The following is a 72,089-nucleotide window of genomic DNA, read 5'->3' as shown; positions in this document are numbered from 1 at the left end:
TACATTGAACTTTAGAGTTTGCTGAGGGGGCTTGACTGTGTGAGATTCGTCAACGCTCACCTTCTTAGTACAATGCTTACAATGAGTGGCTTGCATCTGTGTATGTTGTTTAGATCTTTGGCCTTCAGATGTCACTGCTTATCAGCCAGGAACAAGGAGAAAAAATACTGCAGTATGGGAAAAATTGCAAAATAGAATCTCTTTGTCAGAGGAGCCAGAAACAGATATTTCAAGGTCAATGCTTCCATTAATTTTATTCCATTTAATTTTTTATTAACGAGGTCTGGGCAAGAAGTTGCTGAGCTTTTTGGTTTGGATTTATTTTTGGGATGAAAGTTGGGGATGGCTTCCAGTTTGTTTTCTCGTGATTAATGGCATCAGATATATTTGGATTTAAATACAATCTCTGTCCATTCCCACTGTATTCATTAAGACTGAAAGCAACCATAGGTTGTGCTTTGTTGTAGATGCCCAACATCTTTCAGCAGCCACACTGTGTGAGAAAGAATGCCCTCTAAAACAGTTGTCTTGTAATGATTCTGCTATATGTACTCAGGTCAGCAAACAAATATAACCTAACACTGCTTCCTTATGCTGGCATTTAACACACTGAGAAAAGAGTGCAGTCAGGGACTGGGAGTACAAGCAGTTTATAATATGGCTAGGGAAGGATGAATAGCATTGTACAGGGTCTTTGGAGGAATGCAATTGAGCCAGCACTCATAAGATATTACTGCAGCAGAAGCAGGTTGAATTAATGCTCATTTACTATTTTGGGAGGTCTAATAGTACAAAAGATGAGGATGAATGTAATTTCTGGTATTGTCTTTTACAATGTAAGGTTGCCTGGATTCACTGTGGCTGTGTCTCAGATTAGAAACTAAAAACAGGTTAAGTTTTTCAGATCATGTGGTGTTGGGAGAAGGAAAGTTGGTGAGTAACTGTAAAGGGAAGAAGGAAGATCGGGTAGTAGGTTTTGAAATTAAAGTTACAGGAAAGAACTAGAAGAGGACCAGAATGGTAGGTGGAGGGACACTAAAAAGATGTGAGCTGTTGTAGTCATATTGTAGTCATGCAATAGGAATCTGAGAAAAGGACAGAGAGTGGGAAGTTTCAGAGAAGAATAATGATAATCTGAAAAGTGCAATGTCAAATGAAATGACCTGACAGGGATCTGGGAGATCAGTAAGAAAGGTATGGACACAAGGAAACATGGAGAGCAGGAAAGGGCAGAGGCAGTAAGTAAAGGAAAATTAAAGGAGGATTCCTGAGCAGTTGCAGAGCAGAGGCAGCTCAGGGAGAAGGAGGAGTACAAGACTTAGGAAAGAAAAAGGCTAATGGATTGCTAAATTTACAGGTCAGCCATGTGAAGTTTTATGAAAGTGGTGGTGAAAGTCTGCAGAGCAAAATTTATGTGGGAGAACTGGCACATACAATAGTATGACAGTATCATAAAAAAGAGGATAATGATCTGATCTGTAGAAGAGACACTGAAGAGACACAAAGACCTTGCACATCTTTATGAAGCCTAATAGTTGGAATTTACTCCATGAAAAGCAAATTGAGAGAGCTGAGAGTTGGATATTTATCAGTGAATTTTAAAGCTGATGTAGTAGGACATAACTGGGGAGTGTTTTCTGCCCCCTTGAAGTTATAGCAATCAAAAAGCAGTTTAAGATTTCCACATAAATTTACTGTTTCTGCAAAACCCCAGGAGTTGAAAACAATTATGTAACTTTTCCATTACCTGAACTGCAAATGTTAGAGGGAGATGGCCAATGTCATTATAATCTCTTCTGAATATTCTTCAGTGTATTCCTACTTCCATTTTCATAAATATGAATTTTACTAGATGAAGCTGGGGGTTTCTTTTATGTAACTATTACTATTAGAAAGTTGTGATCATGGCTTAAACAGATGGAATTAGAAGGGGCTCCAAGAACTCAAGAAAAAGGTGAAAGAGATTTATATTTAAGTCTTTTTTGTCCTACAGGGTAACTTTTATTGGTAATGTAGTGAAATTGCCTCTCCATTAGTAATATACTTGTCCAGAACATTGGGCATTGGATATTTCTTTCTTGGACCAGATCTGATTTCTTCGTATTATATTCAAGCTTTCATTCAGAAATGTAGAAGAGTCCCCATATCACATTTTCTTCCTGTTCTTCTGTCTGTGATAAACCTTCATTACAGCTGTAATACAAAAGGTACTTTGCTTTACATTATTGCAGTGGTGCCAATCTCCAAACCATAAAACACATCCTGCCAATGAAGAATCAACCAACTCAATATCTTCATCTGTTTTTAATTTCCTTGGAGAGAGAGGGAAGCTCTTTGTGCACTTGACAGTGCATTTGGCTAATCTTGTTTTCTATTTGAATTGGCAATTATTGTTAAAAGCATTTTTGGAGAATGAGGTATTTTTAGCCAGCATACAGTCTTGGTAATATCCTTAAGAAACATACATTTCTTCAGGGCTTAGAGGTGAAAACATGCCCTCACCACTTATTCTGTGTCTTTGTCCAATGCTGCAGCTCAGTCATTGTATTTTCCCATTGTTACTAGCATGCCATGAAGTCATGTTTTTTCTATGGGAATGCTATCACTGCTCTTTGTGACTTAGGTAAAACTGGGAGGCCTGCTTTATTTATTTACATTTTCTTTCTTAAAATACTTCCAGTATGGATCATCTAGCAATTTGATGTGATATGGTGGTTCTCTGTCCTCCATAGCAAAGCTTTTCTCTGCTGAGAACAGTGAAAACCCTTTAAAGGAGCTGACTCTCTCTTACAGAGGTCTCATCCTGTAGGAGGTGGAGAGTCTTTAACTTACTGTAGCTGCTTTTTTCTATTTTATTTGCTAAATCATACACCAGGCTATCAGGTCATCAGATTTCATCTGCCATTTTAAGATTCTCTTTCTTATTCTTCTTTGCTTCCTCTGAGCTGATGTCTGTTCAGAAATCTCTGCATTATTTCATGAGGCAGGTCTGTAGTGTTGCTTTGCATTTTGAACCAATAACAAAATATTTGTCCTGTTAATTTTCTGACATCACAAATACCGATGAAATGTCATGTCAGTTGAACACACTTTGTTTCATGTCTCCTTATGTTTACTTCTGTGTAACCTCACAGAAATTAATTTTGTATGTATTTAGCATTCTTTTTTATCAGCAGATGGCTTTAGGAATTTTTTAGAGATGTCTGCCCAAATTGTCTTCAAGATCTAGCAGTGATCATTGTTAGCATGTTGTCTTTTAGGAAACTTTGAATATTTGTAGACAAGTGTGAATATAGTACTATTGCATTATTTTTTTATAGATTCAAAACCCAACAATGTTACCTCAAAACCATATGTTTCCAAGTCAGTAGTTTACTGTATTATCATGCAGTGAGTCAGAATATCTTTACTGATCTTCCTTTCTGTTATAATCAAAGCAAGCAGGTTCAGGGTACAGGTCCAAGCACTGGCAAACTGTTGTCTATGCTATTCAACCACTAATGCAAGTCCTGACATAGTTTTAGCCCGTGACAAATGCCAGTGTCTCAGCCAAACACCCAGAATCAATTCAGAAGCTAGCACAGGCCCAAGATTACTCCCCATAGGTAGTATGGACAAATTAACCCTTTGGAACAGAGCCTGGAACCTGTTCCTCTTCTGTTTTCCAATAAAGGCACAAATGAAGACTTGGAGAAGACTGTCATGGTTTAAGCCACAAAGACCCAGCGGCAAGATGACACACTGGTGGAATAGCAGATCAGGTTTCTATGGAAGCAGTCTTGACAAAAGTTATTTCTGTATCTCCCTCCCTCAACCCAGTAAAGATCTGTTTAGTGTGATTTTAGAGGATAATACAGTAATCAATATGGTTTGATGAAAGGACTTCTGAGATGTGTTTACATATTCTTTTCTGAATAGAGCTATACAGAAGTTGGATGAGCCACTTAACAGCCTAAGTTGTCCTGTCTGAGGATGGGACAACAGTGAGACCTACCTTCCACTGCCACTGAGTGAACTTGTTAGTTTAATGCTGATTGTGTTGGAGTTAATCCTAGAGCTCACCTCCTCCTTGCACTGAAATTAGGAACTCTTTGGGGATGGACACTGGGTGCATGACACCATTACTCTGAGAAGAATGGCACATTTAAGATATACTTTTTTTTAATCATTTGAATACAAAAAGGAGTCTTCTCCCATAAACTCACTATATGCCTGTTGCTACAACAGCCTGCCTACATCAGTCCTTCGTGAGCCATGCAAACATAGAAGCCTGTTATTAGATAGTTACTGGTCTGATGTCATTCAGCTTCATCCTCTTTGTCATCATAGCACAATGCATTCTAGTGCTTAATGCTCATGTTTCACAAAAATTACAGAGTTACTCCCACATCAAAATTTTCTTTGAAATAATTATTTAAAGTTGAATCCTTTATGGTCTGTTTTTGAGGAGAAAACAAAGGGTTTTATAAAGCATCCTCTACAAAGAAACTCTTCCACTTTTGTCTGTTTTCTATCCTTTGTAACTTCTCTGCCTTTTCAATCTGTAAGAAAGATGGCTGGGACTTTCAGCAATTCTAGCTATCTTAAAAGTGATTGCAACTCGTTATGAAGTAAGCTTTCAGCAAGATGTTGAATAGCAATTGAAAATATTTATAATTAAAAATATTTCCTTTCCTTTTAAAAGTTACATTTTTTAAAAATAATTTAAAAAAATCATCTGAACAGTTTTGAAGTATAATCTGCATTAAATGTATTAACAAAAATAAGTCAATAATATATTCAGAAACATTAGTCAAATATGGGTACATATACACATACGTAAACTATTCCATCATCTCTGTGGCTACTGACATTTTTAGCTAAAATTTTGCAGTCTTTGTTGAATTTTAATTCTTTGTGTTCTAGTATTTTTCTTTTCTTCTTTTTTTTCCCTTTTTTTTTGCCAGCAGCTGTTTTTCTTCATTTTTTTCTTCTGACTGAAAGTTTGAGCAAAAGTAATTCAGCCATTCATTAGAATCAAAACTAAGAATAAGATTCTCATACAACTGCAGTGTTCCTCTTTGTAGCTGGGTGTGGCAGGCTGAGCCTGTCTGGACACCAGCTGCTCTCTTACTCCCCTTTTCAGCTGGACAGAGGAGAGAAAATATCATGAAAGATTTGTGGATCAAGATAAGAACAGGGAAGATCACTCAGCAATTACCATTATGGGGAAAACAGGCTTGACTTGTGGAAATTAGTTTAATTTATTACTAATCAAATGAGACTAAGAAAATGAGATAGAAAAACAAATCTTAAAAGTAACTTCACCTTCCCTTCTTCCTGGAATTAACTTTACTCACAATTTTCTCTAAATCCTCTGCCCAGCAGCACAAGGTGATAGAAAATAGGGGTTGTGCTCAGTTCATCACACATTGTCTTTATCGCTACTTCCTTCCCAAAGAAGTTGCGGCTGCCCCATCCCTGGCAGTGTCCAAGGCCAGGTTGGATGGGGCTCTGAGCAACCTGGTCTAGTGAAGGTGTCCCTACCCATGGCAGGGGTGTTGGATTAGAAGGTCTCTTCCAACCTAAAGCAGTTTATAATTGTATGATAATAAGGAAAAGGCCCAGCAGATTTGCCCCCAAAGACCAAACAGAGCAGAAGAATCAGCCAATGGGTCACAAATCAGAAAATTTTATTCCAGGTCAGCTTCACACAGGGAGGGTAAGTGGCACAGAGCTCCCATTCTCCATGGCTGTGGGGAGCCTCCAGCTGCCTGAGGGAAAGATGAAGTAGTGCAGACTGACACTGGCTGTGCTTCCTTGTTCTTAGGTCTTCACTGAAAGCTAGAGAAATCTCTGGCTGAGCAGGACAAAGAGAAGGGAGTGAGTGTGCCATGGTCTCATCCTGTCCTTGTCTGGGCATGTATAGTTCAGGTAGTTAACTTTTCAACTGTGTCATGTCACTGTTGATATCCTCGTTCTCAACAGCATGAAAATCAGCTGCTTATCCAGGCTCTCTGTCTGTGTGTCTGAGGACAGGAGCACACCATGGTCTGGTCTATTTGCTGTCAGGATCTGCATCTGCAGAAGGCAGAAGAACAAACCACACAGCAGCCGCACTGTCCCACCACGGGCAACCCCTGGCCAGGGCTCTGCCAGACTCCATCACTTAACTTTGTGTCAGTGTCCTTATGGAAGGTAGCAGATCTCTCTGCATGAGTGGCTGAGGACTGGAGCGCTCCAAGGTCTGATCCTGTCCTGTTGTGTTCCTGTGGCTGCAAAAGAGAAGATAACTGCAGGGCAGCCACCACTGCTCACCATGTGCAACCCCTGCGCAGGGCCCTGCCACACTCCAAGACTTAACTTTGTGTCCTTGCAGCAGGAGGCAGTGTCTGGCTGTGTGGCCATGATCAGGAGTGCTCCATGTTCCAGTCCTGTCCTTGTGTGAGCTTCTGGCTCTGGAAGTGACAGGAGGAGCAGCCACCATCTGCTGTGCATGGGGCAGCCACTGCCTCCCTGCCCGGGCCCAGCAGCCTGGCCCTCCCCTCCCTGCCTTCCTCCTGCCCTCTCACCTCAGCCCTGGCTCACTCAACTGCTCACCTCCAGGCTGGTCTGGCCCTTGTCACTGCACAGCCCTTTAGATACCTGTCCTGGTGTCTGTGCTACCAACCTCTGTGGAATGGAATGGCCACCACCAACATTCCACCCGCTGTGACACAGTCACCACCAACATTCCACCTGCTGTGACACAGTCACCACCAACATTCTCTCCCCTGGGACATGGCCAACACCAAAATTCTGTCTGCTGGGACATGGCCACCAAGAAAGAGCCAACACAGAGAGCTCGCTGTCACTCCTGTCTGTGCTGGGACACAGCCTCTTGACCTGGGGCTGTGGTCACCTCACAGGTCCTCACTGTCCTGTTCCACCCCAGCTCCCCTGGGCCTCCTGCTCGCTGTCAGGGCTGGAGCAGAGCAAGATGGAGCTCAGCATGAGGGTGCAGACAGCTAAATGTGATGTCTAAACACAGAGCGATTCAGGTGTTTGACATCCTGACCTAGTGCCACCTGGGCTGTCTTATATCCCAGCATCCCATGGATATACAGGAAACTGGCAGATAGGAGACGGGACGTTGAAAAAATGCATGCCTCTTTAGATCAGGCAGGAGCGATACGCAAGGGCATCTCTCATTGCACTAAATGCTTATTTTAATTCCAAATGTAACAGCTAGAATTCCTCTGTCTCTTTGAGTTGCTCAAGGATATGGATTAGGTGAATCTCCATCCTTTTTGTGCTTTCAAGTATATAGCCTTGACTGAAAGTCAACTGAAAGCCAACAAAATGCAGTCTTCTGTGACCCAAAGTATCTAGAGCAACAGGACACAGAAGTGGAGGTTTCTCAAAGCACTTGGTACCTAGCTTCTTAAACCCTTACAAATATGACCATAACACAGAAAAAAAAAAAAAACAAACCAACAAAAAGCTGAAAATAAGCTTTAGAATGGAAGTCCATATCCATTTTTACCTATAACTTAATGATAACCACATAAGAAGAAATACAAGTTATACTCTCTGATCAGGAGGCAAACAGTAGGATCCTGTCCCATGGAACTGGGATTTGCTTCATGCCAATACCTGGAAATATTAAGAATGGAAAAGTAAAAAAAAAACAACCTAACAAAAATTTACTCCTTCACAGTTTTTTTTCTCCATGTGCAATATCAATGTGCAAGAGGGTTTTATAACAAAACAAAGTTCCCATACTCAGTGATCTTAAATGCCTGATGTTAAGGACTTTTGAGTCTTGTGGAACTCTACCACAACCGCTAAATAAAATAGTAATTTAAAATAAATATTTATTATAAAAAATAATTTAAAACACTCTGGGAATTTGAACGCTGCTTACTCACTGCATACTTGCATATGGTAGGCTAACAGTGCCACTGAACTCTAAGGGGCAGAAATAAACCGTAATGCCATTTTGACAGGCCTGTTAAACCGCTCTTGGTTCCTTGGGGGTGTAAAGGGAGGAGGGGAAGTTGTAGGCATTTTCGTTTTAATCTATACGTACTTTACTTTCCTTTCTATAATTATATAAAGAGGGAAATTTCACCTCTGTGATAGCATACCACTACAAAACATGTTAAATAAAACACTAATTTTATATATAGCTATGTCAGAATTAGACTTTAAGAAGGGAACAAGGAGCTGTTACACAGAAAGATTTGTCCTCAGATAGCTGCATTTGAAGTGACATAATTGGGAGCTTTGTGGAGGACCACAGACTGATTTGTTAACAATTACGGAACAATATCTGTTGTCACATAGATCAAGAAGAAAGGGACATAAGAAGGTACCGAGAGCACTCAAGTCCAGTTCTCGTATTGCTGTGCAGGCCTTGACCTGCGTAATCATCCTGTGTAACCCTTGGCCACCCCCAAGTACCAGACCCTGTGTCAGGGTCCCTCAGTGATCACAGGAGAACTTACACCTTGATGCAGAGGCGCTGTGCTTCCTCATGACAGACAAGGGATGAAAATGCTAGCTTCCACAAGCTATCCTAGTTGAAAAAAACACAAAAGGTTAATTACAGAATGAAAAAGATAAGGTTAAGTTTCCAAAAATCCTTTTTCTTCCTGGAGTGGTGTCAGCCTGTATTAGCCCTCTGATGATTAAACATGCTCAAGATGAACTTGAATTAGTGCTTTTGTAAAGAAGAATAAGAGAAATTAATTTCCCTATGAAAAACAAACAAATAAATAAATAAATAAACTAAACAAAGCCCCGACTGCTGCATGGGGCACTCTGCTATGTAGTTCAAGTTTTTCTCTGAATAAGCTGAACTTATTGAGGTATTAGATTTTTTTCGAAGCCCTTATCTGAATCAGGCAGAGCAGGGATTACTCCTGGCAACAGTGTCTCCCAGAGAAGTTGCCTAACTGCTGCACTGCAGTGTTTCAGAGGTACCACCACTATTACTGAACAATTCCATGATTTATTCCCAGATATTCTGTGATTCCAAAATCAAAGCATCTTGGAAAAACATGATTACTTTATCTATTTATAGTCTGTGGGCTTTAGCAAGACTATAATGTAACCCTCAGCACCCTCTATTAGGTATGACAAATGCAAAATATATAACCTCAATATACAACATAAATCCTCAATAGTCATTGCTGCTGTGCAAGAGGGTTGGCTGTAGGTCTATGAACAAATGAACAGAAGGTGGCAGTAACTAATAGGAGTGCCAAAAGTAGGAGATGATGGAAGGCCTGGGGAATGGAAAAAAAAGGTAGAGTGACAAGAAGAAAGCATCAGGTAACAGAATATTTCTGTTACCCTTATTTCACTGAAAAGACGTTCAAATGAAATTTTAGTTCACAGGTAGCTTGGGATCCAACAGAATTCCTTCTTTGTTCTCCCTCTAAACATTTTAAATTCAGCAGTCTCATTGGAATTGGGGGTGGATTTTATTTCTTTGTTTGGTTTCCTGAGGCTGAAGCTTTTTCCCAGCCAAAAATATCACATTATGAAAACTTCTTCATACTGAAAGTTCTGCTGGAGAAATACACATGCTGAAATATTTGTTGATCTTCCAGTTGTACTTTGGGGTTCTCCCAGTTTCATTTAGGACTCGTTTAGTGTTATCACTGCTCTTTCATTAGTTCCCTTAGTCTGAACAGAAAAAAATCAGTCACATGGGGTTTTTTTTTGTTTGGTTGTTGTTGGGTTTTTGGGTTTTTTTAATAAGCAAAGACTGCAGTAGACAATTGAGCCTTGGGAGAATAATTACGCAGCCAGTTGTTTCTCCCAGTTTCAACATTGCAGAAAGGGTGGGAAGGAACTTTGTTATGATGTTCTTGTTCCAGAAGAGTAAGTCAGTTGCCACAGGCTCAGAAGCCTCTGAGGAAGAGCTGTTGACATCAATGCTTCTGGCAGTCAGGGCTGCAGGGTTTGGCATATGTTGCTGGTTTTTATTTTCTTGTATTTGCAACCTGATATCAACCTCACAGTGAAAAAAAAAGATGGTGAAAGGAATTTGTCTGTGCATAAGTTTCCTTTTTGAATTTCCAGTACCACTTCTGTTCACAAATGCTATGGGTTTCTTTTTGTTGCTGGCATGGCAAATATTTCATTCCTCTGACCTGTTTCAACATACTTGAAGAGGCTATTTTCAAATTCTTCTGCTTCCTCTTTTTTTTTTCCAAGGAATTCAGAGTTTGTTATAGGTGTCATACAGCTATACTAAGTTGCAGCACATGAAAGGTCAAAGAAAAAGGTCATGTATCTAGAAATTCCACTAAACAAAGAAAATGAAAGAAAAAGAAAAAGAAGAAGAAAAAAGAAAAAAGGAAAAAGGAAAAAGAAAAAGGAAAAAAAAGAAAAAGAAAAAAGGAGAAAGAAAAAGAAAAGAAAAAGTAAAAAGAAAGAAAAAGGAAAAGAAAAAAAGGAAAAGAAAAAGACAAAAAGAAAAAGGCTTCAACAAGAATTACAAATGTATCCATGAAGATATGCATGGGTTTTAACATTTAACAGACACAGCCGTGCAGCTGCATTTAGGTCTTAGATTTTAAAGGTATATATTACCATCCTTTTGTTTCTAGAAGCTGGGTATTCGTTTTCACTAAAGTTGTACAGCAGAGCGTGTCTGGTTTTTAATCTCTGACCTTCATTTTGACAGAGTAGTGGGTGACGCATGTGTCTGAGGATCTGTGTGATATATGCTGGTGTGTCCAATTTTTTTAGAGATATGTTAATGACCTGTTTATGCCTAAATTTCTTTGCCCCTAGAATACCTGTCACCAATTGTCACTGGATTAAAGGGACCAGGTTTTAGTTTATACTGAAGCTTTGGATATCTAATTATGTTCAAGGTCTACCAGAGCCAGGTATCTAAAAATGGTCCATCAAATTTAAATCATAAGGAATTAAGCTAAAAGGCAGCTTGAAAGGCCATCTGTCCCTCCTAAGATATCATATGATTCATAGGACTCATAGAGCAGGTAAATTTTCTCTATGATCTTCCCCATCATCAAGTACTCTGCTCTCGTGAGACCTCACTTGGAGTACTGCATGCAGTTCTGGTGTCCTCAACATAGAAAGGACATGGTACTGTTAGGACAAGTCCAGAGGAGGGCCACGAGGATGATCAGGGGACTGGAGCACCTCTTGTATGAAGACAGGCTGAGAACGTTGGGGCTGTTCAGCCTGGAGAAGAGAAGGCTGCATGGAGACCTCACAGCAGCCTTCCAGTATCTGAAGGGGGCCTATAGGGATGCTGGGGATGGACTCTTCATTAGGGACCGTAGTGATAGGACAAGGGGTAACGGGTTGAAACTTAAACAGGGGAAGTTTAGATTAGATAGAAGGAAGAAATTTTTTACTGTGAAGGTGGTGAGTTACGGGAATTGGTTGCCCAGGGAGGTTGTGAATGCTCCATCCCCGGCAGTGTTCAAGGCCAGGTTGGACAGAGCCTTGTGTGATATGGTTTAGTGTGAGGTGTCCCTGCCCATGGCAGGGGGTTGGAACTAGATGATCTTGAGGTCCTTTCCAACCCTAACTATTCTATGGTTCTATGATTCTATTATTTAAATTTATTTACATTTCAAAAGAAAGTACTGTAGTCCCTGCCATTCAGGAACCATGTTCCTTGTCTGATGTAGAAGCAGAGAAATTGTGTAAGGAATTCTGATAAAAAAACAGGAATTACATTCCAAATGCTGTTTCATTACTTCCTATATTTTTTTATCAATAGTAAGGCTGAGTTGCAAGTACGTGCTGACACAGGAGAGCTACACAGTGATTATTACCTTCTTGCATTTTGCTTGAAAACTTTGCTATGACCTTGCAAACTGAGGAACCTGTCTGTCATTTATAATTCATGTATCACCATCAATTTCCAGAGGACTAGGCAGCTTGTCCTATATCTCTAGTTAGGAAAAAATGAAAAACGCAGCAAAATCTCTCTTGATTTCTTTTTTTACATAGATTGTTGCTGAAGACAATGGTACAGGTGGTTATTTTGTAAGCCATTAACCAGACATTCCAGGAATATAATTTTCTCTTCTACTGTTTATTTGAAATCAAAGCAGACTTATCATACTGTTTTAGCAAATAATTTCTTTCTCATGGGATGGGATAGGATGGTTAATATGGCAGAATATTTCAGTGAATATTTGGTTGGCTATGGGAACATGCTATTCTAAGGGAAATTTTCTGAATATACTTTAAAAAATATCAACATATAAAGCAAAAGGAGCTGTCAGTATTTTTATAAATCTATGATAAATTTTCTAATTAGAGAGAACTGCAAAGGTGGTGAGGAGTGCTTTTTCTTTGCTATTTATTTCCCTTTCTTTTAAAAGTATTTGCGTGAACTGCAGCTCTGAAGTTAATATTAACCCAAATAAAATGATTCCATGACTAAAATTACTATTAAAGTCGGAAAATAGCTGCTTACTGTGAAATCTATCTTTAGTATTTCACAGAATAAATGAGGACCAATCTTGTCTCTGTTTTAAATTTGCTCATTTTTTCCTAGGGGCAAAACTAGTAGAACAAACAAAGGTATCAAAAGGACACAGCCTAAATCCTCAAGGCTCTTTTAGACCAGAAGCAAGACAGAAGAGGGTAAAAAGAAAATGAAAAGAAAAAGACTGGAGAAAACTGACTTTCCATTGCCCACCAGATCGGTGGCTGATCCAAAAATTAAATCCAAGCCACTTAGTTCCTAATGTATTGCTTCACTCAATAGATTAGGTTGTCACCATGAGATAGTCTGTACTTTCTGCTCCAAAAGAAAGTTGAAGTTACTTTGCTAAGACAATATCTGGCCATGAAAATTGTGTGCAACATCCTACCAAGTACCTGTTTCTCATTAACCTATAGCCAACATATGGCAACCAAATTTACAAGACTCAGCCAGAAGATACACAAACAGAGGCTTCTGATTTAATGTGAGGATGAAGGAGTTGCCCACTTTGAGCAGTCTTGCTTTCCATAGTAAAAGATTACTTGGTAGTTTGGTTTTAGCAGTAAAAGATTGCTTAGAGATTGTTCCAGGACTGTAATGACATCCTTAACAGCATTCATAAGAACACACTTGAGTCTCCTTCCTAACAGATTTAATTCCTTAAAATATTTACTTCTAAAGTTGGATCAAGGAAGAGAACAAATTTACGCACCAGAGCCACAAGCTCATGAAATATTATCCTCAATGAAAGAATAAAATCATGTCGGATCAGTAAATTTCAGAAACATTTTACCCTTTCTTGAGGTTTCATTTTTGAGATACAAGTTCTATACAAATTCTGAGAAGTGGATGAATCTGCTGAATATTTTATCACATTCCCACATGCTCTAAAAGAACATTACAACTTCACTGTAAAGTTCCATTATGAAAACACATGGATAAAATTACTTGTGCTAGGAAAGAACAGTGCATCTCAGAGAGTCTTCATGCTGAAAAAAAAATTGGTTACAGTACATATCTGAGGTAAGTGCATGAATAAGCAACTGAAATCCAAAGCATAGGCAAAACCTAAAGAGCAAGCATTGATGTGAGCACCCACTGACTTTCCAAGCAATCCAGTAGAAATCCCCTAAGTGCTCAGTGGAGATACAGCTCTAGGCACTTGATGAAGAGAATGATGAGCTGAGAATGCTGTGTTTGACAATATCAAAAAGGGCTTTAAGTGCATGCTGCTTGGTGGGCCACCATTGAAGACGCAGGAAGTGCCAGCTGCAGAGCCCAGGCTGCTGGAGGTGTTATTGCCAATGAAACACTGAAGCCACTTTACATCAGCAAAGCCATATGAAAATATTTCGACCATCTCTAGAGTTCTGTAAAATCAACTAGTGCAAGCCAAAAATTCAGACTATTTAACTGCAAATAAGGGAGAATCAAATAAAAGTTTTAATTTCCCTAACATAATAACAGGAAAATCCTAGGAGGCAGTGTTTTAATTTTGTAAAACTTATTTAATCTTTCCAATGCTATCCTTCACTTCTAAAAATTAGAACCAAAGATGATTAAAACCTGCTCTTCTCTTTATTCATCTGAAGTGGGTTGTTGTGTCTATGGCTAGGAAGGAATGTCAGACAAAAAGCCATGATGTGGCTCCAAGTTTTAATTTAATATAGTAGAAATACATATGGCTTGTTACTTTTTAATTTAATATACATTTTCATTACTAAAATAACTTTTGGATTTTTTTAAAGTGTTCCTGCAAATTCTTCTAGAAACCCACTGGAAATTATATACAAGGGGAGCACAGTTCAAAGGAAATGTCACAACTGAGCGACGAAAGCTGGAAAGTGATAGACACACCATACTGGCTATGTACTAAAACAGTCACCAAAGTAAATATTTCTACATAAATTATACTGAAACCACCTTGCTTTTAGCTAGTTCATAATCAGAACATGTTTCAACACCTCTGGAAAACTCAGTATAGGAATAGTCTATAGGCTGAAAGATATCTGCATGTAAAGTAATTGTAGCAATTGTCAGGGTCTGATTGGACAAAATCTCAGTGCCACATCCTGTTTCATCCCAAGAGTGAAATTAAGACACAAATGAGGTTAAGTACTGTAATTGGGCAGTTTGTTTATTACAAATTACAAAAAGATAGTTATTATAAAAAAGGGAAATTATTCTAATAAAGAGGATAGTGATAAGACAGATTAGAAAAAAAGGTAGAAAATTAAGCAAGGATTCAGGGTGCAGAGAGAGAGATAGTCACCAGTAGGGATCCAGTGGTGTCCCAATGATCTGTTATCATCATCATCAGTGGTGGGAGTTCTTCAGGGTTCATAGTTGGTATTGGAGCAGAGTGTTCCCCAAGAGTCTGTCAGAGGTTGATGTCCTCATGGAGGCATCCTTCTGGAGTCCCCTTGAAGGTACCAATTTGGTGATGTCTTACTCTCCCTTTTATAATGATTTGGGGGGAGTACCTATATTCTTCATGTCACGTATCCTGTTCTTGGTGGACCAGTTTCCCTGGTCTTGCAGCCAGCTCTTCCAACTGCATGTGCCTGCATACACAGGTCTGCAGCAATTCATGGGATAATGGACAGCAGCTCCTCACACCAGTCCTGGAGGTAATGGACAGAAGAGTCTTATCTCTTTCCCACTTATCCCTTAGGCAGTGGAGGGTGAAGTCCCATCTCAGCTTCTCATACCAATCTTTGAAACAATGGACAGTGGAGTACGATTTCGGATCAGTCTCTCACAGCAATATGTGCATGTCTTTTTTTTTTTTTGAATGTTTCTAAATGTCTTTGCCAAATAAAAAAAAAAAAAGTTTAATAATTATTGCCAAATAAGTTTAAAATGTAAATTCACACAAGTTCAATCCAAGTCACTGTAATATAATTTGTCCAGGACATGCTAATTTTTAAAGAAAAGTCCTTGTTCAAAATTATAATTGATCTAGTTCGAACTTTATATAGTACATGAAAAATACCATAGAATCACAGAAACAGCTGGGTTGGAAAAGACCTTTAAGATCATGAAGTCCAACCATTACCTCAAGACTGCCAAGACCATCACTAAAGCATATCACTGAGGGCAAGAATGATCCATACCAGAAGCAGATTACGCTGAGTGCAGTCACACAGCACTTGTGGGAAAAGAGGGGGATCAGGCCCAGTCAGCACAGATTTATGAAGGACAGGTTGACCTCCTATTGTCAACACCTTGACCAAATACAGCATGACACCATACCGTGCTCATAGACAAACTGATAAATTATCAGCCAGATCAGTGAACAACAAGGGGGACTGAAACCTGGCTGAACTGGCAAGATGAGAGGGTCATTCCCAGTGGTGTACACAGAGTGCTTGTTCTGTGAGGAGAGGCTTGCAGAGATAGGTTTGCTCAGTGTGGAGCAGAGATGACTTTGGGGGTACCTAAGAGCAGCCCTAGTGCCTACAAGGAGATTATGCAGGGGACAGGTCTGGACTCATCACAAGGGTGCAAGGCAGGAGGGTGAGAGACAACTGACATATATATAAACTAGAGAAGATTGGATGTAAGAAGTTGTTTTCCCATAAGGACAGTCAAGTAGTGCACCAGTTGCCCAAGGAGGTTGTGCAGTCTCTGTCCTTGGACACTCAAGATGAAGCCCTGAGCAGCCTGGTCTGACCTCAGAACTGACCCTTCTGCATGCAGGAGGTTGGACCAGAGACTTCCTAAGGTTCCTCCCAATCTAACTTATCCTTTGATTCTGCAGTAAGCAAAAGCTTCTTATCATTAGCATGGGGATAATTGTTTCATGCCTTAACCTGTGGGGTTCATACATTGGTTCCTGTTAGAGTGTCCTGGTTTAAAACCCCACCTCCGTCTCCCGCAGCACCACACACCCACCCCCCCATTTCCCCCCTCCGCTCCCAGAGGGATGGGAAGAAGAACAGAAAGAATGCAACTACCACGGGTTGAGATAAGAACTATCCAGTAATTAAGGTATAACACAAATCACTACTGCTACCACTAATAAAAACAATGTTAGAGGAAATAAACAAGGAGGTAGAATACGATACCACCCGCCAAAACCCTTCCAGCCAACTCCGAGTTACCTCCCCAAGCATGATGTGCTGTGGTATGGAATACCTCTTTGCCAGTTTGGATCGGGTGACCTATCTCTGCTTCCTCCCAGCCTCCCCTCCTTCCGTGGTAAGCATGAGACTCACAAAGTCCTTGATCAGAGTAAACATTTGAGCAGTAACTCAAAACACACGTGCTATCAGCAACCATTCCCAGCCCAAAAGTCAAAACGCAGCACTGCACCAGCTGCCAAGAAGGAGAAAAAATGACTGCTACTGCTGAACCCAGGACAGAGTTATTAGAGTTTCTGACTTTGTGCATAGGAATGATAGCTCGAATGACCTAATGAGTTCAACTGACTTATGATTTCAACTCTTTCTACAATAAATTTATTTTTGTTACCAGTTAATTTGCCTTCTCTCTGAGCTATATACCATATAACCATGTGCTTAATATAATGAAAAAATGTATCTATTACTTCAGGTGGGACAATTTATTTTAATTGTTTTAAATGCATTCTTACTGCCCTGCATCATCTCTTTATGGAGTTCTCATTACATAGCTAAAAGTGTCATCTAGTACCAGGTTTTAATTTTGAATATTGAAAACAACTTAGAATCTGCCCCTCAACCTAATTGTATCCAGGTACTTACATAGCTTGCTTCCACAGCCATAGTTTCTGATTCAGTCAAAACATGAAAAATTCAGATAACTTCATCTCCACCTTCCAATACTGCAGTTTAAGTAGTTTGATAAGTATAAGCTGTTTTCTATGCCTGATTGAAGATATTGATGAAGGAATGAATTTCATACTTTATTCTGTTCTTGTATGGAAGTGACTTATGTGCTTAGCCTAAGTTTAATATCTTTCAAACTTTTGTCAGCTAGAGAGCTTTTACACAATGAACAGCAGTTAAAGTCTTCTCAATAGTGAAGACAAAGGTTTTCCTGCTGTTGATGCCTGGAGATGGATTTCTGCAGACCAATGTTAGACGATATAAAAATGGTCTTAAAGAGTCACTACAAAATGTGTGAATAGTAAGTTTCTGAGCTGCGATAACTTGTTGTGGGACAAAGCCACTTGCAGAGAGCTCACCACTTAGCTTTTGTTCTCTACTCTGCTGAACGTGTTCACTAGATCCTGCTCATGGAAGCTTTGAAAACATAATTTAGAGTTCTACTTGTTCTATTAGTGTGACATCCGTTTGAATAAATTTGGTTTGACTTGGTTCCTGGCAGTCTGATGGATCACAGTTGTCATTTATACTAACAGTGGCAGTCTGTCTCCTCTATTTCATATGCCTTGTGCTAGAATTTTCATTACTTTGTGCAACAGAATTTGACTAGCCACTAGAAATACATACAATCAGTGCACAAAAATAATAAATTCACATATAAATAATTTTCACTACAAAGTCCTTGTGTTTTAAACAGAAAAAAATCAAGTAGCCTTGGAGTAATATGTATGGGACATTTCATAGGTAGGATATGATCAATGTTCTGGTAAAGCCTTCCTCCTCATACGCCAAACTCGGTAACATATTTCGTTCATTGTTGCTTCTCGGAGTTAAAGCAGCTGAAAATAGTACAAGAGTACATTATGTAATACTATGTCTTCTGAACATTGTCAGCTTGTTCCCCCAATTTCTAAACTTTAATTCCGATATGCACATGTGGATTGTGGGCACAGTGATTCATCAGTGCAAGAATGAAGAATGAATCATCCCAAAATGATCATGGAGGAGGTGGATATGGTGGTACAGGAGGGCACACAAGAGGCAGCATGCTACACCATCTGAAAAACATGTCCAGGAATGATTGAAATGCACTTGGATACAGTCTTCTCTAAGGATTAAAATAGAGCAATGTGAGTTCTCTATAAATCTACCTTGTAGAAAAGTATATTCTAAAAGTAAACCCAGGTTTTAACTGAAGGAAAGGCATCTGGGATTGCAGTTCCATTTCTACTTTCCGAATGAATCTTAGTTCTAAATAACAGGATAAGGACTGGAGTGTCATCTGTGATGTCCAGTAGTTTTACCTTGCACCATGCTGAAGGTTGTCATCTAACTGTCCTCAATTGTAACTAAAAATTACTTTATAGCATCATACCCAGAGATGCCTGAAGAAGAAATCTTTTTCAGCTATATGCACCTCTTTACACCTACCAAGTTCTAGTATCGATCATATAAGCAGTCTGTTATTATGACCTACTCTTAGTATGGGCCTGTGAGTATTACTGTATATTTGTTTCTTATTTCCACTTTGTCTCTATGCAAAACTGACAGATACAGTAAATACCAGTGCATTTATACAGTCATCCATAAACATATTTCCTATTCCCATCATTTTTGAAGACTCAGGTCAACTTGTGTGCTATACAATTATGATAGATATACAAAATGAGGGCACAGTAATAATGTGCATTTTGTATGGGAAACATGGAACATTTTGGGAGGGAGGTTATTAAGCAGATCAATCTACATTTTTTATACTTTGTTCCATGGCTCTTTAAGGTACTGGCATGAAATTTCTCAGGAATACTGCACTTGAGAGAAGCTGGAAAATACCACTTGCTCCAGCAGTACAAACAAAACTAGAATCCAGTTAAGTTATAACAGCAAATCTTTTTCTAACATAATGGTTTGATGTTTCCTGAGAGATTTTTTTCTTCTGCTTTATGCAGTACTTCATGAAATAAGAAACTTCCCATACAATGCCAGCATTGGGCAACCAGGATTTTACACTCCTCATGGAAACAGCTGTGCTCATTATTGATCCTGCCAATTGTTCTGGGGTGAGATATGAAACAGAAAGTGCATTAGTCAGGAAATGTTTTTGTTTTACATAAAATGATAGCTTATCCTAATAATCAACACCATGTTATATAGGCAGCAGGGGGTGCATATTGTTCAGGATGTTTTTAATGTGTAATCATAGTCCACATAATTAGGAATAACCAAATGGAATCCATGTTAGTATTTCATAAAAGGGCTTGAGGCAGCAATTGAAAATGTTTGCTTTACATAAATTATCTCATTGGAGATGAGAGAAAAACATCTCAGGAATGCCATTGATAAACCAATACATAAGCTTTTCTGATTTGGTTAGTTTTTTTAAATTTATTTTTATTTTTATTTTTTACAAGCCTAAAACTATAGCAGATGCTAAAACTCCAGCTGAGTCTATTTTGGCTTCTGTTCATATCCTCCACGACTGAATGTTTTACCTCCTCTGACTTTCTTCCAGAACTGCACTACAGCAATGGATACAACAAATCAAAACATTTTCCAAAATAATTTTGTCAGAAAACAGCAATTCATCTATTCTGAAATATTGTTCAGATTTTTCAAGGAGGATCTGGAGCTCAGAAAGGTATTGTAATATGGCTGATAAGCTGTACTCCAATTCTAACTTGCAATAAACACTTAAATTTCTCAGTCCCTAAATTTCTACATATTAAACAAGTATACGCAAGGGCTCTTGAGTAGTCATGTCTTTCTCTGTCTTAGTTCAGTTTAATTCAGACACAAAAACAAGAGGTAAAAAAAAAAAAAAAGAATATTTTAAGAACTAGGCAGCTGTAACATGGAACATTGAGAGCATCTGGGAGAGTTTGCACAGTCCAGCCTGAGAGCAGCTTCGCAGAGTCTGGCCTAAGCATATTGTCATGGTTTGAGCATGTTTTGAGGGTGTTTTTGTTCAAGGTTTTTTCCAGCCAGGGGGAGTCCGGGAGGAAGGAGGGACAGGACACCTGACCCAGGCTAGTCAATGAGGTATTCAATACCATAGCACGTGATGCCCAGGAGGCATACTGGGAAAGAGAAGGCAGGGTGTAGAGCTCGGGAGAAAAATGGAGGAGGGAGCACATGGTGCTCGGCCGGGCAGGGTGGAGTGAGTTATGGGTCGGTGGCTGGTGGGGTGTTGTATTCTTTTCACTTGCTGTTTGCTGTATCATTATTATTTGTAGTAGTGAATGGCAGTAGGGGTTTTGTGTTATGCCTTAGCAATTAAACCGTTCTTATCTCAATCCGTGGGGGCTACATTCTTTGGATTCTCCTTCCTAACTCTCAGGGAGTTGGGGGACTTGGTTTAAACCACGACACATATTCATTCCCATTGCTCACCTGCCTCATCTTGTCCCACCTACTGCAGGTATGGCTGTTAACAGGGCGTCCTAGAGATACTTGACAGTAGATCAGTCAAAGAACAAAGCACTAACTTTTGAGGAATTTAAACAGTCTGTCATCTAGGTATCCATAGTTTTTTTCTTGCCTCAGTGGTGAGGTCCAGTACATACAGCATTAGTCAGCAAGATGGGAAAAGCAGCAAATAAATTCATCTTTGCTGTTTAAACAAATCAATGTAAAATAACAGAGATTATCCTAATAAATTTTGAAGGAAACTGTTTATCTTGATTGAACTTAACGTGACAATTGGTGTCTGCTAAAGGTCAACCTCAGTGTACTCATAACTACACTGTGCAGGGAGAAGGGGATGGGGGAAACAAGGGAAATGATACACTCATCTTAGTCATGCATGAACTTTGCCTTTCAGAATTATTAAAACCATTTTATCTATCTCTTAGATACTTACATTACAAAAACATTGCTTACATACTCAAGAAACTCACATTGGTGAAAAAAAACCATATATTATTTAGTGAGTGAATGCTGTTTATAATAATGCAGATATCATCACATTCATAGAGTTTCCATGCCTGAATATATGATATACTATCTCTCTGCCCAAGTACAGTGGATGGAGGAATGGGGACAAAATCAGTGTAAACAAAGTGCTATGATAAATGTTTGGTACCTTAAAGTCAGTGACAAATTGCCTGTTCACTTCTTTCGGACAAGGATTTACACCAGAAATAACCCCACTGAGCAGAAAATCCACCATATACCAGTTGAAAATACACATTTATCACTTCCATTCAGGAAAGCACTAGTTTCTGATCCATTTGTTTTGGCATTTCTGCAACATATTGAAATTAATAACTTTTAATATTTCAGAAAAGCAATAAAACAGAACCAAAGAACTTAGTCTGAATCTGATATTTTGAGCACAACTCATTCATCCTACTCCTTGCTTAGCTTCACATTCACTTAATAATGGTATGGCTAGACAATATTTTCTCGTCTCTTTCCCCATCTGCACGTCTGCTGTATTTACCCCATAGAGGGCCAGACTGTTGAATACACATAGATTTGCTTAAATAGTGAGAAAATTGTTCCAGTGATTATCCAGCTTCTCAGATGCCACAATTATCCCAAGGATTCAACAGCTGTTTCATGTTTCTCAGTTACAGTTGCATACTGGTCAATAAAAGAAAAAAAATGTATTTTATTTTTAATTTTTTTATTTAAAGTATGGTACAATACGTGCAACTAAAAAGCCAGTCAGAAGTCTTAGGTGAAATGCTGAAGTCAAGAATCAAAGAAAGAAGAAAGATCTTATTCTCTCACCTGACATCAAAATACAGTACTTGGGAAAAGAAAGAGTGCAAACAATAATATGGGACTCAGTGACTGGTTTTGTAACAAACCTAATTTCCAGAGATGCCCTTACTTGCTCTGCTGTCAACTGAAAAATCAATGATTGGAAACTGCACAGATCCGGAGAAGCACAGCTGTCAACATTACATCGCTCTCCTGCTGCTTTATTTATCTTCTTTCTTGAATCCCTTCCCTCCTTTCTATATTCCTTCTGCATTGGTTTCAAGTTACTTATTCTTTGCACATCTTATAACTGTCTCCTATATCTTTCTTTTTTTTTTCACCTGTGTTTGAGTATCTCTGTAGCTGTTTCTTTCTCTTCTATGTAAAAATAAAGATGCATAAACCTCAACCCTCTTAATACCAATTTGTTAGTCCTCTTTGCCTGCTTCTCCTGCTCCTGGTTTTAAGCCTAGCTTTGTGTCAGTCTGCATAATTTCCCCATGTGACAAACCATCAGGAAGAAGCAGAAGAGTTTTGCTGTGTTCAGACAAACTGAAGTCTTGTTTGCTCTGAGCAAAGTACATATTGGTTTATGAGTCTTTTTTTGAAAAAGGAGTAGGCAGATTTTTTTTCAAGGGATGAAAATTCCCTAGAAATATACATCTGAGAACTCATCTTGGCGCATGTTTTATGTACATTTATTTCTGTGCAGAGATTCATGAGCAAATTAAACTAAATGCATTTCCATGCTACTCCCCTGAGAACCAAAAGGAGGGTATATACACGCTGAAGCTCAATAATGCCTTCAGGCTTCCTCAGGTGAGGAGTGCTGCATCAGCTGATGATGCTATACCTGTCACAACTTCTGGAGCTCCAGCTTGCCTATGATTCAGCAGCCTTTCCTGAGCTTCCCATGGACTGTGACAGGTTTGGACACTTTCTTGTGATTTGTGTTTTCATGCCAGCTTATGTTCTATAAGCCTCAGCCTCATGTATTGCACCCTATGAAGAGGAACAGGTGAAGTGGCTTGTTTGTGTTTACCATTGTACTTGCACAATAGACATCCCACAGGCTAAATGCAGGGCTTTTAGGGATCATCAAGTCACTCTATCTTGTTGCACTGAATAAATGGGCTGAGGAAGATGCGAGGCCTCGCACTGTCTTTTAAACCAAGTCTACAATGGAGATTTGACATGGTGCACTTTCTTGATTTCCTGTCAGCCTTCCAAAACACCAGATGTTGTACATACTACTTCTGCAGTGCAAGACTATATTTTTTAAGAAAAAAATATGTAGTTTATAACTCTGTGATAATTCATCTTTAGGAATATTAATGTTTTGGTGTCCATGAGTGTCCTGGGTTCAGCAGTAGCAGTCATTTTTTCTCCTTCTTGGTAGCTGGTGCAGTGCTGTGTTTTGACTTTTGGGCTGGGAACGGTGCTGATAGTACTTATGTTTGTAGTTACTGCTCAAATGTTTACTCTGATCAAGGACTTTGTGAGTCTCATGCTTACCAGGGAAGGAGGGGAAGCCAGGAGGAAACAGAGATAGGATACCTGATCCAAACTAGCCAAGGAGGTATTCCATACCATAGTACGTCATGCCCAGGGAGGTAACTGGGAGTTGGCCGGAAGGGCTCTGGCTGGCTCTTTTCCGGGTTGGGCTCGTTTCAGCTTGTGGTATTGTATTCTCTCCCCTTGTTCATTTCCTCTATCATTATTTTTAATGGTGGTAGCAGTAGTGATTTGTGCTATACCTTAGTTACTGGACTGCTCTTATCTCAACCTGTGGGAGTTACATTCCTTTGATTCTCCTCCCCATAGCTCCGGGAGTTGGGGGGGGGGGGGGGGGGAAGTGAGAGGGAGAGCCTGTGCTTGGGTTTTAAACCACGACAATGAGCTATTTGTCTAGGGTTCCACAACAGTTACCCAGCTGTAGGTGATACAGTTGGACTCTGGAAAGTGATATAGCTAACCTTTGAATGGACACCTAGCTGCAGTCAACTGAATGGCTGGAGACTCCACTGACTGTGTTAATTATATCTCCATGAGATGTCATGGGAGTCTAGTCACCTAATGTACATGTAGACATGTAAATTTAGTTACCTGTACCTCAAGCTGATCTCATCCCAGTAGGGATGAGGATCAATATATGAATGGAGAGAATGGTATCAATGACCTAGTCTGTGATGCAATTAATTTCATCCTGAAATATACATCTAAAATATCCTATGCCAAGTTTCATCCAATTTGTTACCAAGTTTGTAGGTTTTATATGGTGATACTTTTATATCCAATTTAGGAGCTTCAAGCATTTTCTCAGAGCTGGAACTCTTCCTAGACCAAGGAAAGTATATACAGGACATCTAGCTCTTTCCCATTCCTTTTAGCTGAAAGCACAGTTTGTTCAGATATAATTTTGAAGGCTAGTTCATTTGTAAGCTTACCTTAACACATCCTGAACCAATAGAAAGCATATTGCCATTTCTTATTTTAATTAGCACAAATAATTGCTTATTTAATTGCCAATCTCACCAGTAAAAAGCTTTTAGTAAGAAGATAAAGGCAGTTACAAGTTTTTATGCTCTTCCACAGTAAAATACTCAAGGGTTATTTTCAAATAAATATTCTGCTAACAATTGCCAAGCTTTCTGAATCAAATGATTTTGCTCTTCCAAGGTTAGATGTTCGTTCTGCTTCTTCCCACCATTTTCTCTCCCTATAGAAAGCATAACATTGAAGTAAAAGACTCAATCAAATAAGGTTAATAGATTTTGAAATTAGAAGGAACATTATGATCTTTAATAGCATGACTCCCTAAATAACATAGGCCATAAAAACTCACCCAGCAATTCCTGCATTCAACCTACAATAGCTCTTCAAATTTTAACACATCCACTGGAAAATTATTAAGTCTTTCTGTAGAGACTTCTCAAGATATAAAATTCAGCACGTCCCTGTTTGTTTTATTTAGTAAATTACCCTAAAAGCTTAAACCATGTACTGGAAAGCTTTGGTCAGACTTTGATATTGCTTTTCATGATAAACAGTTATCAGAAGTCACTTCCCATGTTGTTACTTGTAGATCATGGGCACATCACCTCTTAATCCCTTTTCGAACATATTACGTGCATAATTATTGTTATTGTCCTTACTATAAAAATGCTTTCCAGATATATATCATTAGTAAAGCTCTTCCCTGAGATGTCTCCAATTTTTATTTTTTTTTGTGGATGTCAGAATGGAATCCAGGATTTTTACTAACAAATGCAGTGGTGATATTTCCTATTTACTCCTTAATATTCTGCTGCTTATATTTCAAAGATTTGAAAATATGTTTGTTTCCTAACTAGACAGTTGCCCATGGGTTATCTATAAGTATAAGTAAGTTCTCAACAGTGTCATCATGTTCTGCTGTTAAGAGTTTATATTCCTAGACATATAGAGTTTGACTTACTTCTGTTAATTAATATTTTGTCCAATGGAGATTGCCTTGCCAAGCGATTCAGACTGATCTGTAAAACAGATTTGTCATCATTATTTGCCAGTCTAGAAAGTTTACTCCATCGACAAGCTATTACACTGATTTTTTTTTTTCCCACAAATTTGCTAGAAATTTTGAACTGCTGTGAAGCAAAACCGAGATGTCTGTGGCAGGATTGTATCTGGGATATGATGATGTATTGGTAAATTGTTTTCATTTTCATGTTTAACTATTCTTATCCACTCTTAATGATATACTTTTATTTTGTGAAATTCTTTTTTTAACCACTGTGGTGCAAAAATTAAATAAAATGTCTTGCCAGCATCTATTATACTCACTGAGCTTTTTTTATCATCCAAAATTTTCATATCATGATAGGCAGAGTTAAATGGGCAGAGTTAACTAAAAATTACATAAACTCTTTTTAATTTTCATTTCAGCATCCTTTTATTTTTATATGAATGCCTTCCATATTAGACATTCAATTGGACTTACTAGGGCTTTGAATGCACTGTGTTTTAATGATTGTGCACCAGAATGAAAGAACTGATTTTAAATATAAGAGAAATAAAAAGAACATTCACTATGAAGAACAGGAAAGCCAAAAATAGCTTCACTATATTTGGGGGATAAATGACAGGTTTAGACAATGTATATGTTAGAAAAATGTGCTCTTATACGAAATTTTAGAAAGTGAAAAGAATAAATGCTTTTCCATACATGGTTTTAACAGCATTAGGCATATATGTGACTGGATCATTTATTACAAGTACTGGACATTTTCATAAAAATCTATTATTTTAGTCTATTTCTAGATGAAAAGTATGAGTTATGTTATTACTCAGACTTGTTTTCCCAGATGCATGAATAGCATCAATGCCAATATAAATAAAAAATGAGCCATTCTTCATGCATAATTTGTAATACCATTATTTTCAGTATATTTTTCTTCATGAAATTTGGCTGATTACAGATGCCTATGGTCATATTCAATCACTGACTGTATTAGCATTTCTTATGGTTTGTTTGGAGATTTGTAAGTGCCTACAGTTTTTCAAAAGATAGCAGGTTTCATAAATTGTGAATGTTGCAAAGTGTTTGTTTAGATTTATATTCTGGAAAGCAAAGCAACATGTCATTTCTTATGGTAAAACCAGTTTTCTTCAAGTTAATACTGAGGAAATTCCTTCAGCTTAAGTGGTAGGGAACTTTGTTGTTTTTTCTCTGCTGAGTTTTTATGACTGCTAGCTCTATTTAACAGTGAAGAAAGCCTGCAGGTCACTAAAGATTAAAACTATAAAATACTGAGTTTTTCATCTTCAGTTTCTTTAGAAAGCAGTGTTACTTGAGAAAACATATACCATCAAGGCAATAAAACACTGTTTCCTTCAGCTTTGTAGTGACTCTTGTTCATTTTCATATAAAGTAAAAAATTAAATTCATTTTTACTTATACATGCCGTAGTATGAGCACTACACAATTTCACAATATAAAATTTAGCTTAAGAAAAATATTTCCTTTAATTTTGCATTATTTTAACAAAACTATTTCTCCTGGAGTTTTATGAAAATTTTAAGCAAAAATATTCAGAACATATACATAATTAAAATTCCTTTTAAACAGGTTCAAAACCAGAATACATAAAAGACTGCTACTGTTATTTCAAATACTAAAAATAATCCCACATCCAGGGCTGTCCATAGTGTTTAGAGGTTTCATTTTAAAAGCTATAATGCATTTGGCATTCATCCTTAATTAGCTATTTCTTACATGAGGATAATTATTCTTTCTCCAGCTGAGGCAGCAACTGCATCATATTGATGTAATCCAAATATGGCAAAAAATGTATTTGTTATTCTTGCTTGGACAGATAACTTGAGGAGACTCTAAGTAGAAAATGTCATGTAAAGTAATATTATTGTCTCTTTGAGGCAAATCCATCTGCCACAGTGTTTACTAAGTTCCTTCCTCAAATCAAGCTTTCTTTTGATTTCATTCATCATACAGTTATCTGTGTCCATTAATTATTCTTACTAAAAAAAAAACATGCAAAAAAAAAAACCAACAAACCAGATCCTAAAGGTACTGTATTTAATATTTTCATTTTTTTCAAAACTAGTAATTATATTTTAAAGGGAAGTGTTGCGTTATTGCTTGTTAATCATTGATTTAATGCTGAAGTATGAATCTTTGACTATCAAAAATACTAAGACTAGGCAATTGATTGGTATTTGAACTACTTTTGTTTGTTTGTTTGTTTTATTTTCTTTTGGTTTGTTTTTTCTCAGAATTTCTTTATGACACATTAGTGTCATAGTGTCTAACTCCCAAGAGCTTTATTAGCCTTGAGCCATGTCTAAATTCAGTTCACCTAATATTCTGTTTCCAGTGATGACAAAAAAAAGCTGTAGTTGGAGAGAGGTATGAAGCTCTGTAGCAGATTCTCTCCACTAGGTAGATCTCCACCCAGTTTCAAGACCCAGAAGAATTCAACTTTCGATTCTCCTCCACATGAAGTAGTTTAACAGGAAGTAGTTGTACAATCTCAGTAAATGTTAAATATAATTTTGAATCCCAGCCTCAATGGCCTTGTCTTCATCTTCAGAAAAGATAAGATTCTGGATACCTACACTTTTGGCCACTCTACTAGAAGCTAATGGAAATAAATAATTTGGCTTCCTAGCAATGCTTAATTTCCTTAACTGCAACTTCAAATTTGTGGCATTCCAGCCAATTCACTGACTCTTTTCCAAACTCTTGAGATTTATATAAAAAAAGATGTTCTTGATTTTGTTATATCTTTGGTTACTTACAATAATTTCAGCCATCTTAATTTATAATAGCCGGCAGCAAATTATGCTGCTACCAGTTATGTTCACTAGAGATATCTTGAGCTAAAATAACCTCATATAACTTGATGTTAAATCATATCGGTTTATTTTTTGCCTTCCAGTTCTCTTATTTTGTCATAGGTATGTAGGTTTTACTGTGGTATTTTTGTTAGTTTTATATTCTGTATGCAAGGGTTTGTTTTTTTTTTTATAATTTTGCTTCTTTTATTGTACTTTTTTTTTTTTAACTGCTCTAAATCACTCCCCACGTAGTCACTTGCATTGCACATTTCCTGAAGGATAGTTTACTCCATTTCAGAAATAGATTAAGCTATCTCACAGAGCCTTAAAAAGAACAAAGTGTACACACAAGGCATTACTAACAACAAATTAGTGTCTCGTAAATTTTTTATATTTTAAATTTCTTATGGTAACTCACACTGCAAGAATAATGGTCTGCTCCCTTCATCTCCACTATGTGGAAATTTGTGAATATTTGGAGGCAAATGGAAATAGATGAGCTAGATGATGGTACTTTACAATCATGAAGACTAGAAGACTATGAGGAATATAAAGTGGTTATAAAAGATGAAAATACTTCCATTAGTTCATTAGCATACTTGCTAGTGTTGTGTACAGTTTGATCAGCCATTTTTTATACAATATTTGAATTTTCCCATCACACTTTTTTTTCCTGTATATTTGCGAAATTTATCTTAAATCTGAATATAACCCATTTTTCCTCATTATTATTTCACAGACTATAGCTGTTTGAAGGTCAGTAGGTATAAAGATATGATCCTGTTTTTCCTCCCTGCTACTTCTTCCTTGTGCAATGGCATTTTAGGATTAGAAGAGGCTCTTTTCTTTCCTATCTTCTCAGCAGTAAACACAGTTAAATATTTTATAAGAAGCAGGAGTTCCTGTAGGGTTTAAGTAGAATGTTCTGCAAATGCACCTCTGTACATTTACTTTTGTATATCCTGACGTGTTCAAGAAAACCATTTCCTTGGATTTTTGACAACTTCCACTTTGAACTTCTTCCCTTATGATGCCTGCATAGTTCAACAGCCTTTGCATATACCACTTCTCCCTACACTGAGCAGCTGAGCCTTTGTTATGTTTGAAATCATGAAAGGCTTCCCATATGCTTTGGATCTTCATCATGCTGCAAGATTGCATCTAATGTAGATATACTTAGTAGGAATAATATCTAGCCCAACCTACAGCCAGCTTCCACCATCCTATTCACATTAATTAACCCCTTCCTCTGCCCATGTCCCTGAGATATTGCCAACCCAACATAAAAGTGATATACTATCGTTCTACATAAAACAAGTATGTCTTCTCTTTTGAAACGTTAACAGCAAATTAGTTGGATGTTCTTAATCAGTGCCCTGTAGACAGACACAGAAATACACACATACTGCTCAAGAATCTCCATTAGGGAAGGAGTTTGTCTGGATGCTTCAGGTGAGGGGTGGACCCGATCATTTACGATCTGAAAGCCTTGACTCTGTTATTCCACCCACACTCCACCTAACTATGGAAAGTAGCACAAGAAATCAAGTGCTTCTCCCTTCTCTCTTTCCACACTCTTGGCTGCAGTCTTCCACCAATTTGTTTACCTGATGCCCCCAGAAAGAGCAAGAATGTCTTTGCAGTCACTCACAGAGCCGGTTTATGATGCAAAGTCCATTAATACCATTGACATACAAGAGTATTTTAAGCAAATAATATGCAAGTTTAAAAAAATATTTTGTAAAGGGTAATTTTTTTTTCTCCTTACTTCATTAACCTAAAATTAATGACCTGTTCTCTAATAGGAGTTAAATACTTCTGACAGCTTAGCAAAGTACTTGATGCTGACACCCATAGCATTGTTGGTAGGCCACATCAACTACAAATGCTTTGAATCTTCAGCCTTACATGTTTCATGATGTATCCTCATCAGTCTCCAACAACTGTGCCAGGGGTGTCACACAATATCTATGCATTAACTGGAAAAGCGTATGCGCTGCAGTCCAATTGCACACACTTTTACAAAAGAAACACATGCATCTAGTGTCTGTACTCTTAAATAAAAAAGGAAAAGACAATTTAAAAAGTCAGCTGAACACACAAATGTACTCTAGCTCATCATAGGCCACCACAGGTCCTTTGGGTGCAGGATGGAAAAGAGCACAGGTGAAAATGGGGAAGTGGGGAAGCTGGGAACAAGGGGAATAACTAAAAGAAGGAAAGAGAATTTTTTTTTCTTTTTCCTTTTAACCATACAGCAGTATATTAATTTCAAAGTAATTATATAGCACCATTCTGAATAATACATGTAGTTAAAAGTAGAGTAGGGCTCTGCTTAAAAATGGCCATTTCCCAAAGGAAACCGAAGTATAACTGAGCAACACACGAAAGTAAGAACTTTAGGATGACTGTTCTTTTGCTGATGCTGATTGCTTCCCTCCTCAGTATTATAGAGTAGCCATTTTGAATGCTGCACTAATTAGCTTGCTGCAGAGATCTAGTAAAGTGCTTGGAGAAGAGTTCATCCTACTAGTAACTAAACAGTTGATAAATAGTTGTCTTTCTGAAAATGAAAAAGAAACCTTTTCTTGAATAAACCTGCAGATAAAATGAACACCTTGATTTTTGCATGGTTTTCATGACTGACAAATATTCTGTACTTTTAAAAAAATACAAAGTTGTAGTAAAAACAAATATTTTAAAAGAAATCTGTAATCCTGACAGTAAGGGGAGCAACAGTACAAGGCATATAAACTTACAACTGATGCTGAAATCTTTATAGAGCTTTTTTCCCCAAGGGAACTTTCAGTATGTGTCTTTTTGACAAAAGATGCTAATTCTTTTCCTAGAGACCAAAAGTTTTTTTGATCAGTAAGGGAAAGAAATGATGAATTCTTCTGACTCAAACTCAACTTCATCTCGGACACATCTGGGTTGCCCAAGTGTTGGAAGTATCAGAAAATGGGACAAGCATTGTGACGGGTGATGCTCAGCTAGGTCCAAGGTACAAACAAGGTAAGAGAAGGCTTATGTTGTTTTCTAATATTGAGGTCAACTTTATCCTGATAGTTTGCAGTCCAAAGTAAATACTCTCATCAAACTACAATTTAGGATGTGTAATAAATATGAAACCATCTGTTTCTGAAGACTACATCCTTATGAAAAATGATTCAACAGTTTTGCCCTGTTTCTCTGCAATTTTTGAACATCCTATCAAAGTGTTATGAGGTGACTTAGAATTTCAAGTAAATGAAAGAAAGTCCTAGTGAATGTGTATGCTAATCACTCCTTCGTTGACAAGGCTAATTACTGATAAATATTACTGTTATTTTAATTATACTCCATTTTCAATTGTATCCATACTCCTTAGGCACTGACATAATGTATGTCACTGCACAGCTTCACCTGGCAAATGGGAATTCAGTGCTTTCCTATTTTAACTTATAATCTCAGCAGCTGGTTTTTTAATAGCTATTAATGTGATGGAATATTTTTGCTTCAGCAGACCCCTTTCATTGTCCTCATGAAGCACTTTTGATTTTCTGGTTGACAGGATTACACAACTGTGCTTATGCATTACAAATAAGAGTACTAGATTTTAGTACAGAACAGCACAGAGTATAATAAAGCATGAAGAAAAGTTAGGGAGGTCTTATTGGAACAGAAATGGAAAAAGGCACTGCACCTCTGATTGGTCCTGTAGTGGAATAGTCTGCCAGACAAAGCTCCTCCAGCAGAAAGGCTGTGATCAGATGTTATCCTTAAATGAATAATACCATATATAATGTGCTGAAATGCTATATCTCTTGTCAAATGTCTTAGGAGCATTTAAGCTCCAATATGGGGAACATAGCTGCAGTGCAACATTATGTGGAATCTAAAATGAGAGGACTGGAAACTTGTACTTTGATACAGAACTGTCTTCAAGGGAGTCAGAACATTACTGCCAATTAGCACGCTAGAACAGGAATGTGCCTTTTAAACTGCCGGCTTCTGGAGAATATTCCATAAAAATCTTACTGTTGCTACAGATTGCATAATCCTTCACTGAATATTTTGAAAGGATCTTTCTTTTGATGCTTTATGACTGTTAGTTCATTGAAGAAGGATTTTTCTTCTATATTCTCCTGCTTTTAACAAGAAACTTATGTCCATAGTATAGACTAACAAAAATCTGCAGGAAACTGCATACGTTCACAAGAGAAAATCTTGGATAGAATCCTCTAGGAAAAAATGCCTATGTAAAAAGAAAACTCACAGCAGTGAAGTAATTAGTCCCATCTTTATCCATGGATTGGAAATTAAACACAAATGGATAAAAGCATTATCTGGAAATGTAGAATATTCTCATTTTGCACTTCTTCAACATTCAGCAACTACAGATAATGCATTCTTGTGCAACTTAGTGCATGTTTCTACAGTTAATTGAACTTGTAGGGCTTTTTATCAAATAGTAAAGAGAGGGCGCAGTCACATAGGAAAACAAAAGTTGTTCCATATTTGTTCTGGTTGTGACTGGGGTAGGGATAATTTTCTTCATAGTATATAACATGGGATTATATTCTGCATTTGGGATGAAAACAGTGTTGATGATACAGAGCCAAAGCCTTTTCTGCTCCTTATGCGACCCTACCACCGAGTAGCTCTGGTGCACATACATACTCTTCATGGGGGTACACAAGGAGTTAGGAGGGAACACTGCCAGGACAGCTGACCCCAGCTGACCAAAGGGATATTCCATACTATATGGCACCAAGCTCAGCATATAGCATGAGTTCAGCTTAACATGAGCCTGCAGTGTGTGCTTGCAGCCCAGAAAGCCAACCGTATCCTGGGCTGCATCAAAAGGAACATGACCAGCAGGTCAAAGGAGGTGATCCTGCCCCTCTACTCTGCTCTCGTCAGACCTCACTTGAAGTATAATGTGCAGTTCTGGTGCCCTCAACATAAAAACAACATGGAACTGTTGGAACAAGTCCAGAGGAGGGCCACGAGGATGATCAGGGGACTGGAGCACCTCTTGTATGAAAACAGGCTGAGAAAGTTTTGTCTGTTCAGCCTGGAGAAGAGAAGGCTGCGTGGAGACCTCCTAGCAGCCTTCCAGTATCTGAAGGGGGCCTACAAGGATGCTGGGGATGGACTCTTCATTAGGGACTGTAGTGATAGGACAAGGGGTAACGGGTTGAAACTTAAACGGGGGAGGTTTAGATTGGATATAAGGAAGAAATTCTTTACTGTGAGGGTGGTGAGGCACTGGAATGGGTTGCCCAGGGAAGTTGTGAATAAAACATGACAAAACATAGAGTGCCATATCCTACAAAATCTTACGTGCATCTGCAGTGTAATGACTTCCCTGTACATCTTATAAATGGTGCAGCTCATGTAAAAGTTGTGGCCAAAGATATTAATATATCCTAAAAGTATAAAGCCTTTTAGTATTTGTTAAATTTCTTCCTGATCCTATAATCAGTAAGGAGCGTGCACTGTATCATCATAGGTTAAGTGATTAAGCAGTTTTGAGCTTGAAAACTTTTCTAGTGTAGTTTTCACAGGAGACAGCATGCGAATCTCCAGTGAAATTTTTCATAGTTTTTATGAACTATTGCATTTCATGGGCCTGGAGTCATGCTTAAAAACTAATAAAGTAAACCTGTCAAATACTTTCACATCTTGAGGGGCAGAATTTTTTAAACCACAACACCCTTGCAATTACTGGTTTTTATATGAAATTCAGTAGAATTTTTCTTGGTGAGTATTTGTCTGCATACAGCAACAGTAATACTAATCCAAGAATATAAGTAAGGAGATGAGACAAGAATCAAGTAAAATGTTATAGTCACTGACATTGATTTCTTGTTTGAAATTATATTTGCTTGTTACTTTGAGCTTCATGTTCTGCAGTTAAGATGAAATTAGACAGAGTAATCAGCTTTTCTGCTGAGAAATTACAAATGTAATTTTCTACCTAAATATCTCCTCCTTTCCCCTAGATCTTTACAGTCCTACACCACTTCTAGACATTAATGAAATCAAGGAAATATATGAAGTATTATCTAGCTTAGTTTAATGTATGGTAACTTATCACAAACAAGTTTTTAACACCAGGGTAAACCCTTTTGAATAAGAGAAATTATATTTCTGTGGCATTAGTTTATTAATTAGGTTAGCTGCTTAAGTATTTCTAACTTTTCTTGAGGAAGTATTTTCTCTTTCATAAATATTGCACTGCAAGTATGCCCACCCTCACGTCCTCTTTCGGTACTGAAGGTTCAGAAACTTGAATACCTGTTTCTGCTCTCCAGTATCTTTCCTTTCATCAGTTTATTTAGTCACTGTTTTTTACTGTTGCATTCCATCATGTCTTTCAAATTCTACACCAAATCACTTTCTTCATTTTTGTCTTCCTTCTGGAAATTCTCATTGCACTTAGAAACTGTTGCTTCTGCTGTTTTCTTCATTTGTTTTTGGTAAAAAAAGTTTCATTTTGATAACAATTTTTTTTCATATTAGAGTGGCTATATTAAACCTATACGTGAAAGTATAGTTTTCTATAGCTTCCCCTAAAATGGAGTTACGCCAAGTGAATTGGTGTTTTAACAAAATAAAATTTAAAACCCCACCTCTATTGGTTCTTACATTGGTTTTAATACCAAGACCTCTATTTTTTTCAATTACCAAAATATTGATGCTATTCTATGGAATAGGAGGTACATAGTTTTTTCCCTTAAGTCTTGGAAAACTAAGTTACAGCAACTTGCCTGAAGTCAGGAAGAAATTTTACAAAAACCTGTTAACTACAGATGTGCCAGGGTGGAGACTTACTAAATTATATTTATGGCTGAGAAAAGACAAATAAAACAATGGATTTTTCTCAGATTTCTGAATATTCCAGAGCAATACATACAAGGATCGTTTTTACTTCACTGTATTTCTTAAACATGTATTTGTTTATGGTTCTTTCACAAATGAAATGATACGAAATCTCTCCAGAGCCTTATAGATACTGATAAAAGCAAGAGTTATCAACAGTCCTAGCCTTTGGGAAAAATCTGTCTTATCAAGCCATGAAGTTTGAGTTTATTCTGACCTCTCCATGTCCATCGGCTTATGAAGGATTGCCGACCTCCTGTCAGGTTTTCATCTGAACTGTCAGCTTCCAAAAAGCTGTGCTTATGTCCCAGTAAAAGCAGTTTGTCAGGTTTTCTTTCCCTATATTAAAGAAACAATGAATAAGTCAGGCTTGTTAGTCTTGAGGATGTTTTAGAAAGTAAACTTACTAGGGGGAATTTATTTTAGCTGCTAGGTACCAAATGGCCATGTGAAAAGCATTAGCATATCGTCTATAATAATTAAAGTACCTTACAAATGCAGTCTTGCCTGTTTATAATGAATGCTACACATTTTGAGAAAAAAATATGGTTTTGTTAGTTTTATAATGTTCTCTAATGTAACTGAGTGGGATGAAAAACTCAAATATAACAGATTTTTTTGACCAGAGGTGGGTACAGTAATGTAATAATCTCTTCAGATTAGTCTGTATTGGACAGAGTTTCAAGGACTGATTTCCTCAATGAACTAGTCTTGAAACCCGCTCCTAAGAGCTTTCCACCTTACCACTTTCTAAGGTGTGTAGGGAATCCTTGTTTTGGCAATGGTGCTCTCATATCTCAAGCACCACAACAGCCTTAGTGCAGTCACACAAGTCCCTACTTGTATCCCTCACTATTGGTTCCAACAACAGTCAAAACTCATTACTATAGCTCAGTAAGAAAATGTTGTTATCCATTTGTTTCACACTAACATATAAGGATGATCATGCACCTCAGTAGACAAGGGTAACCCATTAGAAATACAATACATTGCACAAAGAAAATTGAGGGCATTATCTAAAACACCATCATGAAAAGAAACACATGAACGCAAGCTTTCAAATCAAAATAGCTGGCTACAGCTCTGTCATAGTGAGCAATATTTTTCATTTTAGCTCACAACATGGCTAAGATGACTACAGTCTTCTTGAGTACTTGAGTACTTGACTGTGGATAAATAATGGTTCTTTTTTTTCCCCTTTGTTTCCAGGTGGTTTTTGTTTGGTTGGTTGTTGTTGTTTTTTTTAGTGCAGCAAGGATGCATTCTTTCCTAAATCTCAAAATAATTAAGCTGAAAACAAAGTATTTCTTTATATAGAATCCTATTAGCATCTGTTTGGACTGATTTTCAGTGGGACTGGCATTTGGAGATACAGTGGTTTGTCTTGCTTGAGCTAAATGTGAAGCAGCAGGAGGTGGCTATCCCCTGCATGCTTGGCAGTAAATGGAAAATGAGCAAAGGTGAGGATCTGGGATAAGATTCCAGATGAGAGTAAGGAGTGTTCTGTAACAAAGCAGAAGGTTTCAGCTCTTCTCATCCAGCCTGCCTCCAACCTAGTCCTGGCACTGGCTCTCAACCTCAGCTACCTAGTCAATGCTTGTCAACGTTTACATTAGTAATTAAAATAGGGTCAGAACTCAGGTATAAGCACTGTCTTGGGACTGCCAGATTAATTGTCAGCATTCTCTCTGGCATGGTTTTAGTCAGGCATCTACCATCATGGACAACACTCACTTAGGGTTCAGGGAGCTGTGGACAGCCCAGGAACTATGGATGAAGCCACTTTGTTTTGAATGAAAAGGTGTCTAGTTATATCATGTCATGCCCTACTGCTTTTCCTGGGTCAGAGAATGTTCTCTCTGCATCCTTTCAAAGTGCAAAAGGGTACTCTTCATACTGCTAAAATTTAGTCTGGTTTATTTTAGTTGGAGTAGTTTAGGGACCATTCATACAATCAATCATCTATGGATCAGAGGGGACAATAGTGCCTGAGGTGGGAGTTGTAGTAAAAAGATAGGGATAACCTAGTTGCTGAGTTGATAGCACTCTTTCCAGCAGAATGACATGATCCCCCTCAAAAGAACATCTGTATGTAGCCTAAATTCCAAGGTGAACCACGTGTGCCTGAGGGTTTTAGAGCTCTTGGAAATCAGTCCATAAATGGATTATTCAAAAATAAATAAAGTGGTGGATTTTTACCACTTAAATGTCTAATTTTGATCCTCTGATCACTGTAACATTTATATTAAAGAGAAAATTAAGCAACTTGCATTGTATATTATTCAGAGATTGTCTTTAAGGGAGATTGTCTTTAATGGTGTCCTGTTAAAAGGCCACTTACCTGAGGTTCTTATCAAATATAAAGGTGTCACTTGCCACAGCCATTTTTGGATATTGACAATGTGTCTAATGAGGAGGGACAAGGTCCAAATCTACATTATTATTTTTATTTGATCTGTAATCTGTTCAAGCTAGTAATTTACAAGCATATCTTAATAACTTGTCTAGCAGAATCCCCTGATTTGATGCTTTTGAACACTGATGTAAATATGCAATGCCTTTACTGACCTAGATGGCACCAAATGGATCTGTATGCACTGAAGAATTCTTCCTTTTCCCCTTTAACAGTGTCTCATCCATGAAGAACTTGTTCTCTACTAAAATCTTCAGGAACTGAGAAATAAAATGAAGAATTGAATATGTTTTTCCTCATGTAATTTGTTCTGTCTGTGTATTTTGCCTTCTGACTGCAAAGAGGCAGATAGTTTTAAGGACCCAAATGATGTGTGTGTGCATGGGGAAACAGCAAGCATAAGGTAAAGAAATTTTCTGAATTGCAGATATACGAATGGTGAGCCAAAAAGTCCAGTGTCAGGCAAAGTTAAATCTGTAAAAACAATCCCATAAAATTTTATTTCTATTAAAACTTATCATAAGCATAATTGAAGACATTTAACAATCTTGTACAGCGGACATCCAGTCTCCTAAAAATGATCTGTTCTACAAATAATTACCACTTGGGTGAACCATTGTTTATGGCTATTAAATAATTATTCAAGTGCACAGCTTAAGATACTTCAACGTTCTGTACCTCTTGTTGAAGAAGATCATGTTAAATGTTAAATATGCACAAATGTATTCAATTCATTTACCATATTCTGGAACAGTAATAATCATCAAGAGAAATGGTTAGTTTTCTGCTTCTGCTTCATTACCATGTCTTTTATGCAAAGGAAAAATACTACAGCAGTAGGTTTAATTTCTTAACTTTATAACTGACACATTACTTTTTTCCAGGGATAAAAGGTGACATATATAGTAATAAAATCTGTGTCTAAACTAATCGAAAAAATTGAAAGAAGAGCTGTCAATGAAATAAAGTACTGATACTTTCTTTGATGGCCATGTTTGTCTCTCAGTACTCCTTGATTGTTATTTTGGGCTTAATAGGGTTTTTTTTTCTTCTAAAATACCTCTGGTTAGCAAGAATGTAGTCTTCTTCAAAGATTAAGATACTCTTTCTTGACATGAGCATGCTGTTCTCAACTAATCCAGACTACTGTGTGTCTCATCTTTCAGTGCAATCATCCAGGTGTGATGACCTTTCTTTACTCTAGAATCTGGCAGCTAGTGGTCAACTGAATCTCAAGAGGAATTCAACTTACGTATTTTTTATTTTGGGTTTCATCAGTACAAAGCAATAGGTATTATTATGTCAACCATTTCATGTTTAAGACTCACTATATGACACAGAATATTTTGCAATGCAAACAAGCCTGGGAGTTTACATCAATGTGATTTGTGTAACTTGTATTCCTGGACTTAGATTTTGACTTAGCAGTCCCCAGGGTAAAGCAGATTTTTTATCATTTGGGGGGAACAAGAAAGAGAAAACAGCACAAACTTTATACATAAGTATAAAGCATATTTGACCTCTATTTACAACCTCTTGACTTGTCTTTTTTTTAGGTACCCACACACTCAGATGAGCACATATCCTTTAGTGTAGGAATGGTGAGTCCAGTTGGTCCATCATTATGCAGATGCTGTTGAGCTACTTCATGGAGTGTTCCTTATGCCTTTCAGATATTGTTCTTGCTAAAGACATCCTGTACAATAACTACAGTTAAAATCACAAGGTTATAGTTTTTCATTTGTTACAAGCCAAGACTCACTACAAATGATTTTTATTATATTTAGAACAAAATTACAAACTTCGTGGGAACCAGAAAACTCATAAAAATGGAAATGCAACCATTAGAAGAAATTAGCATGGCTTGTCTTAAAAAATCATATAATTAGCTGTACTTCTCAGCTTCAGGCAAGCCATACTTTATTTACATAGCAACTCAGTGGTTTAGTTTTTTGAAAGGCAGTTAAGAAAAATTTGCGTCATTTATTTTCTTGTCATTGTCCAAATCAGTCAATGCTATGGTATGTTTCAAATCCTTCAATATCCAGCAAATCATATTTACCTTATCTTACCATATGGGCTGTAGTATTTTATTATCCTTGTACAGAGCTGACACTGAGCGTTTTTGACAAAAAGAAAGCAATTTCATTGATTGGAACAGTTTTGCCCAAACTAGAATGTATTTTTGAAAGAAATTTCTGTGCTACACTTAAGAGAGAATGGATACAACAGCAATGATCAGAGAACAATAACATATATCTTCCTTCCTTTTTAAATTAAACTCTTCTTCTCATAATCAAACAAAGGTCCCATTGAATACAGTGGAAGCTCTGACTTGAAAAGGGAGGAAAGAAATTTAAGGTCTAGAGGGAGTAATTTGTTTAAGGTGATAAGAGTCAGGTAAAAGATATTTCTGTGAACTTGTAACTGGGGTCTTTCATATGTGACTTGCATGTGGAGGAAAGCAGGAGTGAATGAGCCATACCCTGTCAAAAGTGTCTGCCACCAGCACTAAAACCAGGGCTGATGGGACTGAAGCTGACAGCATGACAGATAGGAGATCATCCTTTCACAGCAAAAACAATGTTCTCTTCTCACAGATATTTCTGGAGGACAGGGTGTCTTTCACTCCTTGTCCCCTTTCAGTTCTCCCTGCTTGAAAAGTGTGAGAGGAAGAGGAGTAGGAAGGTAAAAGAAAATAAAGGATAACAAAGGTCCCTAAATACATTATTAAGTTGCACAAAATGCTCCTTGTGTGTAAGCACAAATGAACACCTTAAGGGCCTGGAGACATTTTTTAGCAGTTAGCTGAGCAGGCCTATGCTCTAGTCTTAGACAACATTATGCCTCATGGCTTAAGGTGATGACATCTACAAATGATACCCAGACCTAGGCTAAGGCCAGATCTTGCATTGTTACCCACAATAATAAGCATCCTGCTCTTCAAACTGGTAAGCTCAAGTGAGTGGAACTTTTTGAGGAAAACTACTTATTTTGAGCAAGATGGCTCAGCTCTGACTCTCACAAGTAATTGTTCAAACTAGTAGGTATAAAAATACCAAATCTTCAGCTAACCCTTCATTTTTCTGTAAGCAATAATTATCCACACATAAAGAAAGCACTAATGACTTACCACTACTCCTTTGATAACATGATGCTTTCTTCCACTGTTTTACAACTGCTGATTTCTCCTCTTATTTCAGTAGCATAAGTTAAAATTAAAGCAGTTGTTTTCATCTGTCTTGAAGATTCCAGTTTCTATTTCAGATTCGTGTTGAAAAGTTCATTCATGTTTTCTAGCTACCCTATCGTTTAATGAGAGCAAATTACCTCTTCCTATAAACCTCAGCCTGGTCAAAGAAATTGTGGAGGTCCAAGTCTTAGAGTTGCCTAGATGGGCATAATGTTGCACTGGCATTGAAAAGTTCGGAGGAATGTCAGATTTTCTGAATGAGGATTGAAAGGTCTTTCCTTACTTGCTTGAAAGTAAATTGGAGCCTACATCTCCCAAAGCACATGGCAGAAGGCATCTAATTTGGAAAAGTGGTACCAAGACTCTGCAGCCCACTGAGATGTCCTATTTACAGCCAACTTGATCCATGCCATTTGGCCATGTAAAGAGAAAAGCCCTACAGAATCCCTGTCTTTCTCTTCTACTGCAAGCTGCAGTATAATACTAAAAATATTCATATACTCAAATATCTGTAGTATGACTCGTTCTTGCAGCTAATGTTTTGGAGGGGTGTTTTTTCTCATGGCTTACCCAAAACTTACTCAGATTTTGGCCAGCCATCTGTCAAATGAAAGCATACTGAGACCTTTCCAAAATTCAGGAGTAGTAATTTCAGCATTTAATAACAAGAGATGAAATAATACATACTGAGCAAGGCTAGCAGAGTAATTATTAGCTTTTAATAAAACTAAAGTAGAGGATAATAGGCAACTTATCTAAGATGAAATTACATATATTTTCTACCAATGACAACAGTTTCTGGACAATGCCACCACATATGAGTTTTTGCCCACATTCTCTTAAATATAAATCATTGCTAACAATGATACTAACAATATAGTAGGAACATCCTCAATCTGCTTAATGTATGAAATCCAGTTTCTGCAGAGGACCTGAATATAGCTGCAGACAAAATATGATCAATGCAATTTTAGATAATGAAATAACAGGGGATTCAGAATAAACTCAGGGAATGCAGTCTCAAATTCCTCTTGACTCTGACATATTGCTAGTCACACACTTTATTTTTGAAATACAGTTTTCTGAACTTATACTATGGGCATGTAGCCAACACAACAAAGCAAATTAATTGATCTATGTTACAGTCTTGGAGATGTGAAGACATGGCTGCGTAGTGCAGCACATTCACAGCAGTTGAAATGCATGGCAGATTGGGGGAATATTCAAATGTTTGGAGAATTGTGCCTCTTAAGAAAAATACTAGTGATGTTTAAATAGTGGGATCAAGCATCACTGAGGAAAAAATGCTCCATTAACTCAAATGAATGATTCTTTTCTGATCTCTGTTACATAGTGTGTTACATAACTTTTTTTTTTGTTTTTAATCTCTTTATTTTCTAGAAAAGAAGGATTACCTTGTTTCCCCCAATACCTATTTTTCAAGACAGATAGACTAAAAGTTTCAGAAGACTTTCTTTATTTTCTTTTTTTTTCATTAAAATTATAATGCTTTTGTTTCTATTATGGAAATTATATAGACAATCAATTTGACATGCAGAAAAGGTCTTTGAAATAATTGCAGCTGGACACATTTTCAAATATTTTTCCAATGCTGTAAAAACCGGAGATTTGTAAAACAAGATGTTGAAAAAATGTTAATGAACTATTACAATAAAAAATCCAAAGCACAAATCCTGCTATAATGGAGATTCAGACACTTATGTGGAGATCTAGAAATTGGAAAATATCCATTTACACACTTGTGGCGTGATGGACCTGGAACTTTAACCGGGCCCACAGAATATCATGTCCTGCAAAGCTTAATATATTGGTATTTCCCTTCACAAGCTCAGCTGGCTTGCTTCAACATTAAGCCTAGCATAGGCTTAATTCTTAGCCACTTCAAATTTGGTTTTGATGTATCTTCATCCAGTCAGTGGAATTACACTAATGTAAACTCGGTATAAAGAGCAGTGACGACCTTAAATTTAAGTGCTGGTACGGATTAACTATTTTAATCTATCTGCATTGTTTATGAGTGAGTTCTAAGGACATTTGCTTGCTGAAAAATGTTTCATTTCCAACAGTAATGTCAAAAAAATTCTGTGGCATTCAGTCTTTTGAGCTAAAACTATTTTATTCATGGGCTCATATATATATTAAAATTGAATAAAAAGTTTCTATTTCTGTCCTAGGATTTTGTTTTGAGAAGGATCCTAACCACAGAAGAACTCATGATCAGCAAATGGCTTAAACTTATATATGGATGGGGATACAGTAAGCAGACTGCATGAAAACTGCTTCTCACTTGATACATAAGCATTAGTTTAAATTCTCACCTTTTTAAGGACTACAGAAGGTATGTTCAACTAACGTCACTACCTTTTGTCATAATGTTTAATCAGCTGATACTGAAATGCATGATCTTTTCCCAAATTGCTGTTATTCTATCCTGAAATACTAAGAATTTGTTTTCTGGTACTACTCGATTCCTATTTAAAGTTTCTGTTTTTCTGACACCTCTTGCCTTGTAATTTCAAGCTTCCACTTTATTGGTTTCCAGTCCAAATCAATGTAATTTTTAAAAAATTATTGTTGGGTTTATATATGACTTCCCCATGCCAGCCCATCGTACATTTAAAAGAATAGTTTTACTGCCTTCCCCCCCCCCCCTTTTTTTTTGTCTTTCTTTTTGGAAAACTACGCAAATCAGGATATTTTAATCCTTACATGAAAAACCTCTGTTCCCTTGATAATTCTGACAGTTCTCTCATCGAATTCTCCCAATCTGATTTTTGTTTTTTTCTTGAACAGAATGACTCAGATTTCACATGATATTCCTAAAGAAGTACAACCACTCTGACATGAATATTCTTTTATCTCAAATACAAATGCCCCAACTGATGCATCCTGTAGTAGAAAGGATGGTTCAGTCTCGTGATTGTTAAATCACAAAACTATGATTGCTAAATGTGCTCTTTTTTTTCTGCACAAATTTCACAATTGAATTCTCTATTGAAACCCCAAAGCTTTAGATTTGGATGTACATAATACTTTGAGCTGATATATTTTGTTCTGTTTCCATGATTCCTATACTTAAAGCTAACCCATCTTTTCCTGAATTGTATTACTGTTATTAGTCTCCATTTTGCCTCCCACAGAAGTATCATCAGAACATCACCTTTGCATACTCTATTATTTTTACTGTAGACTTCATTCTGAAGTGATATGAGCCACTCCACAATTTTGTGGCATTACCTCTCATTCTCCATGCACAGCTTAGCACAGCTGACTTAAATTGCTGCCACTTTAACTGTGTGGAAAAGAACAAAAATGTCTCATACACAGCAAAATTCTTGAGACTCTCCTCAGAAAGCCTGCCATGAAGACCAGGAATAACATTTTAAAGCTGCAAGCTATGCAGTATTCCCTGTTCTTACTCTTCTAATAAATTTAACATATTGTTGTTTATGTTGTTACTTGGATATAGTAGCATAAATATATGTGGCAAATGTAACATAGCTATCTTAATGTTCCTATTGGGAACCTAATTCTTATGTTTTCTGCTTGGGATTCTGTAATACACTCTGCTACATGCTTAACTTTATTCGTGTAATTATTCCCCATGAAATCACTGGAAGTACCTTAGGCAGAAAGTTACACCTGTGTATAAGTCCTTATGAGATCTGGATATCTGAATAATAGAATCATAGAATCATAAGATAGCTAGGTTTGGAAAGGACCTTAAGATTGTCTAGTTCCACCACCCCCTGCCATGGACAGGGACACCACACATTATACTATGTTACATGCTACATGTCAACCCAGGAATCCATAGCCTGATCCAAAGGTGATGGACAACTGATGCTATAATTTATTAAACTGAAAGCCATAACACAAAATAACTTCTTATAATATCCTGACACTTGTACCTTTACACCATAGCTAATTATAACTGATTAGTCAGTCTGGATTTCCAACTGAATTCGCCAACTATGGTTTATAAGACCTTGTGAAATAAACTGTATATGTTCCTTTAATCATCACAACTTAGTAGACCAGGTTGAGAGCAAACAAAAAAAAAAGGTGCATTTAATTCATATGATAGCAAAACATGATTCAGAATGTGAAACATCTTCGGTTCTCTGTTCTTAATTGAAAAACATTTATTTCTGACAGTGCCTTGACATATAAAAACATTAGAATAGATTATTAAGTTCTTGTATGGTCTTCAAAGTACTGCATTTTAGTCTATTTTATGCAAGATAATAGATGAATAACATACTACAAGCACTCCAGATGTGAACATGAAACTAGGTATGAAAAGCTAAAAAAAGAGAGATTTTCAAATAGGGTTTAAAAAAAGTTATTATGAAAGTATAGAAATATAACCTTGATGCAATTATACCATCTTGACTGAGATGAGTGAAAAGAATAGTGATTCTGAGTTTCCTCTTTATGTTGCTTTAGAAAAGAGGACATGAATGGGCACACAGTTCTGCCACAAGCAGCTCTTGCTGTGATCCAGCTTAGTAGTTCCCACTCAGGATATTAGAACTTTTTTCTTGTGATCTGCTATGCAAAGTAATGGGATAGTTTTGGGGTAAAATTATCTTTCTTGTTTATGGCTCCAGTGGTGGGGACAGATTGGGTTTTTCCACCGATGAAAAGGCAGTTTCAAGGGGTTAGGAAAGGGTTTATCCCTGTTGCTGCTCAGTAGTTGTGTGGGGTGGAGGAGACATCCCCCGCACATTCGAAACATAAGAACACTGCAGATAAAATTGCCTCTAAACCAGCAGAGAGATGAGACTATAGGTACTGCTAGTACCACTTCACTGAATGAAGAGAAGCCTCTTTTCTCGCCATATAATCTGAGGGGAGGCAAGGAGGACTTGAGGAAGGACATATGCCAGACTAAGGTCACAAACTGACAGGGATGAGGAAGGTAAAAATAAATGTGATGAGTTTCTCCCAAATAATTCCCAGGTAGGCAAATAAATGCAAAAATCTCAATCCCATCTGTCACATCTTGTCATTTTTGTGTGTCTAAGACAAGCAAGCATCATGCCACTGATCAAAACCTTACTGATATTACTTATAAAAAAACTGTTTTGGGAGATTTTGGAGAACCAAAACTAAAAGAAAGATTAAAACCACATAAAGATTTACAAAAAAAAGATTTGCTCTTCCAAAATGTATATACCAAAATGTATCTCTAAGAGCCTGTCCAGTTTCTTCATGGTTCGTTTGAAATAGTTGAATCCCAGGAAGCATAGATTTTTTCAAATTTTTCACCCTAATTAAAACATGATTACAACAGATGTATTGTCATTTGTGCAGTTACAAAAATCATATTCATCCAAGCTTCGGAGTTGGTCATGATATTATTTTTGTTCACTCATCTGGATAGGAAACATCTTCTTTTTCAGCTCTTCACCAAGAATTATGAATTAGGTGTCATTATGATGAAATGATCATCATGTTATACAGGTCTCACCCTTTCTTTCCCCACCCCACCCTGGATCTTGCCTCAGTTCACAACACTGCACAGTCTTGATCTACCCTGTAGCAATCAGAATGAAAGTTGACCTCCCATATACCAAGTAGCCACTCCAATGTGCTGAGCTCAAAATAATACTGCCCATACATACCTAAAAGTAGTTGAAAATAGTTTTTGCTTTTGTAAACCTGATCTCATGATGTGTCTCATATTCTTTTTTGTTATCCATTGCTTTTCCTTTTTGATCTTTCTTATTTCATGACACTGGCTCCATTTCAATAGATAGGTTTTTTGTCTCATTCTCATTTTTGTCTAAAAGCTTTAGGAGCCCCACCTGCCTGGTATCAGCAGCAAACCGTATAAATAGACTGTTTTACCATCTTCTCTCACTATAGAAATTATCAGCGATAATGGAGCTGTGAAGAGTCTCCTTGGAGCCTTTAAGATGTCTTCTAAGGATGGCAATAAAGGCATGTTCTCAATGATATTTCTTCTAGCCAATTGTACACCTACCTGATGATAATTTCATCATCATGCTTCCTCAGCATGCTTCTGAGAGCCACATAATCACAGAACTATTTGAGACAATACAAGAAATTGTACTGAAGTCAAAGTATGTTACATTTATTATGTTTTCTTTACCCTTTAAGTGACTTGTTTTATATTAAAAAAAGAGGTTGTTCAGCTTGATTTATTCTTAAAGAACTAATGTTGAATAGTTTTTGTCACTGTCTTACCTTCTAGATGCTTAAACTGATTGCCTAATGATTCATTGCAGGCATTAAATTTGAGTGTTGTGAACTATAATTTTCCAAGCCCTCCATACTCTCAAGGATAAATAATACGTTTGTTATTCAGTTCTTCAGAATTCTTAAACATAATTGCTAGTGATTCAGCTATTACATTGTGTAGCACCTTTAGTGCCCTAAGGTGAATAAGGAGTTCCTTACTTGAATACATCTACCTCATCTAAAACATATTTACCCTACTTTCTAATACGTTTTATTTTGTAAATTAATATATTTAAAGACCTGGTTACTGTCACTATTTTGTTTTGAAACCGACACAAAAATATTTAATGTTGACGTTTTCTCTCTCATTCATTTCTAGCTCCCCCCCCCTTATTTTTTATTAACTGATCAATACTTATTTTGTTTTTTTTTTTCTAACCCATAATACGACACTTTGTTCTGTATCTTGCTCCACATTGTAAGGATATTCAATGAAGCATAACACCAGCTTTCAATTTCTGTGGTTTCACAGGTGTAACTCCAAGTATAAGATAACCATGCTATGAGTTACAGAATTGGCTACCACTGCCCTCAAGAATTAATCCGTGATATGAATGAACTGGTAGACTAACTACCTTTTATGCTAGGAATTCCACCATTACCCTGCCTATGAATTTCACGCTTTTCTTTTGTTTGTTACCTCTCTGCAAATTTTTGTGGGATTACACCAATTTACACAAGAAAATTTGGAGTCAAATACCCTCCAAGTGGTATGAATCTGTTATTTACACAGCAGAAACAGTTTGATGTGCAATTGTCTTGGGGGAACTTTTGCTTATATGCTTTAAATTTAACTTCTAGACCCTACTTTTTTCCTTGTAAACATGTCGCAAAAGTTGTACAGACTGAATGCAGAACAGTTAAAAGTAATGGTGACCCCCTAACCTGACAACATACTGATTGTGTGCAGTTGCCCAACTTAAAAGGCAGTGAAACAAATTGGTGTTCAGAGTACATATAAAACTCAGAGTTTTAAAGACCAGACTTTAATCCCCTAAAGGCAAATCAGAACATGACCCGTTGCTCCAGCTCCCTGCTTGAACATCTTTTTTAGTTTCTTTTTCTGATCTTTCATACTTGTTCTTTGTGCCAGCAATGCTCTCAGTGGTATCATCATATTTCTCCTGGACTATAGGCAACACTACTGAGATGTTCTTCTGTTAAAGAAAAAAAAAAAACAAAACCAAAACATTCAAGGTCACACCCACCAGCTGTGCAGCTACTGATGGTGGCTGTGATACTGCCTCTATATGATAGCTGCATTGCGTCTACACAGCAATATCTTGTGCTAGTACTATAGCTCTCTCTCATGGTCATAACTTGGCAAGGAGGATGATCTCCTCCCCTTGATCCCTCCTACACACTTTCTTCAAAGCTCATATAAGCATTCAACACTTTTTATCCTTGGAGTCAACCGTTTAGAAACAATGACTCTAATGATAAGCCTTTTCTTTTTTCCTGAAACATGAGATTATGGCTGACTTGAAAGACTTTGCATAGATTGCTCCCTTTCTCTTTGCAGCTGGTAATTACAATTATGCATGAGAATATTATAGAACTTTTTAATAACTAAAGGTTTAAGCTATAAATATAGCTTAGGTAGTGCTTGAGTGTAAACAAGATAGTGTGCAGCTGCACTGAGGTAGCTGATGAGTGTAAACAAATTGTATAGAATCAGATTAAAGGGAATGAGACCAGGATCTAGAAAAAAGAATCTCTCACACAGGTAAGAAATTCCTCCTTGAATAATATCCGACCTTCCAAAAGGCTATAACCATTTCTTGTCCAATTGAATTGACAATGGTGGAAGTAAATGTGATAAGTCAAGGTACAGCAGGCACTGTTCGTGCTATGCAAACATTACTGATGTAGGTTAAAGCACGACCTACAAAAATGACAAAAGCAGGAAAAACTCAATCACAAACTCAGCAAACTGAAAAGATGCAATAAAAATACCTTTGCTGTGTGCACCTACAAAATACCCTGAAAACTGCAACATACTTCTAAAATTACTACAGTGAATGTACTGCTCAAGTTCGAGATTTTATCCTAAGACATGCTATTGCTTCTTATATAAATAAGTGAATTAAGTTATTTTCTCACATATTGCTGTTTTCAGTGTTGCAAAAAAGCCAGACTCAAATATTCAAAATACTGCTTAGGTATACACACAGCAGTTCTTTTATTATTTATATTTATTTCCTGAATTCTTTAGAAATTTTTCTTTTGCATGCACTATGTCCTGAGGCAGCTTCCTGATGAACTGAATTCCTATGCAGATCATGCATAGGTTGGTACTTTGCAGGTTGAAGGGTGCTTTTCAGCTGAAAGACTTTTTTGAGAGAAGTTTCATGAGCTTCAGGGAAGGCAAATCAAATTCTTCTAGATGGAGTAGAACAACTTCATGCAACACTAAAGTCTGGGCTCCAGCTGGCTAAAAAATACCTTTGCTGAGAATGATCTGTTCATGTAGACAACATATTGAACATGTACCTGCAGTATGCTTCTGCAACAAACAAGAGTAGCTGCATACACAGTATTAGAAAATGTGTAGTCAGAATATCAAGGAAAGTGACTGATGCCATCTATTTGGCATTTGTGATGCCTCATCTGAAATACTGTGCCCAGTTTGGGGCCCTCCAGAACAAGTCAGGGATCAGCAAAAGCAGACATATCCAACAGAAGGTCATCATGGAGGTCAAGGGGGTGCAGTATACGACAGAGGAGAGTCTGAGAGAACTGATTTTGGTTAGTATGGACAAGAGAATGGGAAAGAGAATGTAGCTACTGCCCTCAACAACCTAAATGTTACAGAAGAATAGAGTTTGTATTTTTTTTTAGAATCATAGAATAGTTAGGGTTGGAAAGGACATTAAGTTCCAACCCCCCTGCCATGGACAGGGACACCTCACACTAAACCATATCACCCAAGGTTTCATCCACCTTGGTCTTGAACACCACCAGGGATGGAGCATTCACTACCTCCCTGGGCAACCCATTCCAGTGCCTCACCACCCTCACAGTAAAGAATTTCTTCCTTAGATCCAATCTAAACCTCTGCTGTTAAAGTTTCAACCCCTTTATGCCTTGTCCTATCACTACAGTCCCTAATGAAGAGTCCCTCTCCAGCATCCCTGTAGGCCCCCTTCAGATACTGGAAGGCTGCTATGGGGTCTCCATGCAGCCTTCTCTTCTCCAGGTGAACAGCCCCAACTTTCTCAGCCTGTCTTCGTATGGGAGGTGCTCCAGTCCCCTGATCATCCTCACGGCCCTCCTCTGGACTTGTTCTAACAGTTCCATGTCCTTTTTATGTTGAGGACACCAGAACTGAACACAATACTCCAAGTGAGGTCTGACGAGAGCAGTGTAGAGGAGCAGGATCACCTCCTTTGACCTGCTGGTCACTCTTCTTTTGATGCAGCCTAGGATACACTTGGCTTTGTGGGCTGTAAGCGCACACTGCCAGCTCATGTTCATTTTCTCATTGAGACCCTGCAAAAGGAGAAGGGGCAACCATTACAAGAGGCAACCAAGGAAATTTGATTGAAACAGGAAAAAAAGAATATTCACAGAAAAAATTATTCACAGGGAAAACAATAGAAGAGGGACCCAGAGAAGATGTGATATCTCTATTCAGCACACAGCGCAGAACAACCTGACATAACTCTGAAGTTAGCCCTACTTTGAGCAGGAGTTTGAACCAAATAGTTCCCAGAGGTTTTTCCAATTACACTACCCCTATGGTACTGAGTATGAGATCCTATACATAAATCATAAAAACTGAATTTTTTTCATACTGTCAATGCAGACATCTCTTTGCTGTTCTGAGTACCCCTTGTAGTTAACAGCTGAGCAGCACTGTCACAGGGACTTCACTTTCAGCTGTCAAAAATGGCAAACACAGAAACCTTCACCATAAAGAAATTTGATCTGTATGCTAAAATTTTTCCACACAAGGTTTCTAAGCACAGACATTATGCAGTTTACTGGTCTCAGTAAGCAATGTTATACCATTAAAAATGACATTGCAAAGAGAGATTGTATTATTTTCTAGACTAGAAAGTGTTGAAAACAATGAATAATAGCTAAGGCTGATTAGAAAAATTTTAACAGACACATTTTTCAGCTAAGCCTGAAAATTCCTGAATCAAATGGTGTTTGGTGTTCTTTTTTTTTTTTTTCTTTGTTAGGATGTTTTGTTTGCTTTTGGTTTTGTTGTTGTTTTTTTTTTGTTTTTTTTTTTTGTTGTGCGTTTTTTTTTTAGTTGTGTTTTGGACACAAAATATTGAAATATTCCCATTAGATATTAATAGTTAAGACATAGATATTTCATAACAATGGAAATTATGATACAAGATTTATTGCAGAATTGTGTCACCCCATAGTAGCAGGGAAATCATAATATATTAAAGAATTTCACATATGTGTAAGAACTGCACCAAATTCTGAGTCTCTAATCTGTCCCATTAAGCAAGTGTTATGTTGATACACTGAGCAGTATACAGTTGACACATACTGATTGGTCAGCTAAATTATTCTCTCAGGTTTAGCTACATTTTGATAGATTTTAGAGCAACATATTTCACTTTTTACCAGTCAAACAATATTTTATTGAATTTATTTTGTATTATTTGCGTAAATAATATAACTGATATAAAATAGAAATACTGTAATATAAAAATCTTTCACATATAAACAATTTGCAGATGATCATGTTTCATTTAGGTCCACCAGCAAATCCATTCCATTCAGCAAATTCTTCTCTTAAAATTTAAAAACCCTTCAAGAAGTGGGACTTCCTTCTCCTGTGCAAATCTAGTAGCAAGTAATTGGCTTTGCGAGAGAGCTAAGTCACCTTGAAAACAAAAACTTACAGAAAGCATCAGAAGAACAAGGAGCTTTGCCTCTAGAATTTGCCACTGGCTATAGAATATGGTAACTTCCAGGCGCTGCTAAGTGTGGAGTATGAGCAGAAGACATATTATCCCTACCTTATTTGTGAATAAAGAATCCAGCCTTTTCTCCATTGCTGTTGTGGTACAAGTATTAGTGTTAATAGGTAACACCTGATAACAGGACAGGCTTTATCAAGTTCTTAGAATTGCATAGTATTAATCAATGACAGTGATCCGAAAGCAGGTGGTACCACATCCCAAGCATGCATGATTACTGTTTTATCATTAATTAATCACTGCAAAAGAACAGGAATCACTGTAAAAAAACCCCAGGCTTAATGTGGCACAAGGCTTTTTGGGGAGACAGCTACAGAATCATAGAATCATAGAATAGTTAGGGTTGGAAAGGACATTAACATTACCTAGTTCCAACCCCCCTGCCATGGGCAGGGACATCTCACACTAAACCATGCAACCCAAGGCTTCATCCAAACTGGCCTTGAACACTGCAAGGGATGAAGCATTCACTACTTCCCTGGGCAACACATTCCAGTACCTCACCACCCTAACAGGAAAGAATTTCTTCCTTATATCCAATCTAAACCTCCTCTGTTTAAGTTTCAATCCGTTACCCCTTGTCCTATCACTACAGTCCCTAATGAAGAGTCCCTCACCAGCATCCCTGTAGGTCTCCTTCAGATAACTGGAAGGCTGCTATGAGGTCTCCATGCAGCCTTCTCTTCTCCAGGTGAACAGCCCCAACTTTCTCAGCCTGTCTTTATACGGGAGGTGCTCCAGCCCCCTGATCATCCTCGTGGCCGTCCTCTGGACTTGTTCCAACAGTTCCATGTCCTTTTTATGTTGAGGACACCAGAACTGCACACAATACTCGAAGAGAGGTCTCACAAGAGCAGAGTAGAGGGTAGAGTAGAATACGGTTGGCTTTCTGGGCTGCCAGCGTACACTGCCAGATGATGAGTTACCGTAAGGACAAACATGCTATTTTAATTTCAAGAGGAATATAGTGGCAAGAGGAGATATTCATGCATGACAACAAAGAAACCTGTTTGTGCTTAATGTAATGGAAAATTTGAGAACTATTCATGCATGTGAATATGTATACAAATCTGACCCCAGTGATACTGCCAAGGTCAGTGCACGGTGATCTGATGAGTAAGTGCTAATCATTCATCTCGAAATGTGACTTTATCAGAAAAGCAATTTTGTAAAAAATCTCACATCATTCCCCAGTTCTCTTTCTCCTGTGATTTCTATGTCTCGCTTGCTAATTTATCAAGTTTATATTTAGGACTTTTCTAACTAAAATATCTCCATGTCAATCATATTGTGTTTCTGCCTTATGTATTGTTAATGCATCTGAGATGTCAGCTTAAAATTATCCAAGCCCTTAATAGGAGACTGACATTCTCTGTAAGACACCAACAGCTAAATATGGGACAGAGGTTGAACTCAAAGTGCTACGTGTATTCCAGAACCAATCTCTGTATTGAAAATGGGCCACACTATGTTATAATCAAGCTGGGTAAGAACATTCACTGAGTGTTTCATGCATGTAAACTGAGGTTTTACAGAAAAGAAACGCTCATACAAGAAGACCTGGAGAATGCGAATACAGTGGAAGATAATTTCATAATAGAAGAAACTGAAAGAAGTGTTCATTAACAACAGTGAAAATGAAGATTTATTTATTTCTTCAAGAGTCTTAGGAACCTCAGGACACTACAAGGCACATCAAACTTAATAGCCCGCACTTTAGACCCATTGCAAGTATGCTGGCAAAACTATTAAATTGCCTTTTCTCTAATGGCTCATTACAGCAGAAACTAGCATCATGCCAGTTCCCTTTTTTTACAAAGTGCATCTGCAAATAAGTGGTTTAGTTGTCACAGCTGTTTCCTTGGGCTATTTCAAAATCATCTTCCATACAGAACTGCAGACAAGAATAGGGTCTCCTTTGTCAAATATCCTCTTCTTTCACACAATAATGCTTTTGCACCAGTAAAGGATAGGAAAATATTTCATTTACATGTGCACTAACCAGGTAGATGTTTGTATTAAGTACCCCATGCTGTGGTATCCAAGGATCTTCAAGCTTGTGAAGCTGGGATGGAACTTGAGTGTAGAAATACTTCTTTCAAGAATCAGACCAAAAGGACATAGAAAACTAGCATATTAATGTTTTTTACAGATTCAGTGGTGATTGTCTAGATTCTAAGAATATGCTGATTTATTCTTGATAAACCTAGGCAGTAATTCCTATGGAGCAGGTGACAAAATTGAAACCACTTTCTCAATATAAACCCTTGACATTGCAACATTCTGAGCTGCTTCTGTAGGCTGTAATGACTGGAAGAACTAGCAGATAGATTAAAAATGGAGATGGAGATTTGAGAAGCTCCAGTCCTAGAATTTTTACCATTAATGTTTATAACTTATCTGTTTAATGAGTTCCAGACAGGACTGAAATTATTAATGTATTAAAGCCAAAGCCTAGAAATTAATTTAGAGTCATTGTGGACTTTAAGGATGTGCTCCCCATCAGAGTACGGCATGTTAAGCACCAGATATATGTGCAGTGCTCAATAGCAACCTCAAAGGTGTCTGCAAAAATCCAAACCATTTTTAAAAGAGAATTTTTTCCTTTATTTTTTTGCCATTATGTGGACTTACAGAAACTGTGTGAGTTAATAAGATTCCCAGCTGAACAATGAACAGACCAAAAAAGATGCTCAGCCAAAGCAGTGGGTTTAAAAACTGACAATCTCTTTTTGTAACCCAAGCTATTCTGCCTTTGTCTGATTTGATCTTCAGCTGCTAAGTACTCCTTTTGCAGCAGCTACTTTTCTACATTGCTGTGGTCTAGCATGAGATATAAGCCAAGTGATGGTGGTAAAGTTTACACAATCAAAGAAAGGAAAATGTTCAAAATGCTTGTGTAACATTTTTTTCTTTTTTTTTTTTTTAAGTTTTCAGCACTCTTCCTGACACAAACAAATTCTCAGATGTCCAATTTATAACCTTTGCCCACCTGAAGGATAGCTCAGGCATTCAGGAGAGAGAAACAATATGACATGACCTAGAATAGTAGCCATGCAGCCACCCTACAAGGTGCATTCCATTTCATTGTTCAGTTTGCCCTTTCACAGCAAGATATCAATAGAATAGAATACCTTCACAGTATTTGAACATAAAACATGCAGAACATTGGAGCCAAAATATATTTGAGCTGTGTGGCAAGATAATCCATGATACATATCAGTGTTGTGAGGAATCTGATACAGTTCTTTCCAAGAAATCAGTACATTATTATTAATGTACAACATATATAGTGTTGAAGAAAAAACAACCTTACAGTCAGGTAATGCATATGAATAATGTAACAGCTCTAAAAGATGAATACTTAAAATAGTAAAAAGTAATCGAAAACCTTCTTTAAGACTCTGGTTTCATAAATGTTTTCAATGGAGAAAATTATCAATTTCTGGAAAAAATTTTTTTCAAACCAATTTTAAAAGATTTTTTAAAAGATCATGGTTTTGAATGAAATTTTAAATATAGAAGAGAAAAAATGGTGGATGTTGTCTTTTGGAAGAACTGAAAAAATACAAGTTACTGTCCTAGAGAGAATGATGGAAGAGGGAAAGATCAGAAAGGTACTTACCTCTTTGAAACACAGACCTATACTCATTCTGCCAGACAATTTCCCCTGTACAAGAGAACATTGAAAAGCAAATGCTTTTTTAATGTGTGGCTTCATTTTCAATTATACAGGAAAAGTGCATTTCCAAAGCCCATTTATCTTGTATATGATATTGTCACCCTGTGCTTTTGGTTGCAAGGGTGCAAAGAAAATATAAATCAGTTTAAAGTTTGATTTCCTTGGTTTAGGAACTGTAGACAAATAAAACAAAATTAAAAAGGAGAAAAAAACTTGTATGACTATGCTCCATGAAACTGAATAAGTGAAACCTTATCAGACTCAATCAGCTCCTCACCCAGTTCTCATTTAATCTGTGCAAAATCATAATCTTTTTGAGGAAGATCAGAGTTTAGATTGGAGATGAGTTGGAGCTGACCCAGAAATCTTAATAGACCAATTTTATCCCTGTTGGAATTGACTCACAACATCATAACTGTCCTTAAAAATGCTAAGGAGAGAGGACATACAGACATTGTGTCTCCATTTCACTCAGGATAATGTAAGTCTTAATAATGTGATGGTGGTGCTTACACTATACATAGGTGATTGATGTGCTCAAGTGTCATTATCTAGACTCTTAACAGTGGTCCAGTTTATGATGGTGGTGCTTACACTATACATAGGTGATTGATGTGCTCAAGTGTCATTATCTAGACTCTTAACAGTGGTCCAGTTTGTGAACAAGTACTCCATATATTTCAGCTAATAAACCTTAACATCTTTAAGTTGATAACCCTGATGGATTTCATGTGGGCACGCTAATGCACTATTTACACCCTAGGAGTTATTTTCTACAGCTAACAGAAAAGAGTAGATGCAAATATGACAAGTGTGGGAGCTTCTTACTAAGAAATGAAGAGCCTCCTTACGTGCCCCCAGAGGAGTGAGTCTGGGAAGACAATACAAAATCTTCCTTGTTCAAGGAAATATTCCTGGATGAAAGTAGTAATGTCCCTGGCGTCCACCAGTCTATTAAGAATATGGAGCAGGAGAGAAAGAATTTGGTGCCCTTCTATGATGGAGTTGCTGCACAAGCAGATAAGGGAATAGTGATTGACACCATCTGCCTGTATTTGTGCAAGGCATTTGACAGTGTCCCGCACAACATCCTTGCCTCTAAATTGAAGAGCCATGAATTTGACAGTGGTTAAGTGGTTAAGGAATTGGCTGGATGGTTGCACTCAAAATCCTGTGGTCAATGGCTCAATGTCCAAGTGGAGGTCAGTGATGAGTGGCATTCTTCAGGGGCTGATATTGGGAACGATCCTGTTTAACGGCTTTGTCAGTGACATGGACAGTCAGATTAAGCACATCCTGAACAAGCTTGCCAACAGCACCAAGATGTGTGGTGTGGTTGACACATTGGAGGGAAGGCCATCCAGCGGGACCCTGACAGGCTTCAGAGGTGGGACAGTGAAAACATCATGAAGTTCAACAAGGCTAAGTGCAAGGTCCTGCACATGGGTTGGGGCAATCCCCAAAACAAATACAGGCTGGGTGGAGAATGGATTGAAAGCAGTCCTGGGGAGAAGGACTTGAGGGTGCTGGTTGACCAAAGGCTCAACTTGAGCTGGCAGTGTGCACTTGCAGCCCAGAAACCAACTGTGTGCTGGGTTACATTAAAAGAAGCATGACCAGCAGGTTGAAGCAGGTGATCCTGCCCCTCTACTCTGCTCTCATGAGACCCCATCCCAGCTGCATCCAGCTATGGGGCCTCCAACATGAGAAGGACATGGACGTGCTGAAGCAAGTCCAGAGTAGGTCATGAAGATAATCAGAGGTCTGAGCACCTCTTTTCTTAAGACAGGCTGAGAGAGCTGGGCTTATTCAGCCTGGAGAAGACGAAGGCTCTGGGGAGATCATATAGCAGCCTTCCAGTACCTAAAGGGGGCCTGCAAGAAACCTGGAGAGTGGTTTTTTTACAAGGGCATGTGATGACAGGACAAGGCAGGGGAATGGTTTTTAAAAGAAAGAAGGGATATTTAGATTAGATATTAGGAAAAAAATCTTCACTGTGAGAGCACTGAGATGCTGGAACAAGTTGCCCAGAGAAGTTGTGGCTTCCCAATTCCTAGAAGAGTTCAAGGCCAGGTTGGATGGAGATTTGAGCAACCTGGTCTAGTGGAAGGTGTCCCTGCCCATGGCAGAGCGGTTGGAACTAGAAGGTCTCTTCTAACCTAAACCATTCTGTGATTCTATGAAGAATAACAAATTAAAAATATTATGGTTCAGAGGGAAGGAATGCCATTCAGAGGGACCTTGACATGCTTTGTGAGGTGGGCTGATGCCAACTTTATGAAGTTTAACCATGACAAGTGCAAGGTCCTACACTGGGGATGGAGCAATCCCAGACACAGCTACAGGTTGGGCAGACAAGAAATTCAGGGCAGCCCTGCAGAGAGGACTTGGGGGTGTTGGTTGATGAGAAAATGAACATGAGCCGGCTTCAGTGTGCACTCACAGCCCAGAAAGCCAACTGTATTCTGGGCTGCATCAAGAGGAGCGTGACCAGCAGGTCGAGGAGGTGATCCTGCCCCTCTACTCTGCTCTTGTCAGACCTCACTTGGAGTACTGTGTGCAGTTCTGGTGTCCTCAACATAGAAAGGACATGGAACTGTTAGACCAAAATTAGAGGAGGGCCACGAGGATGATCAGGGGACTGGAGCACCTCCCATATGAAGATAGGCTGAGAAAGTTGGGGCTGTTCAGCCTGGAGAAGAGAAGGCTGCGTGGAGACCTCATAGCAGGCTTCCAGTATCTGAAGGGGGGCTTTAGGGATGCTGGGGATGGACTCTTCATTAGGGACTGTAGTGATAGGACAAGGAGTAATGGGTTAAAACTTATACAGGGGAAGTTTAGGATGGATATGAGGAGGAAGTTCTTTACTGTGAAGATAGTGCGGCATTGGAATGGGTTGCCCAGGGAAGCTGTGGTTGCTTCATCCTTGGAGGTGTTCAAGGCCAGTTTGGACAGAGCCTTGTGTGACATGGTTTAGTGTGAGGTGTCCGTGCCCATGGCAGGGGGTTTGGAACTGGATGATCTTAAGGTCCTTTCTTACCCTAACTATTCTATGATTCTATGATTCTAATAGTTACTATGGGCGGGCTGGTTTATTAAAAAAAAAAAAAAAACCAAAAAACAAACTAAAAAGAACAAAACTAAACAACAGCTTTCTTTCAATTTATGGTACAAGTCACGGACTTTGTTTTGCACTGGAATGATGATAAATTACAAAACCTCAGAAGAAAATATTGTGTAGCCAACACAGCTCTTTCCATAACTTAGAGACTCTTATAAATGAAAACAGTGCAAGAAAGGCTGAACTAAGTGTATCAATCAACTGGTGATCATGTGACTGTCCTACAGTATCCCCATCCCTTGTTTTCAGCTCTTCTTCTGTCTTTTAACTCCATGACCAGGTTTCTCCACACCTGACTGTCTTATCCAGCACACTGGATATCAACACTGCTGAAGACCAGGAGCATCTAGGCAAATTAGGTGCTTTCTAAGTCCACTGTTTTATGGGAAACTGAAAATTTTGACACTTTGAAGAGGTGTACTTGCAGAAGAGTGAACAACAGTCCCTCCCCTATTCCACCTCTTTGCCTGTATCTGGAGGTAATGCCAGGCTAGTCCTCGCACCACGGCTCATCGGTTAATGGCAATAATCCCTCCAACACCCAGAGGCCTGCACCTTTGCCTGAGTCACAAGCTGGAGGTCTCCTGTGCTCATTAGACTGCGTGAAGGCAGCAGGGTGGAAGATAAATGAATTCCCTTAGTGGGTGAGCACCAGCGAGTGTGTCCTTGCTTTCTGTGGCTGTAGAATAGCCAACATCTTGAGATGAATTAACAAGGTACCAGCAGAGCTAAATATAGCTCTTTCCCTTCAAATCACAAGCACTGTTCAACACGACACAATTCATGTTACATGAAAGACATCAAAACTCATTAGAGCTCCTATGACTACAGTGTGTCTAGATAGCCCCACCTACCACAGCAGCATCTGATCCTGATTTTTTTACTCAAATAAATCCTTATCCTAAACATAAAATCTGTAAAGTTTTAGGAAACATAGACATTGCTCATCCAGAAACAGTATAAAGCAGAAAGCTCTGCACTGCTCTTTCATCTTGTCTTTTCTTTTATAATCCTAAAACTGATTAGATTGTAATGCAGACTCAGCCATTCTCTGTTGGTTATTTTTGATGTAGAGAATTGTGGCTACTCTGCAAAGTAGCACCTGAAATCGTAAATTTATTTTGTTTTCAGTCTCTTTATGAGTAGAAGTAGAGAAGTAGAAAAACAAACAAGTCCTTAAAATTCTGGCCTGCTGTATCTTGTGTGCACATTTAATGAGGAATGAGTTTATCACAGAAGCACAACCATAGAAGAAATAGCATTAAAACACACAGATGATAAAAAGTGCATTTCAAACCCACTCTGCAGGTTTTCCTAATAGATAATACATTTCCCATGGCATGCATCCATATGGACCAGCAGAGATACCCTGGTCTGGCAACCTCCTTCTGGAAATTATGCCAAAATGCTATTTGCACTACTGATGGGCAGCTGGCTTCCTTTTTACTTCTGTCTCTAAAAAGTCAATCCTCACCTTGGCTGAAAGCTGCCAAAACCCCAGAACTCCTGTCACTCATAGAGTCCTCATGAAACCAGGAAATCCAAGAAGGACAGGGAAAAGGAACTGGTAAATGGATAGGTGTGCTCAGAAGACTTTGGGAAGATTTTTCTGAGTGAGAGGAAGCATCTGTGTGCTATGTCTGATTGAGAAGAAAAAAATATGAAATTGTCATGGGAAGACTGAAAGCAAATTCTGTGTAATTTAGAAGAACATTTTTTGTGAGAAAGGAGGGGCCAGTTAGTACTGTATAGAATATAATTAAATAGGAAAAATACAATCTCTCACATGCAGGAAATACTTCATCTTTTCTCCCATCTGCTTAATCACTGCTTCCCTGCAGATTGGTTTTTCCTTACTGCATTTTTCCCCTGCTTTTCTTTCAGTGTAGAGTCATAAAAATAGGAGTGGAAGGTCAAGGCATTAAGGAGACAGCATACGTGCAAAGGAGAGTCAGAAATCCTAAAAACATTGTAAAACTGGAAGCCTGAGTGGCTCAAAGCCAATATACACTCGTAAACCCCTTTAATTTTATGCAAATAAATTCAGATCCATGCATATATATGCATTTTTAATCTGTGCCCCTTTGCTCATTAGTATAACAAATGCGTAAATCATGGAGAGCAGAGATTTCACACAAGCTACTACAAGAGTGTTGAAAGAATTAGAAATGGTTTTGCTTGTTAAAGAACAGTTCAATACTAAGAAACTTTCAGGTAACTGAAAAGTGTTCTCTCAGTGGAGTCTTTGTCTTCTACTCATCTTCATATCTCTGTTTTTCCCTTTATGCCTTTGCTCTTTCAAATCCCTCCTGAATATATATATTTCCACTGCACTTTCCAGAGATGATCCACTATAAATTGAATGTCTACCATGCACCCTATACTTTAACACCTTGTTGAAGCCAGGGATTTTATTGTTCTACAGGAAATTTGTGCGCTTGTATTATATCACCTAATATAAACCAACTATCTCTCTTAGGAAATGGTATATTTTGCTCCCTCTGTTGTGCAGGGCTAAACACACAGTCAACACTCAATAAATAACACATTTTTCCCTTTCATCTTTTAAGGTTTGCCAATAGCAATTTACAGCCAACTCCCTCAAGGAGCCTTAAAGTGACATAACAAATGAAAGTCGCATTTAAACAATGAATTTGAACAGTACCTTGCTTTATAGTTCACATGACTTTAAGATAACAAATGGTGGATTTCTGGAGAGGGTGGGTTATAATCCAGATAGTTATAAAACCAGGATGCTTTCAACTTAACGTTTTCTTTTGCAAAGAATGTTGTTTATTTTCATAAATCTTTGTAGGCACATTTCTGTATTTCACAAGGGAGAAAAAAGGCTGATCTTCCATTGCAGAAGAGCTTTCAGAAGAGGGAATTAATCTCTTAAATGTGTTACTACTAGAGTTGGATAAGCAATTTCTTCACTGAGCCAAGTATTTTCCCTATTTTTTGTGTTTCAGACTCTCTAGGAAATTATGTGATTTCCCTTAATGCATTTATGTTTAAGTGTCCAAATGAATTGCAGTCCAGATCCATTCATTATTTGTTGCATATGCCTTGTCATTTTGCTTCAAGAAGCTCACCAAAAAGCCAACAGCTTTTAGCACTTAAGATGCCTTTTCTGATTATAGCAATGGAAAAAGAAAAAGAAAAATAGTATCTATGTGAGCTAGCCAAGTAAAACATATTTCTTGATTTTTCCTTTGTGGAAAGTGGTGATGGTAAAATTTCTTTCACCTTAAACCAGGTCACTTCAAGGAATGACTTTGTGGTACAGCTGCATAAAGCAATGAGTCAGTGCAATGGAGAGGCCAACCTTAGGCAGCCGGAAAGATGACTGGAGAAAGAACACCAGCCTTTATCTGTGATGGGGTGAAAGATGAAAATGAGGAATGATATACTGACAGAAGAAGTCTCACTGACATCTATAATGTGTTCATTAGGATGTGTGGTTCGGTTGATATGCTGGAGGGAAGGAATGCCATCCAGAGGGACCTTGACATGCTTGTGAGGTGGGCTGTTGCCAACCTCATGAAAATTAACCATGACAAGTGCAAGGTCCTACACTTGGGTCGGAGCAATCCCAGGCACAGCTGCAGGTTGGGCAGAGAAGAGATTCAGTGCAGCCCTGTGGAGAAGGACTTGGGGGTGTTGGTCGATGAGAAAATGAACATGAGCCAGCAGTGTGCGCTTACAGCCCACAAAGCCAAGTGTATCCTGGGCTGCATCAAAAGAAGAGTGACCAGCAGGTCAAAGAAGGTGATCCTGCCCCTCTACTGTGCTCTTGTCAGACCTCACTTGGAGTATTGTGTGCAGTTCTAGTGTCCTCAACATAGAAAGGACATGGAACTGTTAGAACAAGTCCAGAGGAGGGCCATGAGAATGATCAGGGGACTGGAGCACCTCCCATATGAAGACAGGCTGAGAAAGTTGGGGCTGTTCAGCCTGGAGAAGAGAAGGCTGCATGGAGAACTCTTAGCAGCCTTCCAGTATCTGAAGGGGGATGCTGGTGAGGGACTCTTCATTAGGGACTGTAGTGATAGGACAAGGCATAATGGGTTGAAACTTAAACAGCAGAGGTTTAGATTGGATATATGGAAGAAATTCTTTACTGTTAGGGTGGTGAGGTACTGGAATGGGTTGCCCAGGGAGGCTGTGAATGCTCCATCCCTGGCAGCATTCAAGGCCAGGTTGGATGAAGCCTCGGGTGATATGGTTTAGTGTGAGGTGTCCCTGCCCATGGCAAGGGGGTTGGAACTAGGCGATCTTAAGGTCCTTTCCAACTCTAACTATTCTATGATTCTATAATTCTATGTCTGTTCCTCTGGAGTTCAATACCAAACATTAATCTTGATTGTGCAGTCACTTAAGTACAGAAGCTTGTCTGAGAAACAAGCCGCTGGGAGCTGTTTTTTGTGGTAGATTCCCTATATCTTATGTCTAAAAATAGTATTTCAGACAGCTTCCAAGAATGCAGATCAAAGTTTTTTTTTCTACTTACCATCAATCATGAAAGAGGCTGTTCTTTTTCTTTTTTTCTTTAGGTGGGTTAACTTGTCTTTGGATAATGCAGCCTTCTAGTTTCTTTTAGGCTACACATATTCTAAAGAAGGGACATTAACATGGTGATAATGATGATGGGTGTAAAAATTTTCTAATTTATTGTTAATAATTTAATATATTAAATGAGCTTAAGATAACCTCTAAAACAGAAGTAAACAATGTAAATAATGTGTGAGTGTATTTTCCACCAAAGTGATTACATTTGTCTTATGAATGTTACTGTTCAGAAAGCTTGATGTAAGTTGCTAATATGTAATCACCAACAAATTACTAACTCCTTTTGTTTACTGTTTTGAGTATAGCCGGATTCATTGCTTGAGGTGCAGGTTTCAAGGCACTACTTTGAAGTGTTTCCAGAGAGAGTATGATCTCAAAGGTCTTTTCCAACTTAGTTGATTCTATTCTATATCCTAAGTAGTGTTTACTGTGTGTACAAGCAGCAAACCCCGGTGCTTTCTGCATTGCCTGAACACTTCTGAGCTTCTCCTCATCCTGCTTCCTCCAAGTTATTGTATATGCTAATGCTATGTTGCCACCATATTTTGTTTGCTTAAATAATTTTATTCTTTTTTTTCTCAGGATAGACAACACACACTTTTCTAGAGCTACAAATCCAGTAAAAAATTGAAGGTAAACATATCAGTATATTTTGACACAAAAAGCAAAGATTGCTTTCTTCTGGCTAATGCATTTCCCTGTTACTCAGCCAGCTCTGCTTGATTATACAGAAGACATGTCAGTTGTAATTCACACACCAAGCAGCTTCTTGCTGTCAAGGGATTTCAGTGAATTATAAATTTATTTCAGTCTATCAACAACAACGGTGCACAAAAATGTTTGGATGATTAATGTGGATCAGAATCTTTACTTCTTAAAGCTTATACAATGTATTCAAAGTAGTAAAACTTCATCTATTCAAAAAAGATTATCACATATTCAACAAGGAATCCAGCTACAAAACTCCCAAGTGTAGAAGACAGGAACACTTAGATAAAGTAATCCCGAAGGCTGACAAGTGACTAGCTCTCCCTGAAAAAGGACAAAACCAGAACACTCCAGAGCTCCCTTGGGTTAGCTCATAACTAATCAAAAGATCTTCCTCTGGGTCAGATATTTCCATTCATAAAATGAGAATCAGGCTGCCCAGCAGCCAGGACATATGCAACAGAGGAAAAGATGGTAATTTTGAATTTACCAGCAAGCAGGTCCAGCTCTGGGATGCAGTTCCTTAAGTCTCCTCTCTGTAGGGCCAGCAGCTAGTGATCACTGCATGCATCCCTTACATCCTGCAAGTCAATTCAAAGAAACAATAATATAACCCAATATGGAAACATAAACACTTTAAATACCCTGCTCTGAAGTGAGAAGAGATGGACACCCTGTTTCTTCATATAGGAATGCTTGTAACATCTGAGATGACACGATTCTTTCTACCAAACAATAAAGATTAAAAATTTTCATTAAATAAGCAACAGTATCAATTGATATTTTTAAAATCATAAGAATACTGTACAAATTTTGTCTTGGAAATTCTTAGTTAAGAACCTGTCTCTTTCTCTAAGTAGAAAGCAACTTCAGAGGTAGGTACAGACATCTACACATGAGTTAATTATCTTTGGTTAATACAGACAAGAGGCACTTGTAGGGCACAATTAATCATTTTAGGTATTTCCTTTCAGCTGGAATTTAACAGAACTTAGAATTACCCGTCTTTCCTTGGGTTACAAAGTGCTAGCAGGATGCTAGCTCTGATACCGATATCAACTGATCCCCAGTGCTTGGTGTTTTTTTTCTCAGAGTTTTAATATAGATTCAGATTAGATATTAGGAAAAACTCTTTGCTATGAGGGTGGTGAGACATCTGCACAGGGTGCCCAGAGAAGTTGTGGCCACCTGATCCCTGGAAGAGTTCAAGGTCAGGTTGGACAGACCTTTGAGCAACCTGGTCTAGTGGAAGGTGTCCCTGCCCATGGTAGGGGGTTGGAACTAGATGATCTTCAAGGTCCCTTCCAACTGAAACCATTCTGTGACTCTATGATCCATCATTTTGAAGATCACCAAACTGCAGTTAGGAACATAGGACCCAAGACTGAAACCAGCATGCATTGTTCTGCTGTAGTAAGCCAGCAGTGCCACTTGTATGCATTTCTTCATTTCATGTTTCTGTCTTGCCAATGAGGTCTTTGCCACATTGTCCTTCTTTTCTGAAGAATAAGTGGAACCGCATCACCTTCTGGTGGCTGTCTGCTTAAGTATTGCAGGTCATTCCATTAGTCCCTAGACTTGCTTGTATGTCCTTTTTCAGGCTTTTACATGTCATCTTCTCTGGGGCCTGATTCCTGAATATTTCCTTTATATCTTTTCTTGCAAGATTTTCTGAAATTCCTTTTGTTTTCATACTATACTGTGAATAAAGGTCAGAATTTAATTCTATCCCCAAAAATTGGCATTTTGGATCATCTTGTTCAGATTCTGTCTACAAATCTTCAGAGAAAACTCTTCATTCCATCAAGCATTATACTCCACATATGGACTGAATCATCACTGCCAGCTGTATCTCTAGTCCTCCCACTCAAAAGTCTGTTTACTCTTCTCTGCTTTCTGACCTCCATGACTCCAGAAACTTGAAAAAACCTAGTATTAAAACAGGAGTTCAGAATTGCAATTAAAAGACAACCCCCCAAAATTTGTGGGTTTTGTATCATTGAAAGTTGTGTGACTTGTGACTTTTAATAGTCTGAGTCAGAATTTTTGTATTCTTACAGATGAGAACACCATAATCTTCTATGTCATAGAATCACAGAGTCATAGAATACTTAGGGATTAAGTTCCAATCCCCCTGACCTCACACTAAACCATATCACCCAACGCTCTGTCCAAACTGGCCTTGAACACTGCCAGGGATGAAGCATTCGTAACCTCCCTGGGCAGCCCATTCCAAGGCCTCACCACCTTCACAGTAAAGAATTTCCTCCATATATCCAATCTAAACTTCCCCTTTTTAAGTTTGAACCTGCTACCCCTTGTTCTGTGACTACAGTCCCTAATGAACAGTCCCTCTCCAGCATCCTTATAGGCTCCCGTCAGATACTGGAAGGCTGCTATGAGGTCTCTATGCAGCATTCTCTTCTCCAGGCTGAACAGACACAACTTGCTTAGCCTGTCTTCATACGGGAGGTGCTCCAGTCCCCTGATCATCCTCCTGGCCCTCCTCTGGACTTGTTCCAACAGTTCCATGTCCTTTTTATGGTGAGGGCACCAGAACTGCACACAATACTCAAAGAGAGGTCTCACAAGAGCAGAGTACAGGGGCAGGATCACCTCCTTTGACCTGCTAGTCACGCTTCTTTTGATGCAGCCCAGAATACGGTTGGCTTTGTGGGCTGCAAGCGCACACTGAAGCTGGCTCATGTTCATTTTCTTGTTGAGACCCTGCAAAAGGAGAAGGCGCAGGATCACTGACAGCTCATGTTCATTTCCTCATCGACCAACACCCCCAAGTCCTTCTCTGCAGGGCTGCTCAGAATCTCTTCTCTGCCCAACCTGTAGCTCTGTCTAGGATTACTCCAATCACAGTGTAGGACCTTGCACTTTTCATGGTTAAACTTCATAAGGTTGGCATCAGACCACCTCACAAGCATGTTGAGGTTCCTCTGGGTGGCATTCCTTCCCTGCAGCGTATCAACAGAACCACACAGCTTGGTGTCATCGGCAAATTTGCTGAGGGCACACTTAATCCCATTGTCCATATCAGCGACAGAGATGTTAAACAAGACCAGTTCCAACACAGATCCCTGAGGGACACCACTCGTTACTGGTCTCCAGCTGGACATTGAGCCATTGACCACAACGCTTTGTGTGCAGTCATCCAGCCAGTTCTTTATCCACTGAATGGTTCACTTATCAAATTGATGTCTCTTCAATTTAGAGACAAGAATGTCGTGCGGGACAGTGTCAAACGCTTTGCACAAGTCCACGTAGATGACATCAAGTGCTCTACCCCTGTCCATCATTTCTGTAGCCCCATCATAGAAGACCACCACATTGGTCAGGCAGGATTTCCCCTTAATGAAGCCATGCTGGCTGTCACCAAGCACCTTGTTGTTTTTCATGTGCCCTAGCATGCCTTCCAGGAGAATCTGCTTCAAGATTTTGCCAGGCACAGAGGTGAGACTGACTCGTCTGTAATTCCCTGTGTCATGAGACACAAAGTGTCTCTTCATAGGGAGACAGGAAGACTTGAATCTCTGTATCAAAGCTTGATGCCATAGCTAATACATGTTAGCAGCACAAAATGTCTATAACCTCTGACCTACGGGTAATAAATTTAGAAGAGATTTAACTATTTTCTATAGAAAACAAGAGATCTATATATGTAATACAGACCCAAGCAAAATGTAAGACACATATAGAAGAAAACAGATGTATTACTTTTGTGCGTTTTGGCCCCTGTATGACTTTTCAGGATAGTTGCCTATATGGCCTTAATGTGATATTAATAGGATGTTTTGCATATAAAATACGTAAAACACTACTTTATATTTCTGTAGATTCAGAGTTGGAATTCAGCTGGCATACATGATTTTGCATATTATATCATTAAACGTAATCAAGAAAATGCTGCCTCTTTTTCAAAAATTCAAAACACATTTCCATTTCAGTAGAAAACCTACTATATATTTATGTAGTGAGTTGCTGAGCTGAAATTAAGGAGGCTGATGACTTCTGTAATAAAAGAGGATTGAAGCTATAAGTTTGTTAAGGTCAAATCCACTTGCCATTATCTGAATATCTACAGCATTAAATTGCATGTTTCTATCAGAAGCAATGTTTTAATGCAGTCATCTGAGAATGAAATTTCAAGATGAAAACAAGGGAGACTGACAGGCTAATGCTTTCCTTAGAATGACTTTCCAGACTAAATTTCTAATTTCTTTTCTAATTTCTGAACTGCTTAACTCTTTTGCTGTAAACTCCTGTCACATTTTGTGAGTATTCCAGTTCAAAATGTGCTGCAGTGCATAACCCTGCAGGCTAGTTGAGCATGTTTTATGTGATATAAGACTCAACAACTTTTCCTAGTTTATATTTTCCAGTTAGCTCTCAATTATAAAGAAAAACTGTGATTATCTTAAATGAAAATTTTTAACACATACTAACATTACTATTGTTTAACATTTCCTCATGACATTCAGTAATTCTTTCGTGCTGAGAAAATCAAATTGCTCAAATGCAGGCATCACATATACTTCTCAGTAAGTACAATAACACAGAGAATTTTGTGAGACATATCCAGATAGCCTACAGTACTAGAAAAGCACTGCTTTGTACAAGAATAATAGTTTGAGAAATGTGATTAAAAATGATAATGCCTTATGGCAAACATTATAAACTTTTGCTATTATCTCCCAGAAACAAGGAAACTATTTTTTACCACAGATGTCTAGCCAAGAGCATGTATATTCTGTTTATATTGTCATGTTGTCTTTTATATCCCAATGAGATATTTTTTAGAGGGAGGCTTTAAATTTTGAATTGGTATTTTTCTATGTCCCTAGGGCACTGCTTTGTTCCTGTATGTCACTTTTCTTTACAGGTATTAATCTCCCACATGCCAAGTAAAACAAAGAGCACATTCATATTTCAATGCATAATGTAAAATCTTGTGTATCAAACTGGGATAGAACAATAAAAATTAACATTTTAAATGCCCTTGAAGTAAATAAATGTGTCTCCTGTCAGAACTTACAATGTTGAGCAAATATAGACAGATTAAGACAGGATGCTCAGACAGGTGATACAGCAATTATCACTCAATAAACTCAGTAGCTATTAAAACTTTAGTAAAATAGTATGAAATACACTTTCATGGATGAGAAATTCTTTACATGCACTGGTTGAGTTAAACTAGGAAACTGGAAAAGCTGGTGTTTCACGTTGCCTGTAGCACTCAGGTAGGAAGGTTTGGAGAGTAGTATATCTCTTCCCCTAAAAGGGATAATGAAAAAAATGGAAATGAATGCTCTCAATGCAATGGGAACGTATCTCTCTTCCACATCTACAAAAATGAACAAATCTGACTGATCCCAGTAAAAAGCAAAAAGAAAGGAGAGCTGTTAGTAGAGAACATGCACTGGTAACTCTTCCAAGCAAACACTTTCATATAAACTGCTTCTTCAGATCCCTATGGGCAGAACATGTCATAAAAAAAAACCCAGAAAAGAACTTAAAGGAGCTCTGCTTAAGGACTTCATCTCTGCCTCCCCCAAACGAGTATTAGATCTAGTTCTCACACCATGAGAATTCCAGTGCTGAGAAGTGCACAGAAAGCTCTGAATTGCAGATCTCTTCTTTTCTGCCCTTGGAATATATCTTGAACAAATCATGCCAGTTACTTTCTTTTTCTCTTGGCAGTGCTCAAAAAAGCTTTCTGGTGCTGAAACTTGAGCAATACTACTGAAAGATTACACATAAAAATTAATCCATCTAATAGTGTTGTACTGCATTTTCTCCTTTGATCTCTCCAATGTTATGTTCTCTTGGGAGGAGTTTGTAAAAGCTTTGTTCTTCCTCAAAAACTAAGCATATTTTTCATATCTAAACTATGTCATTTGTTTCTTCTGGGGAGATTGTGCAGGTTTGATTATACAGATAAATAATTAAGTAGATTCAAGTGAAAAACCAAAATAACTTTAGGAGGAATGTCAGATATGGACAAGCTGACTCTTGTAACTTTGTGGTTTATGTTGAATTGAAAGTGTGATGTGAAAAGTATATATTCTCCTTTCAAGGGCAGCTAAGGAGTCATTTTTTGATTCTATGATTTCTGCCCACTTGTTGCAATAGAAAGTGACACTGCAATACCAATTACTCTGGAAATTGAGAAATACAGATGGAATGGAAAGAAAAATACGTTCTTCTATTAGTAAAAGTGAGGCTTTTTCATTGGTTCTACCCAGACAAATAAAAGTATTTACTATACTGTCAAAATTGTTTAAAATGTCTATGGCAAGAATGGCCAAGAATTATAAAGAATGCACTAGAAGAAAACTTAAATATTAAGAAGAAAGTGTGACACAGATTTCTGTAAGATTGTGGAATGCAATTCACAAACAATGCAACATTTCTGTGATCATTTAGATATTGTTTTAATCTGAAATTGCAGACCTCAAAGTCTAGGCAGTTACCTTGGAAGGCAGAGGCTCTTCTCAACAGTAGGTATATCAAACACAGAGGTTTACCCAGCTGCCAGGCTTACCTAAGCACTGTATTACTGCTTTGATGGAAGGAGTGTGTTTGAGTGGAAGAGGAGAACAATTTCAGGCCTTCTGCCAAAACCAGACGATCTCTCAAATCAGGACTAATAGATCAGGAGAAAAGTAAGCACAGGGAGCCAGGCTGAAGCAACCTAATGATGATGTCACTTGGTTATGAGTGAGGACACCAGGGATCTTCCTGGGGTACTGCTGTTTTATCTCTGAAGCTCTTGTTTGGACCTTCATTTCACAAAGGAAAATGAGAAATAAAAGAGTGTATCTTTATTGCCAGAATGGATTACTTCTTCAATGGAATGACAAAACCTGCAGACAAACAGAAGCTAGGTGTTATAATATGTGAGGTTTTACTGTGTATGTTTTCACATGAAACTTTGTTTATGGCATCATATTGTTGCTAACATTAATATTGACATGAAGATTGAAAAACAGTTGCTTGATGGAAACAAGGCATAATGAATAATGATAAACATCTATCTCAAATGCAGGTGGCACATGTCGAGTGCTACATAGGTCACATTCGTATTCTGACTTACATAACAACTTAATGAATACATTGAGAAAAGACATAATTGACATGTTAACCTGCAAATGATAGCAAAAATCTGCAAATGATAGTACAAACTTGCAAATCGTAGTGCACATGGATATTTTCTGAAGTCTAAGCACCTACAGTTCTGTGAAGGTCATGGCAAGATGAAATTAATTGTGAGGAAAATGCAGGTGAAGTGGGAAAATGTGAATGAATATTCACTGGGAAAAATAAAACTGAAACACCAGTCATGCAGAAATGGAGAGTGAGATAAATTCCCAGTTTAGACATCTAAGCTTTACCACACATACTGATTTCAAAACAATCCCTCTTTCCATGTATCTCTGCTAGGATTTTTGCCTACACCATACTAACCTCCTTCCACAATTACTCCGGCCTTCTTCTCTTCAGTTTATTTTCTTCTAATCAAATACTTCAGATTTCTAATACTACAGGTTTTATCTGGGCAAAGAAATTATCTCATACACATCAATTTAGTGTCCAGCATGTTCTATAACACAGAACTGTGCTGTGCAGCCATTCCTCACGCCTTCTGTTTTATTTGTGAAGGTATGTTAGTCTGAAAGAGAGAGAGAGATGTATTTAGACAGACTTAGCTTAAATCATGAGGGCCTTAACTGCGCCTTAGTGGTTTTAGACAAGGTAGTCCCATCTCTTCCTTTAGCATCTCTAATGTGTTTCAGCTTCTTATTTGTTTATATAAGATTGAAAACATCTCTTCCTCTCATTCTCCTGTCTTTGAATGATGATGCTGAATCTGCAGTCATACAGGCTATTCATTGTATTCATGTGATCACTTTTCAAAAAGACTACCAGTGATATGTTGGCATTTTTCATTTAGTGTTACAAAGTACAGAGAG

General features: G+C 38.0%; 1 long non-coding RNA gene across 1 annotated transcript; it reads right to left on the bottom strand.

The window, feature by feature from the left end:
• Positions 1-55,659: 55,659 nt before the first annotated feature.
• On the bottom strand, positions 55,660-64,799 carry LOC115946606 (uncharacterized). The gene is made up of 3 exons (XR_004080652.2): positions 64,598-64,799; positions 63,341-63,442; positions 55,660-55,694 (listed from the first exon to the last, which is right to left on the bottom strand). It is a non-coding gene; the product is annotated as an uncharacterized lncRNA (long non-coding RNA).
• Between the last annotated feature and the right edge of the window lie 7,290 nt (positions 64,800-72,089).

Source organism: Melopsittacus undulatus, chromosome 2 (assembly GCF_012275295.1).
Source record: "Melopsittacus undulatus isolate bMelUnd1 chromosome 2, bMelUnd1.mat.Z, whole genome shotgun sequence".
Lineage (NCBI taxonomy): Eukaryota > Metazoa > Chordata > Aves > Psittaciformes > Psittaculidae > Melopsittacus > Melopsittacus undulatus.
The sequence above is the reverse complement of the archived record's forward strand: the minus strand, read 5'-3'. Positions and strand labels throughout refer to the sequence as shown.